The 65,763-nt window shown below is 44.1% G+C and overlaps 5 protein-coding genes, 1 long non-coding RNA gene and 3 other non-coding genes across 11 annotated transcripts in view; 6 read left to right on the top strand and 3 right to left on the bottom strand.

Moving 5' to 3' along the window:
* Positions 1-437, top strand: part of LOC103981873 (dof zinc finger protein DOF5.7-like) — a 1,607-nt gene extending 1,170 nt beyond the window's left edge. Inside the window, exon 1 of the mRNA XM_009398629.2 lies at positions 1-437. This exon is cut by the window's left edge and continues 1,170 nt beyond it. Within this exon, the coding sequence (XP_009396904.2) occupies positions 1-74 (74 nt within the window). The 3' untranslated portion in view covers positions 75-437.
* A 503-nt stretch (positions 438-940) lies between these two features.
* Positions 941-6,573, top strand: LOC135650980 (uncharacterized). Of its 3 annotated transcripts, none has more exons than XM_065170732.1 (4): positions 941-1,285; positions 2,362-2,503; positions 6,125-6,188; positions 6,318-6,573. In XM_065170732.1, the coding sequence occupies exons 1-4, from the start codon at positions 972-974 to the stop codon at positions 6,347-6,349; spliced, it is 552 nt and encodes a 183-aa protein (XP_065026804.1). In that variant the 5' UTR covers positions 941-971; the 3' UTR covers positions 6,350-6,573. The 3 variants fall into 3 exon arrangements, with proteins under 3 accessions (XP_065026804.1, XP_065026819.1, XP_065026810.1); XM_065170747.1 differs by having other exon boundaries at positions 6,125-6,209; positions 6,327-6,573; XM_065170738.1 differs by having other exon boundaries at positions 6,125-6,209.
* Positions 6,574-7,108: 535 nt separating this feature from the next.
* On the bottom strand, positions 7,109-8,754 carry LOC135650988 (trans-resveratrol di-O-methyltransferase-like). The gene is made up of 2 exons (XM_065170760.1): positions 7,995-8,754; positions 7,109-7,646 (listed from the first exon to the last, which is right to left on the bottom strand). Exons 1-2 carry the CDS (start codon positions 8,729-8,731, stop codon positions 7,343-7,345), a joined length of 1,041 nt encoding a protein of 346 aa, XP_065026832.1. The 5' UTR covers positions 8,732-8,754; the 3' UTR covers positions 7,109-7,342.
* Positions 8,755-33,302: 24,548 nt separating this feature from the next.
* LOC135672477 (cytochrome b561 and DOMON domain-containing protein At5g47530-like) lies at positions 33,303-34,177 on the bottom strand. The gene has a single exon (XM_065180954.1). The coding sequence runs from the start codon at positions 34,038-34,040 to the stop codon at positions 33,468-33,470; it is 573 nt and encodes a 190-aa protein (XP_065037026.1). The 5' UTR covers positions 34,041-34,177; the 3' UTR covers positions 33,303-33,467.
* A 6,975-nt stretch (positions 34,178-41,152) lies between these two features.
* On the bottom strand, positions 41,153-43,408 carry LOC135650975 (cytochrome b561 and DOMON domain-containing protein At5g47530-like). The gene is made up of 3 exons (XM_065170723.1): positions 42,589-43,408; positions 41,924-42,178; positions 41,153-41,760 (listed from the first exon to the last, which is right to left on the bottom strand). Exons 1-3 carry the CDS (start codon positions 43,192-43,194, stop codon positions 41,443-41,445), a joined length of 1,179 nt encoding a protein of 392 aa, XP_065026795.1. The 5' UTR covers positions 43,195-43,408; the 3' UTR covers positions 41,153-41,442.
* A 3,838-nt stretch (positions 43,409-47,246) lies between these two features.
* On the top strand, positions 47,247-49,989 carry LOC135650971 (uncharacterized). The gene is made up of 2 exons (XR_010501686.1): positions 47,247-47,464; positions 49,746-49,989. It is a non-coding gene; the product is annotated as an uncharacterized LOC135650971 (long non-coding RNA).
* Positions 48,575-48,670, top strand: LOC135672720 (small nucleolar RNA SNORD96 family). The gene has a single exon (XR_010513076.1). It is a non-coding gene; the product is annotated as a small nucleolar RNA SNORD96 family (small nucleolar RNA).
* LOC135672721 (small nucleolar RNA SNORD96 family) lies at positions 48,915-49,008 on the top strand. Its single transcript, XR_010513077.1, has one exon. It is a non-coding gene; the product is annotated as a small nucleolar RNA SNORD96 family (small nucleolar RNA).
* LOC135672719 (small nucleolar RNA SNORD96 family) lies at positions 49,089-49,181 on the top strand. The gene has a single exon (XR_010513075.1). It is a non-coding gene; the product is annotated as a small nucleolar RNA SNORD96 family (small nucleolar RNA).
* Positions 49,990-65,763: the final 15,774 nt, after the last annotated feature.

The following is a 65,763-nucleotide window of genomic DNA, read 5'->3' as shown; positions in this document are numbered from 1 at the left end:
GGAACGGAATCCCGGCATGGAATGACATACCACAGTTCTCAACGCTGCCTTATTCGGTGGATATGGAACTATAACATGTAAGTAACTTTTCCAGCTTATTGTTCCCTTCGAGGTCTTGGCTAATTTTTTGCAGTAAAGCAGTAGGGGGAATCTGAAAGAAAGACGATACATTCCAAATTTCAACTCCATCTCTTCTTCTAGTTGAAGGGCAGGATCATTTCGGCAGTTGCAAGGTGAAGATACGCACAGCTGAAGTTGCTATGTAGGCGGCTGCTTCTATTACTAATCTCCACGAAAATTCTCTCTCTTGAAGTGTTTGTAAAGAAAAATTGGACTGAATTACTAGGTTTTTCGTTTCAGCGATGGTGAGTATGTCTTGTTTCTCTTGGGGTTCTATCAGGAACTCGAGCCTGAAGAAGGTTTCTCGAATTTGTTTCGATGTATGGTTTTTTTGGTTTGTTATATGTATGGCTGGCGTGAGATCAGACGCTTGATTTCAAGCTATTGAATATTTTGATTAGAGAGGAACAGTGGTAAGCTTTCAATTAAGAAACAATATATTGATACTTGATTGTTCGATCCTCCTTCTTGCATACAAGAGCTTGTGCCAGAGAAATTTTCGGGAGAGAAATCTTTCGACGCAAAAACAACGTCATGTGAGAAACGATAGTAGTGCAAGGAGGAATCTCCAGAGCTTGAGGACGGAGGTGGCGGAATGGGGCCGCACTGGTCGGTCGGGTGTTTTCTTCTTCCCGGCGGGCTTGCTTGCCATTTCAGGTACTCTGAGGATCAAGAAATCGAGGGAATAACCAAAGCCCCGAGATGGGCCCCTGTTGTGGCCCTCCTGATCCAGCCAACCAGTGAGCCACTGGGTTTCACCCTTCATCATTCCAACACGTATCTGAATGCACCCTAGCAGATATAAAAAGAAATTAAAAGATCAAAATAGGGTAGTTCTGCCGGTTGAAGCCATGGAAGCAGTCCGTTCGCTACCCATCTCCTCCGTCTCTTATCTGCTCCGCGGCCGCCCAGCCCTGCCGTCGAAACCCCCCTCGAATTCCAACTCCACCTCTTTCTTTACCCGGCGGAAGAGGAGACCCTCACCCGCCGGATCGGCTCCCGCGCGCGGCCCTCGCGAGTCCTTCCGCATTAGCTCGAACGTCAACGGCGAGAAGGCCGACGAGTCCCGGTTCTTCGATGAGGATGGCGTGGTGGAAGACATGGACGGCTACCTCAACTACCTATCACTCGAGTACGACTCCGTCTGGGACACCAAACCCTCATGGTCAGTCCATCTTGTTCTTTGCCTCTGATTCGTCGCTGCAGATCTTTTTTTTTGTGTTGTGCGGCTCGAAATTGAGGCTATCATGGATGTGCATATCAAATATCATGTGCATGTTCTTTTAAAACCCAAATCTGTTTGATTCAGGGCGTAATTTTAGGCACTGTTGGAGGCTATTTTACTTGTCTTTAATTTTGTATACGGTCGAACTTGTGAAAGTCTTAGGTTTGGTCTGAAGAAATGGAAGAAAACAAGGGAGAGAAGGTTTATGGATCTTTTTTCTTCTTTCCCTTTCAATCTTCCCCGACCCCATAGAAACTCCGGGTGAAGAGGCTTTTTTGTCATGGTGTTCTATGTTAATTAACATGGATTTATAGCTATAATTGGGCTTGTGAGATTCTCGACGGTCATAACTTTTATGATTAGAGGGACAGACCTCGTAGGAAATTCTAGCGGTAGCATTTAGAAGCAGGGTTCGTAGGATTAGTCAATCTTGATTTGGGTCATTAGATTCAGGATTGTATCTGTGTTTAATCTTGAAACCCTTGATTTCTGGAAGCCAGGGGATCCAGTTGATGACAGTCAACTGTGACCAATTGGATTCAGTGAGACTGGTTATCAGAGGCTAATTCTTGATGGCCTGGCACGAAATGCGTCTACCGGTTCCCCGTCTTACTTTCCCATGAAATATATCCTGGCCGATTTTAGATGATTTTTGCTCATCTTATGATTGCAAGGTCAGGGTTTGATGGTTTCATATGCTTGATCTTCCTGTGGAGTGGTCAGTTCAGGATGACTCCAAACGAACCTCTCTTGGATCTCTGGATCCTAATCTGAGACTATATCATCATCTCCAATCTGAAACAAAAAACTTGGGTCACACACACCTTATTATTTTTACAGAAGAAAGAACGAATGTTTTGAAGAGGGCACGAAATAGCAATTCAATTTATATGTGGAAGCATAGAACCCATGTCTGTAGGGTTTATAAACCTGGAAAGTATGTTCTTTGCCCAGGTTTAACTAGTGCACATAATGTCTCATATTTAACTTCAGTTGTGAAATTTATCTCATAATAGGTGTCAGCCGTGGACCATATTGCTTACTGGAGTTGCAGTAGTTGCATGTAGCTGGACTGTTCTTCATTCAGCAGCAATAAGTGTTGGATTATCCATTTTGATATGTGGATGGTGGTACATCTTTCTGTATGCATATCCTAAGGTTTTGCACTCAAACTTATAACTCTGATATGATTTACTTGTTTCCCTTACATTTTCAGATGTTTAAAATCGTAGATAAGAAATTATTAGTGCTTCATTCTTTCAATATGGTTCTATGTTTGTTTTTTCTTTTTATTTTTTGTCATTTTTTACTTTCATATTTTTGAAAATTATTGAAAAATATCACTTATTTCTAATGGATCTACTTAGAATATTCTAATTCTGCAAGGGAGTAGACCGAATCAACATAATAGAAAGATAATTGCTTTTCGACATTTGTTAACAGATAAAACATGCATTGGTCTTTAAGAGCTGGCTTTATAGAGGTATCTTTTATCATGACTGTAATCTGTCCTACAAAAGTCATTCCTATTTTATCAGTAAACCTGTCTAAAATGTCTTATTCTACAAGCAAAGCTTGATTTGTTTAACCATGATTTTTATCACGTTGAACAGACTCTTTTTTAAGAACTGAAGAGTCTATTCTTAGGGGTCATTATGTTGTTATTATCCTTGATATTTTCTTCTTCTTATAGCAGTTTTGTTTGCAATTGATAAATTTTACCCACAGAACAAAGAAAGGTTTAGTTCCAGAGTTGCAAGATTGGTATTGGGATTAGCATTGGCTGATAACAATTCAATTGAAAGGATTGATCATAAGTTTAAAAATGCAGCAAAAACAAAACTAATAAGATATAATTCAAATAGTCACCATACATGTGAACTATTAGGTAAAACAAAGACAAACAAAGAAAAAAAGATTTATTTGAGAGAAGTACCCATGATATATAGGATTGATTGTGAATCTTAGTACATCTTCTCTGTGGGAGTATCTTTATTTCTTCACAAATTTGGTCAAAATTAGTTAATGTGGTAGTTGTAGTGAATAACAAACATAATACCAGCTATGCCTCCTCTATTTCATACTTATAATGGCAGGCTTAACTAGTAGTAGTAATCTCCCAACTATTTAGGGTCAGCTACATGAATGTTTTCCGCTATTGAACTTGTAATGGCTGGTCTCTCTCTCTCTCTATTCCTCACCTTTGTTCTTTGTTACCTAAATTCTCTTCTTTTTTTTTCTTTTGAGGCTGTCAAATTAATTAGAATGGGCCATAATCATCCAACTTCGATAGAGTTTGGTTGAATCTAGTTGAGTTTGACTAATTTCTGGCAATAAGATCGAGAATGTGGCCAAAATTGGATCGATCTTAGAGAAGATTGATATTGATTGGGTGCTTTGATGTTATATTGAAGTAGGATGACACCATGAATTTTTCTGGGAGACAGCTTAAGAGGCCATCGTAAAATGAATATTGTTCATACATTTGATCCTCAACTTCACAATTGTGTGAGCCTGATGCAATAGGCAATTGTTCTGGTCATGCAATGATCTTTTGGCAGCAGAAAACAGGAGATAGCAGTTGGACAAATTATGGGGCTAGTATGTTGCTATCCTTAAAACTTAAAACTGAAGTTCTTTATATGATGATTTAGTGTATGATATGAAGAAAAATAAGCAGAAATCAGACAAATCACGAAGTAAATTGTAGAAAAGATGGGTATATATAGGTGAATGGAACCAGCCAATTCACTTTGGTACTTAGGAGCCACTTTGTGAATGCATCACATAAGAAAGATGAAGCATCATCTTGGTTCATTAATCAGCATTTGATATACCTGTGTATATATATATATATATATATATATATATATATATATATATATTATTAGAAGAAAAGGAATCTAAGAATTGTACTTATTTATAAGTTTAGAGGGTAGTGCTGATAAAGAATCAATCTAATTCTATCTAAATCAATTGAGCAGCTGATATTATCTTTCTTCTACTGTATAAGTTTGTGACTGAACCAACCTCTTTTATGTGTGCCATATCTTGTGGACTCCAAAATCCTTCTAAATTCTAATATGATTAACATCTCCCCTTGAAGCACTTTCTTATTGGAGTGAAGAAGATATCCTCTTAGAGAGAAAAATGAGATAGGGAGAGGAGAGGTAGATCAAAGCGAGAGAGAAGATTGAAAGAGATGGCCAAGGAATTATTGGGACTTATTGAGAGTAATTATTAAGATTGGTTTCCATAGAGATCTAATCATCGTATAAATGGAAATCAGAATTGGGGAAGTAACATATTAAATGTTAAAATAAAAACAGCTTATGTAGGGTATGGTTCAAGAATACACATTGTCGTGTACTTAACTAGGTTTACCTAAGTTGTGCGGTACCCTTGCGTTTTTGTCCACAAAGATCAGCCTCCTCGAAACCTCCTATGGTCTCTTAGGACTTACAAAAGAGAAAAAGAGTTAGAGAAAGAGTCTCATTGGGATCCACAAGCAATCATTTGATGTTATATTGAAGTAGGATGATGCCATGAATTTTTCTGGGAGATAGCTTAAGAGGCCATCGTAAAATGAATATTGTTCATACATTTGATCCTCAAATTCACAATTGTGTGAGCCTGATGCAATAGGCAATTGTTCTGGTCATGCAATGATCTTTTGGCAGCAGAAAACAGGAGATAGCAGTTGGACAAATTATGGGGTTAGTATGTTACTATCCTTAAAACTTAAAACTGAAGTTCTTTATATGATGATTTAGTGTATGATATGAAGAAAAATAAGCAGAAATAAATTGTAGAAAAGATGGGTATATATAGGTGAATGGAACCAGCCAATTCACTTTGGTACTTAGGAGCCACTTTGAGAATGCATCACACATAAGAAAGATGAAGCATCATCTTGGTTCCTTAATCAGCGTTTGATATACCTGTTATATATATATGTATATGTATATATATATGTATATGTATATATATATATATGTATATATATATATATATATATATATATATATATGTTATTAGAAGAAAAAGAATCTAAGAATTGTACATATTTATAAGTTTAGAGGGTGGTGCTGATAAAGAATTAATCTAATTCTATCTAAATCAATTGAGCAGCTGATATTATCTTTTCTTCTACTATATAAGTTTGTGCCTCTTTTGTGTGTGTCATATCTTGTGGACTCCAAAATCCTTCTAAATTCTAATATGATTAACATCTCTCCTTGAAGCACTTTCTTATTGGAGGGAAGAAGATATCCTCTTAGAGAGAAAAATGAGATGGGAAGAGGAGAGGTAGATCAAAGCGAGAGAGAAGATTGAAAGAGATGGCCAATGAATTATTGGGACTTATTGAGAGTAATTATTAATATTGGTTTCCATAGAGATCTAATCATCGTATAAATAGAAACCAGAATTGGGGAAATAACATATTAAATGTTAAAATAAAAACAGCTTATACAGGGTATGGTTCAAGAATACACATGGTAAGAATATCGTTCACTAGGTCTTTGTCCACCCTCTTGGCCGGTATATGTATAAATATTTTATCTATTGTATTGCTAATATATGTATAAATAAGATTGAATGTGTTTCCATAGTTTATTCATATCGGAACGGGTCAAGGAAAAATCTAAACCTTGTTATGTTTCTTAACCTGAGTTAATATGGAGTTTAGAGATCTTGCTACTCTTAATCTCCAGAATTTGCAGCTATTTATAGGATATATGTGAAACTTACTGAAGCCACTTTGATCCTGCTTGCCAGGCATATTCAAACATGATAGCTGAAAGAAGAAAAAGGGTGAGCAGCGGAATTGAAGATACATTTGGTATTGAAAAGAAAGGATGATGTAATTTTCAAAAGCTGCATGCTCTAGTGTTTTCTTGTTGACTTTGGTAGATTCATGAGAATAGAAGTTGTTGTTATCTTAAACTCATTACCTTGGTTGCATTCTTAGAGGATTCAGAGAACTCGACCGAGGATCAATAGGTAGAGAAGGAGAAAGAAGAGGAAAATTTCTGCTTGGACTGCTGCCAAGTGAGTTCTTTAGTCCTCCTTCGCCATATCTTTCATTTTCACATGTTAGTTTTTTTTTTAATCTCGAGTTGGTTTTCTTTACTTTTGTATAAAAACATAGTTTTGATTTTAAATACTTGGTAAGTCGATTTTTATTTTTTTAGAAATTTTTTTTGGCTGGAACCGATGTAGTATCCTATTCTTTGTCCTATGTCAGTCTTTTTATGGAGCCAATTTTTTTTTGCCTTATGGTAAGACAGTCCTTTGGTTTTAGTTGAGTTTTGTAATGTCAAGCTAATATTGTGGACACTCAGCCTCTAAATCTAATTCTTGTAATAGATAATGAAAAGAGTCGGTGCAATGCTTTCTCTCAAACCCTTTGTAAGCTTAAGCTGATTAGATGTGATAGTATGAACATTAGTAAGTTAAAACTCTTTCTTATGTCTCATCAAAAGAAATAAAGCAGGAATCCCAGGATTTGATCTCATTATCAAGTTTGCCTGCACTGTTGGTATCGTCTTCCTCGAGTAAACAGTGACTGCACTAGTAAAAATACCCTCTTTTTTTTTTTTTGTCTCTTTCGGTTTGCATATATTTGTTGTCACTTTGATCCATGCATTCATTTTACCATAAGATTGTTCTCCATTTTCTGTAAAATTTTATACAGTAATCATAAGAATTCTTGAACATTGACATCAATTTTTTTTAATGCTGGATAGCATAGCCACAGCCTTGATAGGTCATCAAGTTTTTTTATTCTTTTGGCACTTTCATAGGTCATACATATGGTTGGACTTAAAACAATCGCTGGCTTTGACTCTCAGGCATTGAATGTAAGACTGCTGAAGAAGGCATTGAATCTTGCATCACCTTATTCGGTAACATACAGATGTTTTCAACTTACCATTGTTGGAGGAGCTTATTGTTTGACTGACCCCCATTAATAAAATTCACTTGCGATAAACATCAAGGATAAACCTCGATCAAGGAGCGCAATCCCATACCTTTGATCGTGTAGCTCGAAAAACCAGCGTCCGTAAAGATCTTACGCCATTCGTGTTCCTCCCTTTGCATCCCTCCACTGACTGTCATCATCAGCATGTCTAAGAACAACTGTGACTCCCTCGACTTATCAGACTTGCTGCCTTCGTCTCCCGCGAGAACAATGTCGATCACGATGACTTTGCCTCCGTTTTGCTTGGATGGTATTGCCTCCCTGCAGCGTTTTAATATCTTCACACATTCCGCATCTTTCCAGTCGTGCAGGATCCACCGCAGCGTATAAAGTTGGATCCATACATATAAGCTTATATATATAGTCTTTCTCCTGATGCCATAATCTTCTACTGCATAACACTACTAGTAGCTGCTTTCTTTCTTGACTAAAGAGCAAAGACTAAAAAGCAAGGAACAAAAAATTCCAAACTTGTTATCATATATATATATATATATATATATATATATATATATATATATATATATATATATATATATATATATATATGCTTTTATTTTTACTGTGTTTTCTGTTTTCTAGAGAAAGCTGTAGAACACACAATATATGACGTGTTGCTTCACAAGGATTAGGAATTGGACAGTTTGCTCTACTGTTGCGCGTACCTTGAGTAACATAATGTCAGCCGATGGTATATGGTCGAACATGTTTCCCCCAACAACATCCAAGTTGTTCGGCTTGCGGGCGCCCGCGGTCGCGGCCACGACGTGGGGCAACTCGAGGACGGTGCACTTCATGTTCGGGAAGGCCTCGGTCACGATCGCCGCAAGGGTGCCCGTGCCGCCACCCACGTCCACCATCGACCGCGCTACCTCCAACACCTCCGCATGCTTCTTTACCAACACCTGTCCCACCAGCCGACAGTCGCTCGCCATCGCCTCGTTGAAGACGGCCGCGAACCCCGGCTGCTCGCGTGTCGTCTCGAAGATCCCCTTCCCGTGGGTCGCGGCGAAGGGCGTGGGCGCCCTCCCGTGGAACCACGCCCCCAGCGAGTGCCACGACTGGACCATGAGCGGGTGGAGCATCCACACCACGAACGGGGCCACCGAGGTGTGCTCGGAGCTCACCAGGAGCCTCGACCATGGCGTGAGGGCGTACACGTCGTCTTCCTGCTTGGTGAAGCAGCCGGCGTGGACCAGCATGCGCATGAGGCGTCGGAGGTCGGCGAGCTTGGCGGGAGGGAGGCTGACGGCGGCGGCCAGCTGAGGGAGAGTTGCGTTGCCGCCGTGGGCGTGGATGGCGTCGGGGACCCTGAGCTCCACCGCGCACTTGACGGACATGGAGGTGATGAATCTAAAAATGTGGTTCCACACCTCGCTCTGGGCCTCAAGCTCCTCCATGACAGGGTTCTGATAGAAGATAAGATTTCCCCAACTTGATAGAGGATAAGATTTCCCCAATTATATGAGGAAATCTCTCTATTCTGTTTATTCTATTGAGGGAAATCCTTCCTCCTAATCTGTATAAATAGGAGAGGGAACATGTTAATAGATTCAAGCTAAAGCTATTTCATTTCTACAATAAAGCTTCTTCAATTATTGTTCTTATCTTCTATTATTTCTATCATGGTATCAGAGCCGCTTGCCTAGAGCAAGCTCTCTTCTCGTTGCCAATTCATCATTGGTGTTGCAACTCTGCGCCAACGTCTGTTCCCTTCCGCTACGGCATTTCTAGTGCTGCTCATCAGCACTGCCCCACCTTTCTTCCTCGTTGTAGTTATTTTCCTTCCTCTTCTGCTACAGCTTCCTCCTCTATTGCAGTTTCCTCCTTTGCTGTAGTAGCATCACTGCAACATTGCTGTAGATTTCTTTTCTACCGTCGCAGCCGTCGTAATCGCAACCATGACCAACGTCGTTGAGAAAAGCGAAGCTTCGCTCTTGCCTTCGGCCAGCGACCAACGTCGCTGAGAAAAGTGAAGCTTCACCCTTTGGCCAGCGACCAACGCCGTTGCATTTCTAAGAGGCTCCGTGGTCAATCCTCATCTTCCTCACCGCGGTAGTCTTCACTAATCTGTCAACATTCGGTAGACTTAAGGAGAATGAAGGGAACGCCTGTGCCATCATAGCAACAGCAATCGCAGCAGCAGCAGCAGCGATCTACACTTATCTTACTCACGAAGCCTCTTGCTTTAAACCATTCTTTGCACCGATCCAAGATTGGTATCCTTGTTAGGAGCACCATCTTGCGGGGGCATAATAGAAGATAAGATTTCCCCAACTTGATAGAGGATAAGATTTCCCCAATTATATGAGGAAATATCTTTATTCTGTTTATTCTATTGAGGAAAATCCTTCCTCCTAATCTGTATAAATAGGAGAGGGAACTAATCTGTATAAATAGGAGAGGAACATGTTAATAGATTCAAGCTAAAGCTATTTCATTTATACAATAAAGCTTCTTCAATTATTGTTCTTATCTTCTATTATTTCTATCAGGTTCTCCATGCTCTCCGGTACAGGGCTCTCCACGATGATGCTCCCTTATCTCCACCTCGGACCAGTAATGCACATATTAAGGGTATTTATACATTATATATATATATAATATTTTCCAATATATAACTATTATATATATATTGATATATTTATACATACTTACGTAAACAACTCTTGGTAGAAATTGGACGGACGTATGTTATCCTTGCAGCAGCAGCCCAAAATGTAGAAAAAGATTGCGTGCAGAACACGAAGTGACTCTACAATGGAACAGATGTACGTTTAAACAACAGGGAATGTAACATTTCCGTCATCGTTCGTATCCGACTTGGCATATTCGATAACCCCAAATGCTCGGAGAGGTAATTGGGTACCACAAATTTTGTTGCTAGAAATGGCCCTCGACAAGACTTTCTGTCTTCGGATTGATTCCACCCCGGCGAATCATAGGTTCAAACGAGTGGTGGGGTGACTCCGACGAAAAGAAAGCCACGAATCTCCGGCGCGGATGGAAATGACAGGATTTCACCTAAGTATATTTGTCACATTGCCTGCATATACTCCGTCGAGTTGATTGATTTATCATCATTTACTTACTCCCGTAGTCTAATTAACGGCATCTGCCTTATCGTTGATGATATATCGGATTTGGATAGCTAGACAATCGGGTTTGGATTTGTATTTCGATATCATTCGCTTACCCGACCCATTTCCATCGCTGAGCGGCCGTTCTCAGTCTGGCACCGCAACCGCAAGCAGACCGAAATTAATTCGGCAGCAGAAATTTCACGTCCGTAGTCGCCTCCGGCGATCTTCACCTCAATCACGGTTTCTATTCGGTCGATCGTATGGGTTTTAGTGCTGTTGGTGAACAAATGTGTTGTGGCTGGTGAGTCAGTTTGGCCTGGTCTATGGGTCGATGTCGGAAGTCTTCTATCGATCGAGCTGGAATCCGAGGTCGATCGGGCCCTCGCAACGGGGTCTTGATCAGTGTCTCTCGGTCCGAGTACCGGTTGATGGCTTGCCCTGGGGACGTCGGTTGGCGACTTCCAAGGCTAGGACGTTCGCGGGTCGTAGGTGACCGCTTTCCTGCAAAAATGACATTCGTTGGGTGATTCCGACTTTGGCCCCTCCGACGAACAAGTCAGTTGTGGGTTGAATTATTTTTTGCCTCTCCTTAGTCGGATGCCGGCCAAGGGCTTTTATACTATTGTATGAGGTTCGGTTGCACGTGGGTTCGGCGTGGTCCCTGATCTTCAAGAGTTGAGACAGCACTTCTGACCGGCTGTCATCTCGGGACGCGTGGAGCGGAGTCAGACGACACCGCCCAGGGTTCCCGAGACTAAACATGTCGAACAGCATCTCGATACGGATTCTGACTTGGCGTGTGGGGGTGTTCCCCTTGCTGATTCTCGGGTTGGCGTGATGGTACGCGAGTCGAACAGCGCTCTGGTACGGATTCTGACCTGGCGTGTGGTATCGATTGTGGGCGGTTGATTATGTTGATTGCTTACGAGTGGAACTTGGATTGGCTCATTGTGGGGCAGTTTGGAGGGGCAGTGCCCCACACCTCAGGAAGTATTGACTCTACTGATCGGGCGACTGAGGCCAGATGAGGCGAGACTGACGTGTCGTAAGTCGGATAACCGGTTTGGGCGCGGCTCTGAGTCGAGGCTGATGAGTCGTAAGCCATGGATCGTGATGGAGCGACTTGGTGGAGGATCGGCGAGTCGCAAGTCGAGGATCGAGCTGGAGCGACTTAGTTGAAGAGTGGGCTTATGGGTCGAGTGACTGAGCTCGGGCTCAAGTTCTGGTGCCGATGGGTCGTAGGTTGGGAACCGATCCAGAGCAACCCAGGCAGGAGCTAAACCTATGGGCCGAGTGACTAAGCTCGGGCTCAGGTTTTGGTGCCGACAGGTCGCAGGTCAAGAATCGATCTAGAGCAACCCAGGCAGGAGCTGAACCTATGGGTCGAGTGACTAAGCTCGGGCTCAAGTTTTGGTGTTGACGGGTCACAGGTCGGGAACCGATCCAGAGCAACCCAAGCAGGAGCTGAACCTATGGGCCGAGTGACTAAGCTCGGGCTCAGGTTTTGGTGCCGATGGGTCGTAGGTCGGGAACCGATCTGGAGCAACCCGGGTAGGAGCTAAACATGTGGGTCGAGTGACTAAGCTCAGGCTTAGGTTTTGGTGCCGACAGGTCACAGTTCGGGAACCGATCCGGAGCAACCCGGGCAGGTGCTGAACTTGTGGGCTGAGTGACTAAGCTCGGGCTCAGGTTTTGGTACTAACGGGTCGCAAGTCGGGAGCCGATCTGGAGCAACCTGGGCAGGAGCTGAACTTGTGGGCCGAGTGACTAAGCTCGGGCTCAGGTTTTGGTGTCGACGGGTCGCAGTCGAGAACCGATCCGGAGCAACCCGGGCAGGAGCTGAACCTGTGGCCCAAGTGACTAAGCTCGAGCTCAGGTTTTGGTGCTGACAAATCGCAAGTCAGGAGCCGATCTGGAGCAACCCGGGCAAGAGCTGAACCTGTGGGCCGAGTGACTAAGCTCGGGCTTAGGTTTTGGTGCTGATGGGTCGCAAGTCGGGAGCCGATCTGGAGTAACCCGGGCAAGAGCTGAACTTGTGGGCCGAGTGACTAAGCTCGGGCTCAGGTTTTGGTGCCGATGGGTCACAGGTCGGGAACCGATCTAGAGCAACCCGGGTAGGAGCTGAACCTGTGGGTCGAGTGACTAAGCTCGGGCTCAGGTTGTGGTGCCGATGGGTTGCAAGTCGGGAGCCGATCTGGAGCAACCCAGGCAGGAGCTAAACCTGTGGGTTGAGTGACTAAGCTCGGGCTCAGGTTTTGGTGCCGACGGGTCACAGGTCGGGAACCGATCCGGAGCAACCCGGGCAGGAGCTGAACTTGTGGGTCGAGTGACTAAGCTCGGGCTCAGGTTTTGGTGCCGACAGGTCGCAGGTCAGGAACTGATCTGGAGTAACCCGGGCAGGAGCTAAACCTGTGGGCCGAGTGACTAATCTCGGGCTTAGGTTTTGGTGCCGACGGGTCATAGGTTGGGAACCGATCTGGAGCAACCCGGGCAGGAGCTGAACCTATGGGCCGAGTGACTAAGCTCGGGCAGTGCGCCGGGTTTTATCCGGACGCTATCGCGCCACGTGGCAAGCCAAGCAGAGCGACGCGGGACCTAGTAGGAAACCTTTTGTTTTGAATGGCCTTCGGCGGGGGATTTCGGGTGATGAGACACCTCTGGCGAGAGCTCCGAGGCTGGCGAATTTGGCGGATCCGAGGGGTCATGATGGGTCTTAAATGCTACGACTATTTCTTTCCTCGGGAAGCCCAATCGTCGTCTCGCGGTAGTGTAGCTTGCCTTTTATAAGTCCCTTCCAGAGCGGTTGCCATCACCTTTGCGATCGCTTCAGTCCTTCGTCCCGCGCCCTAGCTTCTTTCCTGCAACCTTGAGGTCGAGATGTCTTCGTCTTCATCTCCGCCTTCGTCACCATCATCTTCTTCCTCTGGGGGTCCACGGGATGAAGTCGTCAATGTATCCTCGGGTAGCACCTCCTCGGAGGCCTCAGGGAGTTCTATCGCACTTGAAGCTCTCAAGTCGTGGCACAATGTGGACTCGGTGGTGACCGAGGATCTTTTGAGGGTACTCCGGGATCATTATCGCATCCCGGAGTGTTATGGCCTTCATGTCCCTCGGCCCGGGCAATGATCATACGATCAGTTTCTCGATGGGTTTGGGCTGACCGTAGGGGCCCTTGAGGCGGGGCTACAGCTCCCGGTGCACCTTGTCATCGGGGATTGCCTTCGTCATTGGGGAATATCGCCATCCCAGGTGTCGCCATACTCTTGGCTCTATCTGGTGGCTTTTATTTGGGAGTGTCGGGGGGCTAGAATCGAGCAGTCCAGGACCCTCTTCTTGGCCTGCTTCCACCTATGTAAGGGGCAAGGCGGATATTACCTGACTGCCTGTAGCAGTTTTAAGATCAGCGGTGCACCTTCCAACAACAAAGCTTGGAAGAGGCGCTTCTTCTTTGTCAGTTGGAGTCAAGAGTGGGGTTTTAGCACCTGGTGGACCTTCCGAACCGTTGATAATACCTCCCCGTCGCTCTCTGCCGGAGAAATAGTGGACGTGGATCGGCTGAGGGGTATCTTGTCCTCTTCTCGGGCAATCAAGGAGATGACCGAGGAGTCGATGGCCGAAGCAGAACTGAGCCCCGCCACCGGGGGTATGGCCATTCGTGTATGATGGATCGTCCGCTCATCTCGAACCATCTAACCAACCGATATTTTTTGCAGAGATGGTGGATCTTCGATCGGTGAAGAAGACGCCCAACGTCAAGGTTGTTGTGCCCCCGCCTCGGGATGGGGAGGGTTCCGGAGGTGGGGGTGCCCCCTAGGAGGACACACCAAAGAGGGCACTGACAGTGGGTCACCCGCCGAAGAAGATGAAGACCTTGGTCCGGAGGATGCCTGCGGACCCGGTTGCGAACCTGGGGCCGCTCCCCAAGGCGAGGGTTCGGGGAGCATGAGGGGAAAGGGGTCGGTTGGGTCGTCTGGTGGTGACCCTTCCAGGAGGGCACCGGTGTGCCCGACGTCGATGCGAGAGCTGTGCCGCGACTACTCTCAGGCTAAAGGTGAGCAATACCAGGCTCTGAACATGGCCGACCTTCTGGCTGAGGAGCCGGGAGCCCCCTACGCCACTCGGTGGGTGACTCTCAAGGCTAACAGTTGCATCTGGGGCGACGGGCCAACTGCCTAAGAATTCATCCGAGGGGCACTTCATCCCATCATGGCTAAGGATCTTTACTGTTCCCCCTCGAAAGTGCTGGTGGAGCGGGCGGCCAAGTCGCTCGTCTGGGTAAGTGGTGGCTTTCTTTCCTTGCTCGGTCCTTTCTTATGTGGGTCCTGACGTCGATCTTTGTGTAGGGCCAATACTACACCATGGCACTGATCGACCGGGTCCTCGATGTCGGGCGGGTGATCGAGAGCCATTCGGACACCTATGCTGCCCTTCGCTTGGAGAACCTTGAGCTAAGGGCCGGGGGGGCCGGGGGGGCCTGGAGGCCATCGCCGTGGCCGAAGAGCGCACCTCAGCTCTAGGAGAGGAGGTGAGCCATTTGAAGACCGAGCTGGAGGAAAGTCGGTCACGTATCCGGACGCTAGATGACGAGTTGCTTACCCTCTCCCATGATGTCGAGACCGCCAGGTCTTCGGCTTGGGCCACTGAAGAGGTCCTAAAGGAGGAGCGGCTAGCGCTGTCCCAGAAGATCGAGGGGGCGGTCGCTGAGTACAAGGCGTCCTCTAGGTTCGAGCGCGGCCTGGTGAGGTCGGGGCGGGCCACATATGAGTTCGAGTATCGGGTGGCCTGTGCTCGCTTTCGAGCGAAGTACCCAGACCTGGAACTGGAGTCGGACCTTTTTGTCGACCATCCAACGGATCAGGACGTTGATATGCTGATGAGCGTCCCCTTTGATGACGGGCCCGAGACTCCCCCTCCGAGCTAAGGGTTGTACTCCCCTTTTTCTTTTGTTTTGGTCGGGTTGAGTTTGCAACTGCACCGCCTGACCACAATATGTATCTCTTTTTCATCAAAAAATACTCTTCTCTGCACCCCGACTTACTTCTTTACGGGTAGAACTTTTTTAGATTTGTTGCATTTCATGCTCTCGGCAGGGGGCTTCCCTCCATAGTCTCGAGTCGATAGGTCCCTTCTTAGACCACGTCGTAGACTCGATAGGGGGCTTTCCCAGTTAGGTGCGAGTTTTCCTCTCGCTCGGGTCAGGTCGCTCACCTCTGCCTTTCGGAGGACGAGGTCCCTGACCTTAATCGGTCGCGGACGAACTTTGCAGTTGTATATCCGAGTCATTGCCTTCTTGTACGCCAAGGTATTTAGATGTGCCTTGGCTCTTCTTTCCTCGAGGAGGTCTAGGTTGGCTCGTAGGCCCTTCTCGAAGCCTTCTTGTTCGTAGTTGGAGGTGCGTAAGGTCAAGAACACCATCTCAGGCTAAAGAACCACTTCGATCCCGAACGCCAGGCTAAACGGAGACTCCCCCGAGGTGGTTTTGGGAGTCATCCGCATTGCCCATAAGACGCTAGGGAGCTCGTCCACCCAGTCTCCACGCGCACCCGAGATCATCCTCTTGAGGCCCTCTAAAATCACCCGATTCATTACTTCGGTCTGGCCGTTAGTTTGGGGGTGCGCAACCGAGCTAAACCTCAACTGGATCTCATATGACTGGCAATAGGCCTTGAACTTAGTGTTGTTGAATTGAGCTCCGTTGTCGGCAATGATAGCCCTCGGGATCTCGAACCGGGTGATGATGTTCTTCCATGTGAAGCTTTGGATTTGCTTCTCGGTAATGGAGGCTAAGGGTTCGACTTCCACCCACTTTGTGAAGTAGTCAACCCTGAGTATAAGGAAGCGTCGTTGTCCCGATGCTAGAGCAAAGGGTCTAAGGAGATCGAGTCCCCATTGGGCAAAGGGCCAAGCCGCATCCATCGGGGTAAGAGGGACTACTGGCTGATGTTACAGTCGGGCATGCCTCTGACATTGTTGGCACTGTTGTATGTATGATATGACATCCCGGCGCATGGCTGGCCAGTAGTACCCTTGTCTGAGGGTCTTGAAGGTCAAGGTTTGTCCCCCGATGTGCTCCCCACAGATACCCCCGTGGAGCTCGACGAGGACTATTTCAGCTTCTGATGGCGCAAGGCAGCGCAAGAGAGGTTGAGAGAAGGCCCTTTGGTACAGCTTTTCGCTGATGACATAGTATCAGGCTTGGGTGCATCTCAACCATCTTGCAGCCGTCGGGTCGTCGGGCTTCGTTCCGTCCTTTTTGAAGTGGAGGATTTCCTCTATCCAGCTTAGCGATACCTCCATTTCGGCGACCTCATGAGTTGTCATTATTGGTGCCGTTACAAACTTAGTTGCCAAGGTCAACGACGGGCTGTGAGTGGAGGCTAATCTGGCCAACGCTTCGGCCCGCGTGTTCTGTGCCCGAGATATTCTAGCGATTGAGAGGCGATTGAAGCGATGGGCAAGCCACTTCGCCTTCATCAGGTATAATGCCATTGTTGGGTCCCGGGCCTCGTAGCTCTCGTTGACATGTCCCGTCACCAGTTGGGAGTCGCTGAAGACTTCGAGATTGTCCACATGCATCTTCAGAGTGAGGCACAGGTTGTGAAGTAGCGCCTTGTACTCGGCCTCGTTGTTGGTGGCCTGGAATTGTAGTCGGAGTGACCTCTTATAGGTTTCTCCGGACGGGCCTTTGAGGATAAGCTCGACCCCAGTCACCTTGATAGTGGACGAGCCATCCACATACAGGATCCAGGTGCTCCCGTTGTTCTCTTGCCTAATAACATGGTCTTTAGGAGTTAGCTTGGAAATGAAGTCAGTCAGTACTTGAGCTTTGATGGCGATCTTGGGGGAGTACTGAATATCGAATTCGTTGAGCTCGATCGACCACCGCAGCATCTGGCATGACGCGTCGAAGTTCGAAAGGATTTGTCATAATGGCTGGTCGGTGATTACTTTGATTGTGTGAGCTTGGAAATAGGGCCGCAGCTTTTGGGTCGTCTTCATGAGTACGAGGGTTAGCTTCTCGACCGGGGAGTACCACGCCTCAGGCCCGACGAGGATATGGCTAACATAGTATATGGGTTGCTGCGTTAGCGACATTTTCTAAACTAACACCGAGCTGACTGCCTACGTCGAGGCCGCCAGGTAGAGACCAAGGGTTTCGCTCGGCTCGGGCGAGGCGAGTCGGGGCAAGCGGGCGAGGCATGCCTTCAACTTTTCGAAGGCTTCTTCGCATTCCAGAGTCCATGCAAAGTTGTCGGCCTATCGCAGAGCCCAGAAGAAGGGGAGGCATTTGTTGCCCGAATATGACATGAACCTGCTGAGCATTGCCAACTTCCCGGTGAGTCATTGCACCTCCTTGACCGAGCGGGGGGAATGCATCTCGGTTATGGCCCGAACCTTTTCCGGGTTGGCATCTATCCCCCTCTGGTGAATGAAAAAGCTGAGGAAGCTCCCCAAGCTGACTCTAAAGGCGAACTTCGTGAGATTCAGATACATGTTGAACCGTTTGAGCGTTTGGAATGTTTCCACCAAGTCGGCCAAGTGAGTGCTTGCAGCCTTGCTCTTTACGATCATGTCGTCAACGTATACTTCCATATTCCTCCCAAGCTGGTGCTTGAATAGCTTGTCGACCATCCTTTGATAAGTCACCCCGATGTTCTTCAGACTGAAGGGCATCACTTTGTAGCAATACACCCCTCCGTGGGTGATGAAGGCAGTGCTCTCTTGATCTTGAGTCACCATCCGGATTTGGTTGTAGCCCGAGAATGCGTCCATGAACGTAAGGAGTTCATAGCCCATGGTGGCATTGACTAGTTGGTCTATCCTGAGAAGCGGTGATAAGACCCTAAAGTCTTATAGTCGCTCTGATACTAATTGATAAGACCCTAAGGTCTTATCATGGAAGAAAGGGGAGAAAAGGGAATGATAATGATCTCTTCGAGGGGATCGGCCTCCTTGATCACTTCGAGGGGATCGGCCCTCCTTGATCACTTCGAGGGGATCGGCCTCCTAGGGTTTATCCACAGAGTGGAATAACATTTCATTGATTGATTGATTCTCAAAAGAAAAGCTTACATCACTATTTATAGAGTTCCACCTAGAGTCCACCAGGACGTGGACTCTTAATAATAAATAAATATTAAATAAACCTCTACCTGACTCTAACTGAAATCAATAAACAACTGAACTAAACAGACTCAATAAACATTATTCAAAGCTTAGAAAAAGGGTCCTAACAGTTCCTCCCTCTTCAAATCAGCCTTGTCCTCAAGGCTGAGCAGCATCAATCTTGAGGAGCTTCTCTTTCAGCACTTCAGTCATAGGCTATCTGCAACGCATCATAACCCGTTGATCAAGTAAGTATGGTCTCCACTTTTTGATAGTGTAAGCAATAGGTCGGTCTTTCAGTGTAGTAATCGTTACAAGAAACTCCTAGCCTTTGCTATCACAAGTTAAAATCTGTCCATCAATGATCTTTACTTCGAATATATCACAGCCTTCAATGTGGTGGACTAATTGGGTTGTAACTTTCCTGTCCATAAAATTATTAGTGCTACCTATATCAATTAAAATAGTCACAAGCTGATGCTTCAAAGTTCTTCGGATTTTCATAGTTTGTAGGTTAATGTAGCCAGCCAATGCATGCACTGTATGTGTGATGACTTCAATATCTTCATCAGTTTTCATACCTTCATGATCGGAGTCCAACTCTTTTGCTTCCGGTTCCTCTCCAATTAGTTTAATCATCAGAAGTTGCCCTTGTTTACATCGGTGCTCCATACTCCACTTTTCATCATAGTATAAACCCCTTGCTGATCTTTCCTTGCTAATTTTTTTCTCATGTAGATGTGTAAATGAGATCGCAACTATCATAATGCGGGGTTGACGAGACTTAACTTCACACCGGATCTCCGGATTAAGCCCTTCAATAAATGTATGCAGAAGCTGTCGTTCCGATCAATCTCTAGTTTGATTTGATAATCTTTCAAACCTATTCTGATATTCCAACATTGTAGAAGTTTGATGAATTTTGGTGAGCTGACCATCAGCATTCTCATATTCGGATGGGCCAAATCGAACAAGAAGCCCTCTTTTGAACTTCTCTCATGAAGGAACTCCGTAAATAGTTTCATACTAATCGTACCACTGGAGTGCATCTCCATCGAGCTGGATTGAGGCTATTTCTACCTTGGATTCTTCTGGAATTCTGTGAAAATGGAAAAAAATTTCTACCCTAGAGATCCAACTAGTCAGATCTCCATCTTTCCATCTCGGAAATTCCACCTTCATGTGTAAATAGTTTGTGCCATAATCTTAGGGCATTTTTCCTGTATTTTCAGATCTGTGTAATGTAGAACTTGAGCTCCCATCTTGTTGAAACCTGCTAAAATGCTCCAACAAGCTCTTTTTGAAATCATGAAGAATTTCTTGTAGCCGGTTCTCAATTCTGGTTTCCAATGCTTCCATTTGTGCCTTCACTGAGTTATCAGTGGCCATTGCGTAAGACTGCAAATCTGTAATCTCAACTCCTATTTTTGGTGTCGATCAAGGGCATCAACACTGTCGATGTGAAGTTGCCGAGGAGGTGGACGCCGAGGGCAGTGCTGCGGTCGCTGCATTGGAGGAAGCGTTACTGCCCTGTTTCTATCGTTGTGTGAGGTGAGAGCGTCGGGGTTGGAAGGCGAATGCATTGATGTGGCTGTAGCTGATGCGACTCAAGAGGCAATCGCCGGGCAGTGGGGTTGAGGCTACAGTGATGGCAACCTACGGTTGTGGTAGAAGATGCTAAGCAAGGGGGAGGCGGCGTTGAAGTGACCGGGGTTGAGAAGAGGAATCGGTGGTGCGTGCGCTGCTGGAGTTGAGGCCGGGCAATGTACTTGCTGCGGTTGCTGTGTGCGCTACTAGAGGGCAGTTGCTACAGAATGAGGGGTTGGTCGTTGGCCGGGAGCAGCGACAGTGGTTGTTACAATCGGCGGCTGCAGCAGCAGAGGATGCCATTGTTTTTTGTTGCTGTGTGCTCTACTTTTGTCACAACACAGAAGGGGTTGGCTGGAAGGATCACGAGCGATTGAGGAGAAGGCTGCGGTGGCTGGAAGCAACGGTGGTCGCTGGCCGGAGTGTCGTAGCGGCGGTGGAGAAGGAGGCAGCGAGGGTCGCGACAAGGATCGACAGGGTTGCAGCAACAGAGGAAGCTTTGTTTCTGCAACCGTTGCAACGAGGGGATGCGGCAACCGACGGCTGCGGCTGCGACCTGGGGGGGGCGGGGCGGGGCGCGGGGGGGCACGGCTAGGGTTGCTGCTGGGAGGTGGGCAGCAGTGATCCAGCGGTCGGGAAGCAGCGGTGGCGGTGGAGAAAGAGGCAGCGAGGGTCGTCGCTGGCCGGGAAGTTGCGATGCTGGAGAGTGGAAACAGGGTACTCTGTTTCTATCGCACCATAGCCGGAGCCACTAGCGATGCTGGCAACGGCGATGCGGCGGTGAAGAAGGAGGTAGCGGTGGTGGCGCGGTTGGGAGCAGCGTCACCAACGATAGCCGAGGAGGAGAGGTTGAGCAGCTGCGGCTGCGACCCAAGGGGAGCGGCCAACGGTGGAGAAGGAGGCAGCAGTGGTGGTTGCCTCACCGAGGGCTGGGATCAACAAGGAGAAGATTGCGGCGACTAGCAGTGGTAGCGGTGGAGAAGGCAGTGGTGGTCGGTGGCCGCCGGCTTCACCCTTTCTCACATGATCTCTTTCCTTTTTTTTTCTACATTTTTTTTTTTTGAGATGATAACCGCAGCGAGAACAGTGAAACGCCGAGGAACGCTGCTCTAATACCAATTGATAAGACCCTAAAGTCTTATCGTCGCTCTGATACCAATTGATAAGACCCAGAAAAGGGAATGATAATGATCGCTTCGAGGGGATCGGCCCTCCTTGATCACTTCGAGGGGATCAGCCTCCTAAGGTTTGTCCACGAAGTGAAATAACATTTCATTGATTGATTGATTCTCAAAAGAAAGGCATACATCACTATTTATAGAGTTCCACCTAGAGTCCACCAGGACTTGGACTCTTAATAATAAATAAATATTAAATAAATCTCTACCTGACTCTAATTGAACTCAATAAACAACTGAACTAAACAGACTCAATAAACATTATTCAAAACTCAGAAAAAGGGTCTTAACAAGCGGATAGCAGTCTTTGGGGCATGCCCGGTTGAGATCGGTGTAATCAACGCACATCCTCTAGCTTCCATTGGATTTCTTAATGAGGACTACATTTGACAGCCATCGAGGGTATTTCACCTCGGTAATGAATCCCGCTTCTTTAAGGCAGTTGACCTTATGCTGATTACCTTATATTGATCGAGCGCAAACTTCCTTAGTCTTTGCCTTACCGGTCGAGCCTCGGGGTCGATGTTGAGCTGGTGCTGGGCTACCTCTGGGTCAATCTGAGGCATCTCCTCGGGGGGCCATGCGAACATATTCGTGTTTTTTTCTCAAAAAGTTGATGAGGTGGAGTTGATCCACTTCAGGGAGCGTAGTCCCAACTTTCATAGTCAAATCGAGGCGGTTCCTTTTCAGGGGTACCTCAGCGAGCTGCTCGGGGGGCTCCAGTTGCATCCATGCTATGGGTCCCTCGCGGGGGTCGGGGACTTGACGGGGGTGTGACTTCCTTGGGAAAGTAACCACCGCAAGATAGCATCGCCTTAACTCTCTTGGATCACTTCGGGATTCTCCAATCCCCGTCGAAGTCGGAAACTTGATGGCCTTGTGGTAGGTGGATACCACTGCCTTTAACTTGTTAAGCATCAGTCGGCCGAGGATGACGTTGTAGGCCGAGGGCAGATCGAATACCATGAAGGTAGTCATTATCGTCTTTGCCCTCGGCTCTTCCCCGATGGTGACAAGGAGTATGGTGGTCCCGAGTAGAGAGATGGAATCCTCCATGAATCCAGTGAGCGCCGATGCCATGGGGGTGAGGTCCTCCTCGGTCAAACTGAGCTTCTTGAAGGCATCGAAGTACAGGACGTCGACGGAACTCCCGGTGTCAACCATCACCCTTTTGACCTGAGCGTTGGCGATCCGAATGGAGATCACCAAAGCATCATCATGATAGGAGCGCTCGACTTCTTTGGCCCCAAAAGTAATTTCAAGCTCGAGCTCGGACCGAGGACGTTTCTCGACCACGCTCTGGGCCTAGGCCTTCCTCGCCATTGAGCTACTGCCGCTGGATGCTGGTCCTCCAGAGATGACGTCAATCTGTCTTTCGACGGGTCCCTTAGGGCATGGAGTCGCTTCTCGGGGTTCCTTGAGATAGCGCCCGAGGTGACCTCTCCGGATCAGTTCCTCGATTTGATTCTGAAGGTCGCGGTAGTCTTCCGTGTCATGGTCGTAGTCCCGATGGAACTTACAATATTTGGACTGATCTTTGTGAGTAGTTTTCATGGGGTTGGGCCGTCGCAAGAGACCCTTCTCCCTGATTTGGAGAAAGATCTCGGTGTGAGATGTGTTCAGAGGGAGAGGCGAGGGCCTTGTGAGCAGTAGCTCTTGTCAGTCAGGCCTCCGGTGGGGTTACGCTGGGGCCACTGAGGTTGTTCCCCGAGATTGTTCCGCCCTTGGCCTCTTGCCGTCCATGCGCTTTCCCGCCGCTAGAGCTTCGACAGTGATGTACTGGTTGGCGCGCTGGAGCATTTCAGAGATGGTTACTGGCGGCTTCTCGATCAGCGACCAAAAGAATCTCGAAGGCTTCAATCCCATAAAAAATGCCTGCATGATTAAAGAGGGGTGAGCATTCGGGAATCCCTGGATTTCAGTGGCGAAACGTGCCACAAACTGAGAGAGCGACTTATCTTCGCGCTAAGATAACGTGAGCAAGGTGGCCATGGAAGGCCTAGGTCGCATGCTGGCGAGGAAGTTCTGCTCGAACTCCTTGACGAGCTGGTCGAAGGATGAGACTGAAGACTGGCGCAACCGGCTAAACCACACTCATGTCGGTCCCCTGAGGGTGATCGGGAATGCTCGGCACATCAGTGTATCGAAGGTGCCATAGAGGGCCATCTGAGCCTGAAATGCGGAGACATGCTCCGCGGGATCAAAGCCGCCGTCGTACATCTCTAATGCCGACAGCCTGAAGTTGAGGGGAACCGGCTTGTGCTGTACCTCCTGAGTAAAAGGGGATCCACCCGAGCCACCTACGTTGGACTCGTTTCGCGATTTTCGAAACTCGCGTCGGAACTCGTCCAATCGTTGGTTGACCCGGATCAGTTGGACTTTGAATGAATCATCCGTCGAGTCAGACGATATGGTGTTAGGCTCAAAGCGGGGTGGTGTGATTCGACAGGGTGTGGGTGTTCTCTGCTCAGGCGAATCTCTCAGGTCCGTCATTTGCTCTCGGGCTTCTCCTGTCCCGACCTGCTCCCTGCCCGGCCTTTGCCGGGTCGGGTCAGTCGGGGGAGCTGCTAGTCGTATAATCTGGGGAATGAGTGGAACGAGTGTCTGCATCATCCCTGTCATTGCTTGCACTTGCTTGGTCAGGCTGAGGAATGCCTCGGGCGATACGGTCGAGGATCATATGGTAAGTTCGGGGGGCGACAAACCCAGGTCATTGAATAGGCACCAGTAGCGATCTGGCGTCGAGGCTGGGATCCCCCCGTCTCTGGGGATGGGGAGGGACTGATCTCCGGACCTGACGAAGGGGTGATCGATCGACGGTTCTCCTTCGGGGAGAGCTCCTGCAAGATGCTCCTGCGACATGGCCCTCCTTCTAGCACCAAAACTGTTAGTGAACAAATGTGCCGTGGCTGGTGAGTTAGCACGGCCTGGTCCACGGGTCGATGTCGGGAGTCTTCTGTTGGCCGAGCTGGATTCTGAGGTAGACCGGGCCCTCGCGATGAGGTCTTGATCAATGTATCTCAGTCCGGGTACCGGTTGATGGCTCGCCCTAGGGACATCGGTCGACGACTTCCAAGGCTGGGATGTTCGCGGGTCGTAAGTGGTCGCTTTCCTACAAAAATGACCTTCGTTGGGTGATTCTCGACATTGGCCCCTCCGACGAGCAAGTCAGTTGTGGCTTTTATACTATTGTACGATGGTCGGTTGCACGCGGGTTCGATGTGGTCCTTAATCTTCGAGAGTTGAGATGGCACTTCTGACCGGTCGTCGTCTCGGGACGCATGGAGTAGAGTCAGACGGCGTCGCCCCGGGTTCTCGAGACGAGACATGTCGAACAACGTCTCGGTATGGATTCTGAGTTGGCGTGTGGGGTGTTCCCCTTGCTGATTCTCGGGCTAGCATGGTGGTACGTGAGTCGAACGATGCCCTGGTACGAATTCTGACCTGACATGTGACATCGGCTCTGACGTATCTTGGATCCAAAATATATCTTATCAAGTGCTACGCGCACACGAGAAGCCAATATCAGGGGAGAGGGAGAGAGATGACCAAATCAGCAACGAACGAGAGGAAGGTTCGGTAGTCCAGAGATCCGCCCGACACCCCATCCAAAGTTCGATCCCCTTCTCTTTCCATCGCTTCTCCCATTTACGTTCTCCTTTCCCGATCGTTTCTATCTGTGGAAAAAGATTCGCCTTCATTACCTCGCTAGAAGTTCCTATGAGATGAAGCATTGTTTACTTCGATTATTTTGGTTGTTGATCTTGAGGGTTATTAACTTCAGTTTTATTTAATCGAGAGGATCTGAAGACCGAATAAATTTATATTGCTCCAAAAAAAAAAAAAAGAGAGGCCAAAGTTTTATCATCTAGTAGTACTTTTTTTTCACAAAAAGAAAATTATATTATGATTTCAAAGTTATACAAAATGACCTGTGAAGGTCATTGTGTTGTATCGCAGATAAATCAGGGGGAAAGGATTCCACCCATGTCAAAGAAGAAATGGTCAAATCTAGGTTGTTGAGCAGCCCAATTTGCTGCAATACCAAGAATCTTTATCCATAGATTTTGGTTTTTTGTTAAGCTGTATGACATCTTATCTTGTTCTAAAATAAATTGATAGATTGGAATTTTATATCCAACTCATAACACTGAGTTCATTGTTTACAAAAGGTGCCTAAATACTTCAATGATTCTTGCACAAGATAATTTCAAATAAAGACGTTTTTCAGCTATTTGCTGAGAAGGTTAGAGACAATAAGAAGCTGCAATCGAGATGGGCCATCAAGCAAGAGAGAAGAGTTGTGTGCTTTAGAGGGAAGGATTTTACAGTCTTTTTGCAAATGCATCCAGAGCTCAAGGAAATTCTTGGTTCAGAATCTTCAAATAATAATTTAGAAGTGGCTGATCGTGTTATCACAAACGATCGTCTCACACTCAAAATAACTTCGTTCAACGAACCATTCGTCATTTTTGCATGCTTGTACAGAGACATGACAGCATGTTTTACCTTGGTTATATATGTTTTTGCTTGAAAAATATAAGCAACAATAGTTTGCAGTACTACAGTGCAATTGCTTGCCGCGTCGGGCCAAACTGTCCCAAAATGACTCTGTTTTCGCGTGTCACAGCTTGTTTTCTATAAACTGCAGCTACACACGAAACGTTAACCATCTCAGTACCCTAGAACCCCCATGTGACACAGGGCTACATGGGGCTTCGGTATATTATCGAGCATTGAACAATCTTCACAAGTTTGCACATTAACTTGACGGGAACTTGCCTTCGCACCCGACACCCGGTGAGCAGTTGTTTGTGGATTTGCAACTGTTTGACATGGAACAGTACTTTCGAGTTACAAGGCCCAATTCTGAAGATACCAAAGTTTCAATAGCAACCATGTATCTGAATGGGGATGCAAAACTTTGGTGGCGAACCTGTTGAGAGGAGATCCAATAAGGTCGGTGTCGAGTAGACACATGGGAGGACTTGAAGCGCGAGTTGAGAACTCAGTTCCTACTCGAAAACACAGAGTTCGTCGTAATAAGGAAGTTGAGACAACTCCACCAAAGTACTTCTATCCGAGACTACGTGAAGTAATTTTTTGTACTGATGCTGGATATATAGGATATGTCTGAGAAGAATAGGCTATTCAGCTTCCTCGATAGTCTGAAGCCATTGGCTTAACAGGAACTGCATCGAAGGAATGTCACCGATGTAATCAGAGCAAATGCGATCGCAGAAAGGCTCATCGAATTTATTTCCTCGGAGGACTTAGGAAAAAGGAAACAATCTTCGGGAAATCGCCCTCCAAAATATTCTTGAGGGAAGGAGCCCGGGGGCGAACAAAGGAAGAAGAGTTCCTACAAAGGGCCAAGCTCAAAAGGCAAGGCCCTAAAACCTAACGAATACTTCTTGTGTGGACGGCCGCACATGGTGAGGGAGTGCCTATAGAAATAGGCACTCGATGCCTTAGCAGCTTCAATCCATCTCCCTAAATCAGACAAGGGCAAGGCCGTCGCCTTCGGTTCAAGTAGTTCAGAATCCAGCAGCGACAACGATGAGTCGCAAGGTCCCGAATGGGAGCAATGCGTTTGTTGAATGCATTACGAGGTCAAGTGGGGGAGAACATGAAAGCAAAGCCATTGAGAGCAGGGAGTAGCGAGCTAATGTACTTGGACATTAAGCTCATTGGCCAAACAACCCGTGCAATGGTGGACACGGGCACTACTCATAACTTTATTGCCAATCGAGAAGCAAAGTGACTTGGACTGATCTTAGAGAAGAACCCAAGTCGGATGAAGGCGGTGAACTCGAAGGCCAAGCGGATCTTCGGACTGGCAAAGGGAGTCTCCATCAAGATTGGGACATAGAGCTGGGGCACAAACATGATGGTGGTGCTACTGGACGACTTCTAAGTGATTCTTGGAATGAGGTTCATGCACGCGGCAAAGTTGGTGCCAATGTCGTTCCTGAACCCCCTATGTCTGATGGAAGGCGATGACCCCTGTGTGGTTCCCGTCTCTCGGAGTGGAACCAAGGACCCCCAACAAATATCGACATTACAACTGAAGAAAGGGGTATAAAAAGGCGAATTAATATTCGTGGCTATTGTGAAGCTAGAGCCCCTCGACGGGGAGGCCTTTCATGAACTTACTGTGGCGGCGAGCGTTTTGAAGGAGTTCACAGATGTTATGCCCCCCGAGTTGCCAAAAACTCTGCCACCACGTAGAGGGGTAGATCATTATATCGAGCTGGAGCCGGGAGTGAAGCCTCCAGCGAGACCACTCTACTGCATATCCCCCCCAAAGTTGGTAGAGCTCAAAAAGCAATTAGATGAACTTCTAAGCGGTGGTCTCATCCGCAGTTCTAAAGTACCATTTGGAGCTCCAGTTCTCTTCCAAAAGAAATAAAATGGAGCCTCCGACTATGCATCGATTATCGAGCCCTCAACAATATGACGATGAAGGACAAGTATCCCATCTCGCTCATCGCAAACTTGTTCAACCAATTAGGCAAAGTAAAATATTTCTCCAAACTCGACCTCCGATCGGGGTACTAGCAGGTGTGCATTGCTGAAGGCGACGAAGCGAAGACTACCTGCGTGACCAAGTACGAAGCGTTTGAGTTCTTGGTGATGCCTTTTGGCTTAACCAACGCTCCAGTCACATTATGCACTCTTATGAACCAACTATTCAAGAAGTATTTAGATAAGTTTGTAGTCGTCCACTTGGATGATATTGTCGTCTATAGTCAAACGCTTAAGGAGCATATCGAGTACCTTTGGACAATTTTTAAGGTTATCAGGGAGAACACTTTATTCGTGAAAAGGGAGAAGTGCTGCTTTGCTCAGACGGATATCTTATTCTTGGGGCATTGAATCGGTGATGGTTCCATTCGGATAGATAAATCAAATGTGCAAGCTGTTGCGGAATGACGAACTCCAAAGAAGGTGCCGGAGCTGAGATCCTTCCTTGGTTTCGTCAACTAGTATCGGTGCTTCATAGCTGAGTATTCGAAGCGCGCAACTCGACTAACGAAGTTGCTAAAGAAGGAGCAGCCTTGGAGATGGTTTGACAAATGTGAAGCGGCATTCCAAGATCTAAAGGTTGTTGTATTGGAAGAATCATTGCTCAAATTGTTGGACTATAGGCGGCCCTTCGAAGTCCATACAAATGCTTCAGACTTTGCTATTGGGAAAGTACACATCTCAGAGGGTCATCCAGTAGCCTACGAGAGTCGCAAGCTCAACGAGATTGAGCGGCAGTATCCGGTGCACGAGAAGGAGATGATAGTTGTGGTCCACTGTCCATGAGTTTGGAGGCACTATCTTTTCGAATCGCGATTTGTGCTGAGGACTGACAACATTGCTTTGAGCTATTTCTAAACTCAAAAGAAACTCTCCCCAAAGTAAGCACGATGGCAGGACTTCCTAGCTGAGTTTGATATAGCAATGGAGTACAAGCCCGAAAAAGCTAATGTCGTGGCCGATGCATTGAGCCGGAAAGTGGAACGAGTAAATGCCATACAATTGGAGGGCAGAGGCCAAGCAAGTCAGTTGCACTCCAACTTCCTTTCTAGGATCAGGGATGGACTGTACAATGATCCCCAGGCAGTAACACTGATGTAACTAATCAAAGAAGGCAAGGCACTACAATTTTAGGTCCAGGAGGGACTCGTCTACACTAAAGGGAATAGGGTTTATGTTCCTCGAGTAGACAATTTGAGGCGCAAACTCTTGAGAGAGTGTCATGATTCCTTTTGGGTAGGACATTTAGGCATTCACCGAACATTGGCTCTCGTGGAGAGGGCCTTCTACTGGCCGAAGATGGGGACTGATGTTGAGGAATGTGTTCGAACGTGCCTTACTTGCCAATAAGACAAGGTGGAGCAGTGGAAGCCAGTGGGACTTTTAGAGTCATTGCCCGTACCAGAAAGGTCGTGGGAGAGCATTTCCCTGGACTTCATATCAAGCTTGTCGGTAGTAGGGGGACTCGGATCGATACTTATGGCGGTCGATCGATTTTCAAAGTATGCAACTTTCATTGCTACACCTCTACATTATTCAGCAAAGGAGGCGGCTAAGCTGATGATGAAGAATGTGGTGAAGTATTGGGGAGTCCCGCATAATATCATCAGTGATTGAGATGCTCGATTCTTGGGGTGGTTCTAGACCGAGCTATTCAAATTGTTGAGGTCTAAGTTATACTTCTCCACAAGCCTCCACCCCTAGATAGATGGCTAATCCGAATGGATAAACTCACTCCTTGAGCAATATTTTCGGTACTACGTGAGTAGTGCCAACCAAGGAGATTGGGTGAAGCTGTTGGACATAGTCCAATTCTCCTACAACTTGTAGCGGAGCTCTACATCCAACAAGAGCCCCTTCGAGATCATTACAGGACAACAACCATCGACTCCTCACACCTTGGCTATCCGGTATATTGGGAGTAGTCCGTCAGCATATCACTTTGCAAAAGAATGGCACCAAAATGCAGATATTATGTGGGCTTACTTGGAGAAGACGACCAAAAAGATGAAGAAGTGGGCAGACTTAGGAAGGCGACTACAAGAGTTCAAAGTCGGTGATTTGGTGTTGGTGAAGCTCCAACCAGCATCACTCCATTTCTTTAGGCACAAAGTACACAAAGGATTGGTGCGCAAGTATAAAGGGTTCTTCCCAATTATCTATAGGGTGGGCAATGTCTCCTATAAGTTGCAGCTACCAGCATGACTCAAAATTCATAATGTTTTCACGCCAGCAACTTGAAAGCCTACCACTCAGATCCGCAAGATGCTTCTTGAAGTGTTTCAACTCGGTTACCCCCCACTAGAGCCTCCTATGAAAAGCGAGTTAAAACCATCTTAGCGGATCGCAAGATAAAGCTACCCAATAGAGCTGAGTAGTCTGAGTACTTGGTGAAGTGGCGAAAGCTTCCTTGAACTGAAGCAGTTGGGAGCCCGAAGATGCCCTATGACATGAAGAAGCAGTCGTCAATAACTACCAACAAGCATCGACAAGGGCATCGACCGTTTAAGTGGGGGAGAATATCACGAACGGTCATTGCGCACCTACAACAACTTCGTTCAACGAACTGTTCGTTACTTTTGCATGCTTGTACAAAGACATGGCAACATGTTTTGCCTTGGTTTTGTATGTTTTTGCTTGGAAAATATAAGCAACGATAGTTCGTAGTGCTGCAGTGCGATCGTTCATCGCGTCGAACCGAACTACCCAAAAATGGCTCCATTTTCGCGTATCACGGCTTATTTTCTGCAAATTGTAACTGCACGCGAAACGTCAGCTATCTTAGCACCCTGGAATCCCCCAGGGGGCATAGGGCTGGATGAGGCTTCGGTATATTATCGAGCGTTAAACAATCTTCATAAGTTCGTACGTTCACTTGACGGGAACTTGCCTTCGCACCCGGCACCCGGTGAGCAGTTGTTTGTGGACTTACAACTGTTCGTTCTACCTTCTAAAGTCTTTGTTTTCTCCTCTCTCTTTTCTCTTTTGCACTTAGGGTGCTTATGGAATTGCTTGTAAAGCTCTCCTCTTCGTGAGATGTCGAGATTTGTCCGTCACTCATTTTCAATCTAATCAACTTTCTGTTTTACAGGTCCTTTGGGACCTGTACAAGGTTGCAACTATGCTGAACCTTTGCAGACGCATATGTCGCAAGGGCTCTCATGACTTAGGTAATCCCAGCTAAGTCCGAGGAGTTGGAGCAAGGGTGCTTCACGACTTAAGTAACTTCAGCTAAGTTCATGACTTTGCCACAAGAGTGCCTCATGACTTAGACAATTCTAGCTAAGTCTATGACAATGGTTAAAACAGTTAGGCCCAGGAAGAAAAGGTTATCATATGTAGATACATTCTGTAAGGATCTCATCCTCTCTTTTAGCTTGAATTATGACAAATCTGATTACTGATTTTTCCTGCCGAAGCTTTGAGTTCTTTTGATAACTGTTTTTAGGTTAACTTGAGAAACACAAGTTTTTCTTTTTTTCTTTTTTTTGTCCCTGGGTGTAGTTTGTACTTGTGTTGTCACTGCATTAGATGGAAATCTGAAAACACGGAACGAGTTTATCCAAACAAGGTACTTTGTACCATTACCTTGCTTTTGGATTTGAATAAATAACTTCATTCCATTAATTTGCTTATGCTTATATACATGATTGAGCATGTATGTTAAGGTTCCAGGTCCATTTATTTTGTTGATGGGTATCCTATGCAGCTGCTGCTTGATTATGACCTTCTTATGTTCAGGGATTATAATCTATTATATATTGGCTTTGTATATGTGATCTTTCAACAACTTCCTGTAATTTATTTTTGCCTGCTTTTTTTGCTAATTATTTAGATCACTTTGCTGTCAATCTTGATCCATAGAGCTGGATTATACATTGTGTTCTTTTAAGTCATGCTATTGAGCTACTGTTTCTGAGGTGTACGAGTTCCACAAATTGTCCATTTTTTATTATAGCATTTGAGAATAAAATTTTTCTTTGCAAAATGATCAATTTATGCATAGTTTTACCTTATTTTCGTTTATCTGATGCATGGACTAAACACTAATTCTATCTATATTCAACTCAATAGTATGTTCATTCTTGTGTGCTAGGAGTAGGAGCAAGTGTTCTCTGAAAGTGATGGCTTTTTTGCGTGGACTTTGATGAAGAGGCAGGCGTACCTTATGGCAAACAATTCTTTCATTCCTTTGGCCTCTGGTTGCACTTGCTGTGTGCTTGTTTCCTGTGTACCCATACCAATGCAAGACCGTTGTGCTCTACTCCTCTGCTGGAGCTCTTCTTTTCTTGGTTATAAGTTCTGCAATCTCAGTGTCGTTTGTCTTTGGAAATTTTAGTAGTCTGCCTTTTGATTAGGAATTCCACATAATGCACGATGAGGAAGCAAGCTTATCTTTGGTTCTATATTTAGATTAAGGTTCATCTCGATTTGTTAATATATTGTTAAGCGAGCTTCTTGCCAGATGCTTTTTCTTCTTTCTTTGGGCTTGACATGTAGCTTGGTAATGGCTTTCAGTATGGACTAAAATAGCAAGTTCTTCTTCTGAGAGGTGCAATCTTTGGGAAAGCGTATATCACTGCTGAGGAAGCAACATTTATGGAGTTGATTCGGTTTCGGCCTAAGAAGGATGAAGGAGAACCCCCAAAGTGGACATCCAGGTTTACGTATGCCACTGTTGCTGTGCTGTTCGTATTGTTGCTTCGGCATGATAGTTCCTGATGAGGCTGCCAGAGCAAGGCAAGTTTGATCTTCTTAAGTGACGATTGTATTCAAATCATTTATCCATACTCATGATTCTTCACATACCTTACAACAATTTGTCTGAGCCCTATTGTCTATGACCAACAGTTATTTCCACAGATGGAATCCGTCATAGTCACACATTTTTATATCATAGTCAACAGGGTGAGGGAATATCTATTTTAGCATATTGGCATCAGGAAATATTATGTTTTCGTTATCCTTATTTATCTTTTGATTTCTCAATAGCAGTGAATACACAATCATATTAATTTGTCAAACTTTCATGTATTTTTTGGATCAGAAATTCATTCCTCATGTCATCGCAATTTGATTAACAAACAATCTGCAAAGCTTTTGAAAATTAGACTAACCTAATCTAGTTTTAGTTTGGAGTTTTAATGGTCAATATCTTATAATTATGGTAGCAATTCTTGCTCTAAAACATGGTAAAATATTATTATTATTATTTTTCATGGATTACTTGTTAATGTAATTGGAGGCTAATCTAATTGTGTTTTGTAGCTTTGGCTGTATCATTACTCCTCCTTAATAATCATTGGACACCAATTTCATTTTCATCCTCTATATATTAAAAACCTCTTTTTTTTTTGTCAATATTAAAGATTATTGTCAATTAAAAGAAAAAGAAATAATATGATGCTGATACTATTTGTCATGGATGGAATAACAAAACAAGAGAATAATAATACTGAATTAAAGCACTATTAGATTATAGGAAGACAAAAACAAAAACAAAAGACTTCATTATGTAAAGTAGTATCTGAAGAGTCTGCCTGCTCTTACAAATTATTCTTAGCTAAACTTTTAAGGTGGAATCATAATATTTAACCACTAAATCTTCTCCAAACATAAATTCTAATCCATTTAGTATATATATCATGAGATTCCTACTCCAGCTGGCCGGTGAGGAAATCGAGACTGGTCTTCGAAAGGTAGTGATCCCCAGAAGGGTGACCGTAAGGAACCCCGTCGGAGAACGTCGTCGACGCCTGCCACACCGTGTTCTGTTTGGTGTCGTTTCTTGGTAGCTCCAGCGTCGCGTAAATGGTGTAATACCCATCGGAGTACTCGCTCTCCCTGCTGTACACCGCGAAGGTCAAGTTCTCATTCTTGACATCACTCGGCTGCACACCGTAACTAGAAAACTGGGTGGTGTACACGGTCACGGCGCCGTTAGAGCCCGGGAAGGCCAGGAAGGCGTTGGCTCCGATCATGCCGGAGCCGTCCGGGTTGATGGCCCACGCGACCCAGCCGTCGGAGGTCTGCAGCGCGCGGTAGGCGACGTCGACCGTGCCATTGGAAGGGTGGTAGTTCCAGTGGAGGGAGGCATTGAGGTAGGGGAGAGAGCTGCAGGAGGCGTACAGCTTGTCGCCGGAGAACGTGTCGTTGACACAGCTCTGCGCCGCGCAGTGGTGCAACGCAGACAAGAACAGGCACAGGAAGATGACTGCTGGCTTCATGGCGGAGGACCAGATTGCAGGGATGATTCCTCGTTTTCTTCTCGGCGTATCAGAGAAGAGATGGTGGAATGGAGAAAGAGAAGGTAGGGTGAGGTTTATAAAGAAGGATGAGAGAGACGATCGGGATGAAGGGAGATGGGGGTGTGCTGCCCATTTGTCTTCTATTGCTATGTTGATCAGCTTTCAACTTCTTCGTGTGCAAGTCGTGTGGGAACAACAAGCGCTTTTATTATATTATAATAATAGCAACACGCGTAAGAATAGTCCCATTTTTCAGATTAAAATTAATTTATATTGATATAAATTTTAACCTCTCAATATTTTGTTCAACGAAATTGACAGTCAACAAAGTTGAAGTGACCTATCTTTCAACTCAAAACATATATATATATATATATATATATATATATATATATATATATATATATATATATATATATATATATATATATATATATATATATATATATATATATATATGATACATGGACACATGAGAGAAAAAAAAAAAGTTAAAAACTTGTATCGTATGCTTTTGAAATAGGTTTGTAATAATATTATTGATCACCGAATCAATAATCTATTATCAGTACTAAAAGTTTATGATTTCCTATGACAAATGTCAGTCAGTATTTGGTGAGAAGCTAAAAACAAATATGAGCCATCAATTTGGACCTGCACCCTACCTTTTGTGGAAAATCCATCGTCCTCCTTGTAATGAATGCTTGCAGTCCATTCGCTTCGAGTTTTCCTTCCATCGGTCGTCATCATAAACGAACGATCGAGTCTAACAAGGTACCCGTTGGATCTTGTGCAAGAAATTTCAGTTTAGAGAGCCTTCAACTTCATCCCTTTCAAGACTCCGCTGCCTTTTCCCCCCTACTTCCTGCATGGTGGTGATTTCTGATAGAAATAATAGAAGATAAGAACAATAATTGAAGAAGCTTTATTATAGAAATAAAATAGCTTTAGCTTGAATCTATTAACATGTTCCTTCTCCTATTTATACAAATTAGGAGGGAGGATTTCCCTAATAGAATAGAAGATTTTCCTCGAATGAGAAATTTCCTCATATAGTTAGGAAAATCTTATCTTCTATCATGCCCCCACAAGATTGTGCTCCTGACGAGGATACCAATCTTGGATCGATGCAAAGAATTGTTTAGAGAGGCTTCATGAGTAAGATAAGTGTAGATCGCTGCTGCTGCTGCTGCGATTGCTGTTGCTGTGATGGCACAGGCGTTCCCTTCATTCTCTAAGTCTGCCGAATGTTGACAGATCAACGAAGACTACCGCGGTGAGGAAGATGAGGATTGACCACGGAGCCTCTTAGGAATGCAACGGCATTGGTCGCTAGCCGAAGGGTGAAGCTTCACTTTTCTTAGTGACGTTGGTCACTGGCCGAAGGCAAGAGCGAAGCTTCGCTTTTCTCAACGACGTTGGTCATGGTCGGCTGCAACGGTAGAGAAGAAATCTACAGCAATGTTGCAGTGATGCTACTACAGCAAAGGAGGAAACTGCAACAGAGGAGGAAGCTATAACAAAAGAGAAAGGAAAATAGCTACAACGAGGAAGAAAGGTGGAGCAGTGCTGATGAGCAGCACTAGTGATGCCGTAGCGGAAGGGAACGGACGTTGGCGCAGAGTGGCAACACCAATGATGAATTGGCAGCGAGAAGAGAGCTTGCTCTAGGCAAGCGGCTCTGATACCATGATAGAAATAATAGAAGATAAGAACAATAATTGAAGAAGCTTTATTATAGAAATAGCTTTAGCTTGAATCTATTAACATGTTCCCTCTCCTATTTATACAGATTAGGAGGAAGGATTTCCCTCAACAGAATAAACAGAATAGAGAGATTTCCTCATATAATTGGGGAAATCTTATCCTCTATCAAGTTGGGGAAATCTTATCTTCTATCATATTGGGGAAATCTTATCTTCTATCATACCCCCGCAAGATGGTGCTCCTAATAAGGATACCAATCTTGGATCGATGCAAAGAATTGTTTACAAGCGAGAGGCTTCATGAGTAAGATAAGTGTAGATCGCTGCTGCTGCTACTGCGATTGTTGTTGCTGTGATGGCACAGGCGTTCCCTTCATTCTCCTTAAGTCTGCCGAATGTTGGCAGATCAGCGAAGACTACCGCGGTGAGGAAGATGAGGATTGACCACGGAGCCTCTTAGGAATGCAACGGCGTTGGTCGCTGGCCGAAGGGTGAAGCTTCACTTTTCTCAGCGACGTTGGTCGCTGGCTGAAGGCAAGAGCGAAGCTTCGCTTTTCTCAACGACGTTGGTCGTGGTTGCGATTACGACGGCTGCGACGATAGAGAAGAAATCTACAGCAATATTGCAGTGATGCTACTACAGCAAAGGAGGAAACTGCAAGAGAGGAGGAAGCTGTAGCAGAAGAGGAAGTTGTAGCAGAAGAGGAGGAAAATAGCTACAACGAGGAAGAAAGGTGGGGCAGTGTTGATGAGCGCAACACTAGAGATGCCGTAGCGGAAGGGAACGAACGTTGGCGCAAAGTGGCAACACCAATGATGAATTGGCAGCGAGAAGAGAGCTTGCTCTAAGCAAGCGGCTCTGATACCATGATAGAAATAATAGAAGATAAGAACAATAATTGAAGAAGCTTTATTATAGAAATAAAATAGCTTTAGCTTGAATCTATTAACATGTTCCTTCTCCTATTTATACAAATTAGGAGGGAGGATTTCCCTAATAGAATAGAAGATTTTCCTCGAATGAGAAATTTCCTCATATAGTTAGGAAAATCTTATCTTCTATCAATTTCTGCAGTAATATTGGACTGAATCAAAGTGCAGCAGCAAATATCAAAAGTAAGTTTTGGATACCCTTGCAATTCTTCTGCCCGTTCAGTTCTAGAACCAGCACAACCTTCAACTACATCCCTTTCATGGTTGATTTGCTTTTCCCCGGCACCTGTGTAGTTCCCTGCTCCTTGTTGTTGCATTCGCAGTCCGATGGCGATTTCTGCGGTGATGCTGGATCGAGGAAGAGGGACGGAAGGCGGCTTCTGAACCAAACTTCTGCGGTCAACACAAGCTGATTCATCTCATGCAGACTGGTTATCATCAGTCAATAATATATAATTGCACATCTTGAGTACCCTTCCGATTGGTTCTTGTGCCAACAACAAAACCATAACTTCTTTTTAACGAGAAACTAACACCAATATATATTTCTCGGTCAAACCAATACAAAATAAGTTTTTTTTCTTCTTTTTTCGTCACAGCTTAACAAGATCAGAAGACTGATTTCCTTCCCATATCATGTAAGCTGGTCAATTGATCTCCTGGTTTCCTTCCTCGTACACATGAGCAGCGATCCTAAGTAACAAAATTAATCAAGATTTCTTTTCACGTCCCTAATTGCATTCAGAATTTGCCAAGGAATTGTCATGTTTCTATTTAATAAGAACACTAAGCTTGCAACATCTGATTCCACAAAAATTCAACCTTAGAGCACGATCCAACCCATCCCTAATTGTCATGGTATAGAATTTGTTTATTCCATATAAACCTACGATTAGAAAATAAACAGTTCCCTAAATGATTCTGATGGCAAAATCAGCACCCCCGTTCTTTTGTTGGCGTAAAGCCATCAAAATTGAGTTTGTGTCATTTAACCTGTGTCTAATGTATCTCATGCATACCTTCAGATCCTTAGCGTTAAGGATATAGGCTTAAAGCCTTTATATAATGTGGCACAAGAGTGAGCTTTAAAGCCATTAAAAGAATACTCATTCCTAGTGTTCTAAATAAGCTAAAGGTACTTGTGATGATAGTTCTTAGGGCCCTCATGCCATCTGGCCAATAATTTAAATTTTATGCCCAACTTATGTTATTACAAGTTCCAAATCCTTGTCAACAATAAGTATAGGAATTCACAAAGTGGACAACTAACGAAATTTGCAATGTTTGCCAACATATTTGAAATCGGGAGGCAGCAGTGCAAACGTTTCAGCAACAATAATCGAACCCTAGGGGAAATTGGAAGCTTTCATAAAACACTCCATGAGTTTGGATTAGAGGAAGGCGAAATCATAGTTGTTTAAGTCAACACGGCAAAAGGAGGGAGTTTATTAAACAAAGCAAACAGTGAAACAAGAGTGACTTGAATTAGTGTCAACTTGAAAGATCTTTTGTTCATTGAATTATGTCGCAAAAAAGATCATCACATGCATAGTGTTGAACTGATGTGTGATTACTATCATGACAGATTGCATCTCATAAAAGAATGGTGTTGCATGTAAAGGATGATCTGATTTCTTAACTATTGGGGTCAGGTTTTTTTTATTTTTTTTTTCTTTTCAGTGAGCTCCAGTAATCTACCTAAAATCCTTTTATGTGATAGAAGATAAGATTTCCCCAAGGAAATCTTATCTTGAGGAAAATCCTCTATTCTGTTGAGGAAAATCCTCCCTCCTAATCCTATAAATAGGAGAGGAACATGTTAATGTATTCAAGCTAAGCTACTTCACTTCTTTAATAAAGCTTCTTCAATTATTGTTCTTATTTTCTATTATTTCTATCATTATGATCCCTAGCAAAGTTTTTTCCAAGTGTCCCTCTGCTTCTCCTTACCATAAGTCCTAATAGACTCACCATGTCTATCACATATACATATATGTTACGGTGAAGAAACATATAAACACAAAAGAAATTTGTAATAAGAAGTAACAGATATATCAGTAGATAGGCTACACGTACAGCAAAGGCTCAAACACAACGATAAGTAGCATGTTTAGCCGTAAAATAAGGTTGAAAATAGTTTTTTATACCGTTCCGTACCATCCGATACGAGCAGTACATATCGTTCCACCAACTGATCAACATGCGGACCACCCACCAGCAGACGGTATCAGCTTGGCTGCAGCAAGGCAAGGCAAGGAAAAAAAGGGCGTTCGAATAGGAGGGAGAAGCATCGAAGAAGAGAGAGAAGCATCGAGAAAGAGGGAGAAGTGTCAAGAAAGAGGATCGCAAAGTCACCAATGCGCTGTCACTGGCATCTCGATGAACCTGAGCCCATCGAACATCGGTGCAAACTTATCTTTCATGCCCTTTCTCGATCCCGATCCGACGCCACCCTCCCTCGATGATCCTGATCTAGGAGGTAACAGCGAGGAGAGTCGTACCTCCTTAGAGGAGGAGCTAGAGGCACGAGGATCAAGGGAGGCAACGGCAAGAGTAACGGAAGAGGCGACCGTGAGGAAGACAGCGAAGACCCCGGCCTTCTTCATCTCTGAACTGTCTCCTTCGTCCACTACCACCGCACGAAAAACCTTCTGATGTCATCTTTCTTCTCCCCACCTCTTGACGTCGAAGGTCATAGACGAGGCAACAAGGAGAAAAGGATGAGGCGACGATGACGAGGCTACCACTCGCCCTTTATATCTTCTTTATATTAATTTTTATATCTTTTTTTTATATAAAAAGATATATATTTTATATTTTTATATATTAATTTATATATAAAAAATTTATATTTTTTTCTAAGTATACCACTCGATACACCCTAGCGTATTGCTCGATATGCGATACCGTATTATATCGAGTAAAGCTCGATACACCAGTATGGTACGAAGTTTCAATCTTCGGAAAGAACAACCTTTTGTATGGCCTTATCCCACAGCCTTGGTCTTTTTACATGATAAATATGTATAGTAATCCAAGTAGAATGTGGAATAACCTTATCATCTCACCACAAAAAATGTTGAACACAAATAATCTATATAAAACCTAGAGAACATATGTCATACCATAGTAATAAGGATAGCTAGGCGAACTCTGCGCGTCGATGTCCTCTTCCCAAATTTATGCTGTCAAAGCCCAGAATTAAGAAAAAAAATGTCCTCACTACTCGAGCATCCTCACTATGACTAAATACTAGGTCAGTTCTGATATCAAATGTCATGACCCGAGCCTGATGGACTAATTGGCTTATTAACTTTATTTGGTCCAAACTACTAATCAAAATATTTAAACTAAAGTTAATAATAATATACTCAGCAGACTCTTATAAGTCAATCTCAATCTTAATCTTGCTCACTTTCGGTGGACTAATCAGAAATGTTACAAAATTAATATAGAATCTTCAATCGCATGGAAGGCATAAACACTAGCAACATCAAATTCATCCACCAAGTTTACCCATTTCGAAGGCTAGAGTAACAATAAACCAAAAAAATGTTTCTTTCCCTTTTGTTTAACTAATTTCTCGACTTGGTGGAATCGAGAAATAATCTCCAAGTTGGAGAAACTGATCCCATACTCGAGTTTCCGAGCCATCCTAATTATTAGAATGATATTAGTTTTAAGAATCCAGGAAAACCGAAAAGCAAAGTTCCACCAATAGATCCTTATTCGAACAATTTATTGCTTCGAGGAAACAGATTGGAACAAAACAGTCGGAAATGAAATCGGAATACTTTATTATTTACATTCTGAGATCCTCGACCGAACCATACTTCTTTTCCTCTCTTTGTCCTACCGGAACGGATCGAGGGGATTCAAGGAGACGAGAACTAGGGTTTTAGACGCCTCCTTTTCTCCTCTCTGCTACAAGTTTGCATCAGTGGAGAAAATGTCATCTTGGCCGTTGCTCTGGAAACGTACCGTTATAAACCAGCCTTCTTGTTGTGTTATATGTGAAGGGCTCGAGTTACGGCCACGATTAGCGAGCGATTTGATCTGACAGCGGCAGCGGCAGATTCTGTTATCGAAATGTGGGGTCCAGATTAGCAACTATCGTGCGGGATGGGACCCACTTACTTACTAAAGAGAATCGCCACTTGTAAGGGATCAGATGAGAACAGAGCCAAAAGATTAGCTCCCAAACACTAAACGTTTGCTTCTTCACCAGTTTTGCACCAAACGTTTATTTTACGCACACCGAGGGTCGATATAGCTCTCTGTGGATACCAAAACCTTATTAGGTAAGGGGAAAGGCGATGGGCGTGGTGTCGTCTTATCATTAGGTAAGGTAGAACAGGACCTCTCCCATGGCTTCCTTTTTTTTCTTCGTTACGGGAGTCACACGAGCACATCGATCAAACATAGAGATGCACATCATACAAAGATCGCAAGTTGGAATTGGAAGAAGAACTAACTGATAAATAGAATCAAGAAGCTACATAACACATCAAACAAACATAATAAGAAACTACAATACAATGAAGAAGCAAAAAGAAAGAGAAAGACATGTAGCTCCAAGAGGAAATCACAAGCATGGCTGAGGTAGTCGCATCTCTGTGTGCCAAATCAAAACACTACTGCTCACTCTGCCAACAGCATCTCTCTCTCTCTCTCTCTCTCTCTCTACAGCGAGATCTCCTCGTGACCCCCTCTCTGTGCAATAACATGTCTCTCGCTGTCGTCTACAGCATCTCATGTTCCCTGACACCGTACCCGTTTGCACCATTGGCACCGTGGTGAGACTTCTCGGATTCCCTCTGCCTTCTCTTCAGATATATAGCCCAAGTGACGGCTTCCAGAACCAGTGCAATGGCGCCCAGCGTCACGATGATGGCAACGTAAGCACGCTTCCACTTCTTAGCAGGATCCAAGATGTCGAAACCTTCGAAGATGTTCACCACACTCAAGATTACGATGCTGTACCCAACTGCGAGGTGGTAGATCTTCCAGTAGAGTCTGTACTTGTGATCCTTGTTGGGCCTCAGAAACAATGCAAACACCTGCACACCAAAAAACATTAACTTGTCCTCAGCCTCGCTTTGGTTCGGTGCCAACCTCATTTTGCATGAGTTCGTTCACACGGAGATCATCCATGAGATCGATCTCGATGAACGTGATGTGGATACATATGGAATGCTTAGCTCGTATGTAAACATCGAGTACCTGAACTGTGGCCAGGCAGAAGAGGGCGATTGCGAGGTCCCTGTGTTTGTGGTAGGTGATTCCAGCAGAGTCTTTGCCGAGCTTAATGCCCAGACCCCATCCTGAGACCCCAATTATATATCCCGACACTTGACAAGCAACATGGAGGTAGAACCAAGCGGGATCAGCTGATTTGAACACCTTCATGTACCTTGCTATGATGATTCCGATGGGCATCAGAACTCCCCAGCTGATGGCATTCAGCACTCCATGTATCTGCAACCCAATTCAACCGTTCAGTAAACAGATATCGTCGGATGTTACGAGCCATGATTTGTAAGGACGAAGCATCTTTAGGACGGAAAAAGAAATCGAACGTAGAGGAAGAGGACTCTTTGCAGAACAGAGTTCTCGCAGGAGAAGAATGATGATCGATCACAGAACGACTTCTTGCAGGTTATTTGATTTTACCCCCCTTTTCTTGTTTGCCTTGAGATTAAAATCTGAGGTCCATCTATTTCGATCAAAACATAATCCAGTCAAGAAAACCAATCAGAATCCTAATGATCAAGATAGGGAGTCGAAAGGACGGTGGAGAAAGCAATACGAGAGAGGAAACCAGAGCTCAAGACACAGATCAGGGCATGATTATCTACAGAATCCAAGCTACGGATGGCACAACTTACGTTCCTCCGGTGCAGCCTCGAGTTCCCTCCGGTGGACACCGCCGTGCCGGAGAGGAAATCAAGACTGGTCTGCGATAGGTAGTTATCACCATTAGGGTGACCGTAAGGAACCCCGCCGGAGAACGTCGTCGACGCCTGCCACACCGTGTTCTGTTTGGTGTCGTTTCCTGGTAGCTCCAGCGTCGCGTAAATGGTGTAATACCCATCGGAGTACTCGCCCTCCTTACTGTACACCGTGAATGTCAAGTTCTCATCCTTGACATCGCTCGTCCGGGGGTTGGTACTAGAGAACCGGGTGGTGTACACGGTCACGGCGCCGTTAGAGCCCGGGAAGGCCAGGAAGGCGTTGGCTCCGGCCATGCCGGAGCCGGTCGGGTTGATGGCCCACGCGACCCAGCCGTCGGAGCTCTGCTGCGCGCGGTAGGCGATGTCGACCGTGCCATTGGAAGGGTGGTAGTTCCAGTGGAGGGAGGCGCTGAGGTAGGGGAGGGAGCTGCAGGTGGTGTAGAGCTTGTTACCGGATAAGGTCTCGCCGACGCAGCTCTGCGCTGAACCGTGGTCCAACACGGACAAGAGAAGGCACAGGAAGATGATGGCTGGCTTCATGGCTGAAGCCGGAATTGCAGAGGAAGTGGTGCTCAAACCTCTTCTCTCCGTGTCTCTGCTCACTTGTTTTCGGTCTTCTTGGTTTCTTCCAGGAAGAGAGACGCTTGTGAACCGGAGAAATAGCGGGTTGGGTAGCTTTATAGAAAGGATCAGAGAGAAGAAAAGGTGGCAGGGAGGTGGGCGTCGATGTGTGGAAGTTTCTTCCAAAAAGCGGAGGAAGGCATGAATAACGAACGAGTCGACGGAGAGCTCCTATATGCATTTTTCTTCTGCGACAAAACCTGCCTCGTTGAACAACGAGCGAGGCTTCGGACCGTAGCTCCGGTCTCCTGCCCAACCCGTTGGAGATGATACAGTGAATAGGCGGGGAAACGCCTGGTGAATCCGGATGACCGAGTCCTCCACCGATGAAGAACAGTCTCAATCTTTTTCGGTTAATTAATCTAAGAATTGGGGGTTTTCTTTTTTATTTTGGGAATTCAGGAATCTCTCTCACAGTAGTAAGTTTGTTTCCACATACTAAAATCCAATAATAATACAAAGATTGGTTTCACACATTCAAGAGAATTTGGTCAGCAAGAGAGACTTGGTGTGTTTCCCCACTCCGTTTCCCACCCAAACGCGGGTTCAGCCGACTTGCCGGCTTCACCGCGTGTTCTCACCGACCCCGCAGAGTCGACCGTGGACTCCTGGCCATGATCTGGTCCAAGAAACGCTGTAAACTGTAAGTGATCTGTCAAACGCAGCCGTTCGATTCGGCAGCGGGAATATTATGATTTAGATGTGCGTGATCGACATAATAAAAATACAAAATTTGCAAGGGTAATTTCGTTATTTACTGACGTTGGAAGGACAAATATGTATACAGATATAAACCGGAAGCGTTGACTTATAGGAGAGCAAAAAAAATGCTCAGACGAAGACTCGGTCAAACTCGACGGCGCTTACCATTTTGATGTATATTTATCGGCTTTGTCGTTCGTCTTAAAATAAATAATGACCGAAAGAAAGATATAAACAGATCGTATCTTTCGGATTTATTTAAATGATAAGAGCAAATATATTCAAAGGCGAATTAGCGCAAGAGATTACGTGAGATCTCGAGATTAACAATTCAACCGTCCTCAGCGGCGAAGCAAGCAGACTTTTTCGTGGTTGGAATTTGCCGTTCTAACAGTAAGTCTAAGCTGATGCCATTGTCATCTCATCATACAATTAACCGTTCGGTGAGCATAGATTAGTTCAACTGTAAACAAATCAAACAAGAAATCGAATCCGTCGAAAGGTAGTTGGGAATTAGTATAAGCAAAATGGCTTTAAACGTGGGAGTTGACTTGAACGTTAGTTTTGCTCGAAAACATTTCCGACGCATGAGTTTGAAACGACATGCATAGTCGACTCTTGTACAGAACTTCTCGAGCGTCGTCTGATAAATGAGCAAAACCATTGACGAAAACATGTGTACCATTCCGTACTAATTGTGCTGGACACTCTTTGCAGAATCTTCAAAGGCGATTCAAAGAAAGAAAATGCACCATCAAGTGCTTCAGGCTCACTCTTTGACTTCAATGTCCGGCGGTCGCCATCCCAATTCTAGAAGATCGGAAATAGCACAAACTTTCTAAGCTTCAACTATGGATTGGTGACCGAATCGACTTCCGGATTAGTCAGTCTCTAAAGCCACGAGAAGCCTTGTTTGACCCGCAAGCCTTTCATCACCCGTAATTTATTGTTGCTTAGTTCCTTGTCTTCCTCCACCCAAAGAATACTAATATTAATATGATGATGATGACGAGATGATAAGCAAGAAAAATAATCAAAACGAGTAATTAGAAACGTATTAATCTTTATCTGATCTGCAACACACCTTTTTTTTGCTTTCTGTGTATCAAAATTCTTACTTTCCCAAAGACAATTGTGACCAAACTTGCCATTAATGCCAGTACTGTTCTTGCTAGTGAGAAATCCAATTCGAAAGAATTCATGCCGTGGAAGAAACATTAGTTAGTAGGGTATTCCACTCCATCATCGACTTCTCCTACCAAAATAGTAAGGTGGAAATAAAATAAAAAGTGTTTCCACACCTCCTTTTTTCCAAGTAGGAAAATAATTTGTCTCGATAATATAGCACACATAGATAAAGATAATGTACTGTTCTCTTTTCCTCACAATCAGTAAGATCTGAAGGGTATCAATATGAGTTAGAGCCTCATCTGATAGTGGAATGCTCGTTCCGGGAATATGGTGCCATCAATAAAAAAAAGTCAACGCTTCCAAACGTACGATGACCGCACATGCACGTGAAGACGGAGTTGCAGAGTCGAAAAGTCTTCGTCCGCGTTCATCACACACAGATCGATGCAGACAATGCGAGAAGTCGCTGTGCTGGGAAGTCTTTCTTCTATTTTCGTCATCGAATAAGAAGATGATTTTGCCGCATCAACTGATCGAGTCTTTTCTTCCACATTAGTCAAACAAGAAAAGTTCTTCCTTCCCCAAACCCCGGCCTTCTGCTATTTTTTCTCTTTTCTTCGGTCAGTTGTCGCCATCAACGAATGAATCTAAACTCGCCGAGACTAAGCATCCTTCCGGTTGGATCGAACTTCCGCAACGAGTTTTAGTCGAGAGCCATCACGAGCTTCGAGACTACGTCGTCTTTCCATGTGCACCTCTTTGCTTCTCAGCTCTTATGATTCCTGCAGTGACATCGAACCATAGCTTATCCCATCAATAAGGACGAGACGATCGATCCATCCGTACATAAACAAGGGGAACTCTCGTAATTGGATAGTTTCCGCGATGAAGATGGACTAAGGAGGAAGAAGACTCTGTTCATTTTTCTTTGTGCGCGTGCATGTCTCCGAGTTCTTAGTCTTCCACGATCGTGATACTCTGCGGTAGAAATGGTGGCTTGAGAGGGAAGACGAAGGGCAAGTGGCAGTTTCCGAACGTACAAGCCCGAGGAGCTGCAGGCCTCTTTGACCAATCATGCAGTACGTCGGTCAATATAATTTAACTCGGACGGCACGATGATGATTTAATGCGGACGCGATTAATACGTATGGGTGCACTCCAAATAATGGTGATCAGAATCGGGCAATTCAGCCGTTGATCGATCACGATCAAACGATAAGATTAATAATATCGCCAAAAATAAAATATAAATACATAATAGTATAATAAAAGATAAAAAATAAAACTAATATTATAGCAAAAGAGACATGTTGAGAGGGTGAAAAATATAATATAATAAAGTTGTCTTCTCTCTCATTCTTATGATGAAAAAACTTAAACAACCATCGAAAAATTTAATTATTATATATAATTAGATAACGTTTTAGCCTTTTAAGCTTCGATCGGTCTAATCAATTGAGGGTTTGTTTGGTTTTAGAGTCTTTTTTATAATTATGATTAAATTAGACTTCGATTCGATTGCTTCTGATTGGGGCCCAATTTGACGTTTCTGAAAACAGATTGGGCTTGAGCCGAACGAGTGTCGAGCCTGATTTGGGCTTAGAACCCTAACCCTGCTTGGATTTATTGTTTTCGGTTAATTGAACTTATAATTTGGAATCGTATAGCCTTTAATCTGATTTTAATATAGTTCGAATAAGAAAATAGATGTTCGAATTCAGATTCAAATATCTTGACAAACTCATTCCATACAAAGAGATTTACGGGGTATTATATTTATTATTATTTTATAATTACATAATAATAGTTATTTTTTTTAAGTAATTTATATATTTGAATTTATATTACCAAGAATATGTGTATATATATATATATATATATATATATATATATATATATATATATATATATATATATATATATATATATATATATATATATATATATATATTGACAAAGGCAAATTGGAAGGTCGATATTGCCACAACTAAAACCCTAACTTAGCCGCCACAGGAAGCTGATGTCAACAACCTCTCCGTCTTCGGAGAGTCGTACGATACGAATCCAACGGTCGGAATAGGTCACCTGCTCCTATAAGGAACCCTCTCCTCTCGTTTTCTCGTCCTTGCACTTGCAGGGCCGCACCATTCGTTGGTCTGTTAGGGTTAGGGTTTTGTCGTCGTTTCAACCCTTGGCTTTTGTTGGTTTTGGGGGTTTAGTATTGGGGTTGCTCGAGTTCTCCGAGGCCTTTGAGGTCCTCTATCTCTTCTCGTCCTATGTCGCCTCCTTTGCTTTCAATCGGTAGGACCTCGCTGGCCTGATCGATTGCGTCATTGGAGATCCACCGCGCCTTTAGGTAGTCACTATCCTTTGGTCCGGCTGCTGGCAGCGGTGGATAATCTTTGTGATAAATAATCATGTAACGCTTCCTATGAGTTTTAGGATCTCGTACGTCCAGTTACTTTCTTCGTTTATGAGTAGATGATGCTGATCACTTCTACTACTACTATTATTGTTGTTGTTTTTTGGTCTTCTCTCCTTGCATCTGTGAACTTGGGTTTATATTCGTGCATTGATTTTTATGGTGTTTGTCCAACAAACCCGTGCACTTAACATGCCGTGGCGGTGCTGTCATCACAAAAGTTTAGGGTTCATCTTATTGTATCTTTTTACCTAGGATGTCTTGTTAACGAGTCCGCTTTTCTTCTTGCATTATTTGATGGAACAATCGAACCTGTATTTGGTTTCTACAAGCTGATATCCACATAAATGCAGTAACTTCTGTTATATCTTCTAGCAAAGAAATACTGTTATGAGTACGTTTGATTTTCTTGTTCCTATCGAACAATTAGCAGCTAAAACTATCTGTTCTTGTTTTCAGTACTTCAATTATAATTATCAGTGATATTTCGTGATCGGTATTTAGGATGTTTTTATTTGGTCCCATGTCTCTTGGTCTGTATGCTGGAATTAAGAAATTCTTGGAAATTTGTTATACTTAATGGTTGTCATCAGCTTCGTATTATCGGTGCTCCATTTATCGGTATAACTTTGATTCGGCATTTGACATTACTTATCCAGACTTTGCTAAGTTATGCATTGATCCTAGAAAGTGTATTCGAGGAATGAGTAGGGTACATGACAATCAGGGCTCTTTCGTTTCTAGATTTTATTGATTCAGTATTTTCTTACTAGAATTCGGTCAGTTGTTAATGTGCTTTGCCATTTGTAAATTTAATTACTGTTTTCATTAGAACAAATTTAACAATAAAAAACACTTTTTTCTGGCTCAGTTCGCCTTATTATTGTTGTAAAATCCTTAATCTGTGGTGTTTTGTTGTTTTTCTTCTTATTTAGAATTGTTTTATCAACAGTAGACTTTAGTACGTCTCACATTATTGAGTAGATTCTTGAGTACATCTCACTTTTGTTTTCCATTTTGTGCCTTTGGTTATATTAAATATGTTAGCCTATGAAGATGCATTTGATCCTGATAACACACCATCTTTCGGGACTGATTGGCACTTTGTGGCCATGTTGTTATTCTGCAATTCTGAGGCATTGCTAGTTCTTTCTTATGACAAAATTGTTCTTTATTGTCTGAAGTTATAGATAAAAAGTGATAGTAGCAATCTCCTCATTGTGGTCATCTTTGAACAGAGGGAATTTATTAGTGTTCACAAGCACGGTGTTATCATGGATTCTGGGTCATTCCTAGATTTCTCTGTTTTGGTCTTCCTGATAATATTGTTGGTGTGTTGTCTGTTGGTTTTTTCTTTGTTTGTCAGTGATTTTTATGTGTATCTTTGCCTATGAAGAAATCTAAGAACCAAATACCATCTTTCGGGACTGATTGGACTTTTGTATCCATGCTGTTGTAATCCTACAATTCTGAGGCATTTTTTTATTGTTTAATTTGGAATTGTTTTATTAAATATTGTGAGTTTTCTGCTTTAACCTTCAATAATGTTGAATTATTTTGGCCTATGAAGATATGCTAGATCCTTGTACACCATCTTTCGGGACTGATAGGCACCTATTGGCCTTGCTGATATTCTGCAATTCTGAGGCCATGTTTATGTGGTATTGTAACTTCTGTTTTTCTTTTTTCTGTGGTGAAGTTGAACTGGTTACTGAATATTTTGTTGAAACTACGATCTTGGTTTTAAACTATGATTTTGTTGAACGATAGTTTTCTGATTCATTTCCTTTTTTCTTGTTGAACTCTGATGGACCCCAAATAAAATGCTGACTTTGGGAAATGTTCTACTACACGTTCAACTCCACTTTGGCCAATGTGTGTTATGATGCCTCCCAAAATGATATTTTGGTACCAAAGAGCTCTCTGCCTAGAGAGTGCTATTTAAGCTTTTATGAACATGCATGAATCCTATTAATTCATTCTAGAACCCTTGCAAAACGTGTCGCATGTTGTGATGAAGCTACATAGGCTTACAGTTTTCTTTCTTCTATCATGTGATGATTATTTTGTTATGTTCCCATTTGTATCAACTTGAATCTGTTGTTGGTAGTGTGGTGGCTCTTTTCCCCATGTGATGAAAGAATGTTGATGATTGTGTCGCTTAGGAGGAAATAAATCTTATATCTTCATGTTGCTTTGATGATCTCGTTTGCAGCCATAAAAAATCTGCTCGCTATCTCACTGGCATCTGAAATGGGAGCTCTTATTTTTTCGGAGGACACAGAGCCGAGAGCTAGCTTGATGAATGTCTGTAACTTTCTTTTCCACGGGGATTGAATCCTGTAATTCTGTATAGCTCAGATTGACAGTAGAAATTGTACGTGACAGTTTATGTTGGATTATTTATCTTGAACACTAAGTATATATTGATGCATGCTATGGAATTTTCCCTTGAGAAATCCTTTCAAGTTCTGAAAGTTGTGAATTGTGGAACACAGTTTTTTACATAGTTACAGATATATACAAAATTATAGAAGCTACAATGAATTGATTGCCCATGTATCTACTATATATATGTTGAACTTGAAACTTCATAAATTCGACTAGACCTTAAAATGTGGAAAGTGAACTTTGGTGGGGGCAACTTTAGAGTCGGCCAAGGGAGGTTATCAGTAAAGCCAAGCTTGCTACATATTTTAATTTGATCATATAAATTAATTTGGTATGGGACCTACTGATTGATTGCATTATTTCAGGGAAAAAAATGGTAATGTTGATTTCTTTTCCTCTCAGAGAGAGCCAAGCGGGTCACTTAACATCAGTAATTGTCAAGTGATAAATAAATAAATATACCCTGGAATGAAGCCCCATTGACGAAACAATGCATTAGCCCTAACTAGGTTTGGCTAATGGGTGTAGTCCTCCAGAGAAATGACTTCGCCAAGTAATTTGAACCCTATAACTCAAGATGGAATTGTCTAAACGATGCTCTTCAAGTAATTAGGAGTTTTGTCGATTCTAATAAGTTAATTGATTACGTTTAATGGGAATATGTTCTGGATCGCATACTCAACATGGCCCAGTTTGACACAAAAAAATAAAATAAAATCGATCAAGCCAAAGATTGACATGATTAGACTATAGTTCGGGCCCAGGTCACGTTACAATTGATGCCACGCCACGCCACAGCCAAGTCAACAAGAGAAGCACCCCCACGCGGCGAGCCAGCAATCGTACCAAGATGCCACTCGGTATATCCCGTCCCGGGATGACGGTCGTATAAAGGTACTATCTCATCCCTCAAGGATCGGGCGCCACACCAAACCCGCATACGACTGACTCTTGTACAGTAGTATAAAAGCCCCTAGTCGGCATCCGACCAGGGGAGGAGAAAAAGGAGGTAGAAAGCAGAACCCCACACTGACTTACTTGTCGAGGGGCCACAGTCGGTAACGACTCGGTGAGGCCTTCTGTGCAGGAAAACGGCAACGTCCGAGGCAAGGCCATCACGATCGATAGAGGCGTCCTTCCTCCCGGCGCGTCAATCAACATCCCGACGAAGAGACGTCAATATTGTGGCGTTAACACACCGATTGAAGGGCTCGACCGACTCCGGCATCCAGCTCAATCGACCAAAGACTCCCGACATCGCCTCGTGGATCAGGCCGTGCTGACTCATCAGCCATGGCACATCAGTTCATCAACATTTTTGGCGCTAGAAGGAGGGTCATGTCGTAGGAGAATCACGCAGGATCTCTCCCCGAGGGAGAACCATCAGCTAGTCACCCCTCTGTCGGGCCTGGAGATCAGCCCTTCCCTATCCTCAAAGATGGGGGAATCCCGGCCCTGACGCCAGATTGCTACTGGCGCTTGTTCAACGACCCAGGGTTGTCACCCCCTGGGCTTACCACGGGACCTTCGGTCGTTTCGCCCGAAGCGTTCCTCGGCCTGACCAAGCAAGTACAGGCGATGGCGGAAATGATGCAGACAATCGTCCCACTCATTCCTTAGATCATCCAGCTGGCGGGTCCCCCGATCAACCTGATACGACAAAGACCGAGTAAGGAGCAAGTCAGGACGGGAGAAGCCTGAGAGCAGACAATGGACCCGAGGCCTGCCCGAGCAAAGCATACCCGTACCTTGCCGGATCACTCCGCCCCACTCCGAGCCTGATACCATATCGTCCTACTCGGCGGATGACTCGTTCAGGATCTAGCTGTCCCGGGTCAACCAATGCCTGGACGAGTTTCAGCGCAAGTTCCAGAAGTCGCGGGGTGAGACAAGCAAAGGCAGTTCGGGCGGATCCCCTTTTACTTAGGAGATACAGGACAAGCCTGTACCCCTCAACTTCAGGCTGTTGGCATTAGAGACGTATGGCGATGGCTCTGATCCCACAGAGAACGTCATCGCATTTTGGGCTCAGATGGCCCTCTATGGCACCTCCAATGCACTGATGTGTCGGGCATTCCCAACTACCTTCAGGGCACCGACACGAGCATGGTTCAGCCGGCTACGCCCGTCCTCGGTCTCGTTTTCGACCAGCTCGCCAAGGAGTTCGAGCAGAATTTCCTCGCCAACATGCATCCCAGACCTTCCATGGCCACCTTGCTCACGTTATCCTAGCGTGAAGACGAGTCACTCTCTCAGTTCGTGGCACGTTTCGCCACTAAAATATGGGGATTCCCGGACGCTCATTCTTCTTTAATCATGCAGACATTTCTGATGGGTTTGAAGCCTTCAAGGTTCTTCTGGTCATTGATCGAGAAGTCGCCATCAACCATCCCCGAGATGCTCTAGTGCGCCAACCAGTACGTTGCCGTCGAAGCTTTGGTGGCAGGAAAGCGCATGGACGGGAAGTGGCCAAGGGCAGAACAATCTCGAGGAACGACCTCAGCAGCCCCGGTGTAACCCCACTAGAGGCCCAACTAACAAGAGCTGCTGCTCCCGAGGCCCCCGCCTCTCCCTCTGAATGCATCTCGTACCGAGATCTTCCTCCAAATTAAGGAGAAGGACCTCTTGCAACAGCCCAACCCCATGAAAGCTACTCACAAAGACCAGTCCAAATATTGCAGGTTCCATCGGGACTACGGCCATGACACGGAAGACTACCGCGACCTCCAGAATCAAATCGAGGACTTGATCCGAAGAGGTCACCTCGGGCGCTACCTCAAGCAACCCCAGGAAGCAACTCCACACCCCAGGGGACTCGTCGAAAGGCAGATCGACATCATCTCCAAAGGACCGGCAGCCGACGGCAGCAGCTCCACGGCAAGGAAGGCCTATGCCCGGAGCGCGGTTGAGAAATGTCCCCGACTCGAGCTCAAGCCCGAAATCACTTTCGGAGCGAAGAGGTTGAGCGCTCCTATCACGATGATGCTCTGGTGATCTCCATCCGAATCGCCAACGCTCGGGTCAAAAGAGTAATGGTCGACACCGGGAGTTCGGCCGACGTGTTATACCTCAACGCCTTCAAGAAGCTCGGCTTAACCAACGAGGACCTCACCCCCATGGCGTCTGCACTCACTGGGTTCACCGGGGATTCTATCTCCCCGCTCGGGACCACCATCCTCCCTATCACCATCGGGGAAGAACCAAGGGTAAAAATGATAATGACTACCTTCATGGTAGTCGATCTACCCTCGGCCTACAACGTCATCCTCAGCCAATCGACGCTCAACAAGTTGAAAGCGGTGGTGTCCACCTATCACTGGGCCATCAAGTTTCCAACTGCGGCAGGGATCGGGGAATCCTGAAGCGATCCGAGAGAGTCAAGGCGATGCTATCTTACAGCGGTTACTCTCTCAGAGAAGTCACGCCCCCGTTAAGTCCCCGATCCCTGAGAAGGAGCTGTAGCGTCGAGGCGTCTGGAGCCTCCCAAGCAACTCACCGAGGTACCCTTGAAAAGGAACCGACCCGATTTGATCGTAAAAATCAGGACGGTGCTCCCCGAAGCAAATCAGCTCTAACTCATAGACTTCCTGAGAGAAAATGGCGATGTATTTGCATGGTCCTCCAAGGAGATGCCCTGGATCGACCTAGACGTGACCCAGCACCAGTTCAACATCAACCTCGAGGCTAGGCCGGTGAAGCAAAAGTCAAGGAAGTTCGCCCCCGACCGATAGAAGACAATCGGCGATAAGGTCGACCGCCTTAAAGAGGCAGGGTTTATTACCGAGGTAAAATACCCTCGGTGGCTGTCGAATGTAGTCCTCGTTAAGAAACCCAATGGAAGCTGGAGGATTTTGACTACACCAATCTTAACCAAGCATGCCCTAAAAACTGCTATCCACTTCCCAGGATAGACCAACTAGTCAATGCCACTGCAGGCTATGAACTCCTTACGTTTATGGACACATTCTCGGGCTACAATCAAATCCGGATGGCACCTCAAGACCAAGAAAACACTGCCTTCATCACCACCAGCAGAGGAGAGTATTACTACAAAGTAATACATTTTGGCCTAGAGAACACTAGGGCGACTTACCAAAGAATGGTCGACAAGCTATTCAAGCACTAGCTCGGGAGGAATATGGAAGTATATGTGGATGACATGATCGTAAAGAGCATGACTGCAAGCACACACCTGGCCGACCTGGTAGAGACATTCCAAACGCTCAGGTGGTTCAACATATGCCTGAATCCCACGAAGTGCGTCTTCGGGGTCAACTCAGGAAAATTCCTCGGTTTCGTCATCCACCAAAGAGGAATTGATGCTAACCTGGAAAAGGTTCGGGCCATAACCGAGATGCACCCCACCTTCCCCTTCCCCCCCCCCCCCCCCCCCCCACACACACACACAATCAAGAAGGTGCAGTGCCTCATCGGGAAGTTGGCGGCGCTCAGCAGGTTTGTATCGCGATCAGGCGATAAATGCCTCCCCTTCTTCCGGGCATTGTGGTAGGCCGACAACTTGACATGGACCCCGGAATGTGAGGAAGCCTTCGAAAAGTTAAAGGCGTGCCTCGCTTGCTTGCCCCAACTCGCCTCACCCAAGCCAGGCAAAATCCTTGGTCTCTATCTAGTGGCCTCGGTGCAAGCAGTTAGCTCGGTGTTGGTTCAGGAAACACCACCGATGCAACAGCCTGTCTATTATGTCAGCCACGTCCTCACTGGGCCTGAGGTGCGGTATTACCCGATTGAGAAGCTGGTCCTCGCACTAATGAAGACGGCCCGAAAGTTGCGACCATATTTCCAAGCTCACACAATCAAAGTGATTACCGACCAACCATTGAGGCAAATCCTTTCCAAATTCGACGCATCAGGTTGAATGCTGCGGTGGTCAATCGAACTCGACGAATTCGACATCTAGTATTCCCCCAGATGTCATGGACTTAGCTGGTTTTGCCTAAGTCGTGTGGCACCCTTGCGTGTCCGTCCGTAAAGGTCAGCCTCTCCGAAGCCTCCCATGGTCCCTTAGGACCTACAAAAGAGAAAATATGTTAGAGAGAACGCCTCACTCGGGATCCACAAGCAAACATCTCCGAAAACACTTCATAGACAATGCAAATTACAAACAGACTTTACAAGCTCTGAACAGTTGCACAACAAAGGGTTAAAATGGTCCACTACAGATCAAAAATCTCTCACAAGTGTCCACATGACACAACCTTTATTTACAAGCCTAAAGCGGCCACCAAACCCAACTAAAATGTGACTATTAAGTCTTCGACTGTCTCTCTACATGCTTGGCAAAGAATGAACATAACAAAAGACACAGACATACATAAGCATTACACCAAACATCCTGTTTAGAAGTTTGTCCGTGACATTCTCCCCCACTTATTCCTTCGACGTCCTCGTCGAAGCCTTTGCTGACACTGCAACTCCTCGCCTTTGCTGAGTCTTCAATCTTCTACTCCAGCTGCAATGCGCCTCCTAGCTCCTAGCTGCTCTCCGTTGCTGTTTTTGAGTAGTCGAACCTTTGATCCGCCATGCTCCTTCAACTCACCAATGACTCTGACTCTAGTGTGGGGTTGGCTGAGTTGTGTTGTGCTAGTCAAAGGTGCCCAGCAAGCCAATCACGTGAGTGATGGCACGTGTGACTTGATACAGAATATTTTTACTTATTATATTTTGGCATATATCACTTTATAACTATTGCATAAATGCATATATACATATATATTGTGATGTCCTTGGATTTGTGCAATGGGAATCAGATCGTGATGAGATTACGAAAATGAGATCGATTCACCTTTAAATACATATCCTAAATAATCCCGGTCATAGGTTACTCAAGAGGGACATCGTGATAACCGAACAAACTGGTGTGCTGTATACCTATCCATATGATGGATGTAGCTGGTCTCATAGCTGCTCGTGTAGGGACACTAGGGATACAGTACAGGTGCTCATTAGAGAATGAGTTCACTGATTGATCCGCTTACAGAATGCTGGATGGTTGATGATGCCTTATTGTCAGACAGTGATTCCGTAGTCCTAGTGGTATATCTGGTCCTTAGACTTGAGACACCAAGGATGTCCAGTATGAGTGCTCCACTCTTTGATACCAGACTTATAGGTCTGGTTGTCCCAGATCTAGTACAGTTGGTCATAGGGAGTGGTAGTCGACCTTATGAGGGCTATTGAGTATCGATAGAGGATCATCCACTCTCGGCGTCATTAGAGGAATATCCCATGTGTTCTTGCTCAGACAAATCCCTAGCTAGGGTCATTCGGGTTGAGAGAGAAAGAGTTCTCTAAGAGAATCCGATTAGAACGAGACTCGAGTAGAAACCGTATGGGTCTGACAGCACCATGCTCGATATACGGTCTCTAGGATATTATATGGATAAGGGACTATAGGTACACGGTAACTGGACAGACAGGTCCAATGGATTGGATTCCCCTGTATTGTCTGGGGACTACAGTGTAGTGACCTAGTACGTCCGTAGTCAATGAGTCGAGTGAATTATTACAAAGATAATAATTCACTGAGTTAGAAGGAGTTCTGACAGGTATAACTCACGGTCAGCTCGATATTGGGCCTAGAGGGTCACACATATATGGTAGGCATTGCGATGAGTAGAGGTTCAGATATGAGATATCCGACGGAGCCCTTGTCTTATTGGATATCCAATAAGCCCCTGAATTATTGGATCCTATGGACGAGATCCAATAAGAGCCCATGAGAGATTATTGGATAGAGATCCATTAATCTAAAAGGCTTGGGTTATTGGATGCAGATCCAATACCCACTATGGGAGGATCCATTAGGGTTTGACAGGGGACCTCTATAAATAGGAGGGATTCAGAGCCTCATAGGCTAGAGCTTTTTGCTTGCCTCTCCTATTCTCTTTCCCCTCTCCACCTCAGAGCAGGCCTGGAGTTTTGAGGAGCGTCGACGCAGCCCTACTGTGTGGATCACCGCTAGAGAGGAGGACGCTTGACCTCCTTCGCCCTCTCCTAAGGATCTGCAAGGAAACAGGGATATACGATCTCCCTAAGTAACACAATCTACTTTATACATAGTTTTTTCAGTTTCGCGGATTTTGCGCACCAATCTTCGCACGACGATGAACATCTCTTTGGGAATCGAGGATTTTGTTTTCTTGTTCTTCCGCTACACATGTGATGTCGCCCTCAAGATTTCCCAACAGTGGTATCAGAGCCAGGTTATTCGTGCGATAGATTGGTTTTAAACTGCGTGTATTGTGTTTTGGAGAAGCTTTTGACGTCAAAATCGTTGATGCAAAAGCGAAAAAAGGCAGCAACTGTTGCTGCCCTCGCTGCCATCTACGTGCAGGCAGGCAGCCTGCAGCAGCAGCCGCAAGGGCAACGGCGCCTGCGGTTGCTGCTCTCGTGTGGTGACGCACCGCAGGGCAACGGCGCCTGTGGCCGCTACTCTCGCGGGCAAAAACCCAACAGGGGCGGGCGCCCGGTGAGGCAGCACTGCTTGCGGGCGCTGCCTCGCAGGGGCGCCCAACTACAGGGGCAGCGCTGCCAGTGGGCGTTCCACCTGCAAGCGAGGGCAGCGACCCCGCCCTCCGCCGCACAACCCGCCGTCGGTAGGGTGGCGGAGGCGACGGTAGTAGCAGCAGCAGGGGAGGATGAGAGCATTAGGGTTTTCTGGGCAAAAGATAATTTTACCTCTCGAAATTTGAGAAATTCCAGTTTCTATCTTTTGTCTAAATTATAAAAATACCCCTAGGAATTAAGAAATTCCCTATATGTCTCTGATTTTATAAAATACTAATTAATTAAAAAGTTTAGTTGATTATTATTTTTATTATTATCTAGTAGTCCTACATGATGATGATTATTTATACATGTGATGTATGATGTGTGGACGGATGATCATGGACCGTGTGATGTGTGTACTTGTGATTATTATTATTAGGGTCTGCGAGCCTCCATTATATTTCTCGTTTATTGTCGGGCCTGCATGCTTATGATTAAGTTGTAATCACATGAGGAGGCGCAGCGGGAGCATGGATGCGATAGCGGGACCCACGAGACGGACGATCGCGATGCATGAAGATGCATCAAGATGTCGACGGAATCGACGAGGATGAGATGGACGATCACAGGGCATGGAGATGCACCATTGCACACATAGATCTTGATGTGAGTGATTAGGCTTACTGGCTCGGGCCTAATCACATTAGGTTGTGGTCCATGATCATCTGGTGTGATTGCTTATACAAATACTAGATATGTATATATATTTACATGCGATATAGATATTGTTGAATCTCGGATTTTGATGATGAAATCAATTGATGGGTTAATTGATCTAATCCATATTATTGAAGTTAAGTGTGTAGGATTAACTACGATAGCCTGAAAACATAAAGCAAGGATACCAGAGTCAAGTTCGATGGACGTTTGAGTGTCCGAAGATTCGTCGGGAATGTTGCCGGAACTAGCCGAGAATTAGTAGGGAGCTTGCCGAAGGGTTTTCGGAAGCTCGCCGGAAGGTATGTCGGAAGTTCGCAGAGCTCACCGAGAAAGATAGTTGCTTACCGAAGAAGCTCGTTGGAACTCGCCAAGATCAAATCGTGAAGTCTAGGAGCTTGCCGGAGTCCGCAGAATGGTTTCCGAAAGTTTATCGGAAGACCGCCGAAAGTTCGCCGGAAGCTCGCTGGAAGAAGTCTTGACTTGCGGTTAGGATTAGGTGTTAATGTCTTTAAATTCATAGTTAGCACGTTAATTAGGGTTAGAATTAGGTGTTAATCCTATAACCCAAGTAGGGGCCAATTGGGCCCGAGTTCGGACTGGTTTGGGCCAAGTTTGGAGCCCGACCAGTGAGCTGAAAAAGTATAGGCGATGGCACCGCCAGATTAGGCGGTGGCACCGCCTAGAACCCGAGAACTGAGCGGTGGCACCGTTGGACTAAGTGGTGGCACCGCCAGTACACTGTTAGTGTCAGACACTGACAGGCGGTGGCACCGCCACCGACAGGCAGTGGCACCGCCAACCTCGGAAACCCAAGAGAATTCAAAATTTGGAGCCCAAATTTGAATCCTCTTGGGGCCTATAAATACCCCTCAATTCTCAGTTGATATTACAACTTTTGTAAAAGCAATAAATTGAGATAAAGGTCTTAGAAAAGTCTTTAGCGAGTCTTGTCTTAAATTGCTTGAGTGTTCACCTCCGTCTTCCTCTTCAAAAATTGTAAGAGTGTGAACCACTTGTAAAAGGTTATAAGAGGGGTATTTGTCCTTCCCCTTCAAAGAGATTTGCTAGTGGAAGTTAGAAGCCTCATTGAAGAAGGCTTCACAAGTGGATGTAGGTCATTTGACCCAACCACTTTAAATTGGCATGTTCATTGAATGTATGAGTGCTTACTTTTCTGCAATCGTTATCTATATAGCAGCAAGTTTCCGGTTTTTACTTTACTCAAGTTACAATCAAAGCGAAATCTCTTTGCATTTTACGGAATCATTTTCGAACTTACAAGTTTTAATCTGCTGCACTAATTCACCCCCTCCTTTTAGTACCGCTCCGATCCTAATAATTTGTATCAGAGCAAGGCTCACTCTCATATTTGGTTTAATACCCAAGAGAGATGGCTTACTCCGGCATGCATGAGGGTCATTCTATCACACGTCCACCTATGTTTAATGTGTCGGATTACACGTATTGGAAGACTCGTATGAGGATCTTCCTCATTTTCATAGATTTCGAGCTTTAGACTATTGTTGAAAACGGATTTCAAAAATCTTCTCTTCCGATGAGTGAATATAATGAATCAGAGAAGAAGGTTTTTGCTTCAAACGCAAGGGCTATGAATGTCTTGTTTTGTGCACTAGACAAAAATGAATTTAATCGTGTTTCAATTTGTGATTTGGCTTTTGATATTTGGAGAACTCTTGAGGTCACTCATGAAGGCACTAACCGAGTGAAAGAGTCCAAAATCAACATCCTTGTGTACTCTTATGAACTTTTCCGAATAAAACCAAGTGAGTCCATCGGAGACATGTACACCCGTTTCACGGTTGTCATCAATGGACTCAAAGCTCTTGGTAAAGATTTTTCTAACTTTGAACTAGTAAATAAAATCTTAAGATCCCTTCCTAAAAGTTGGGATCCAAAAGTTACGACCATTCAAAAGGCCAAGGACCTTAAAACATTCCCTCTTGAAGAACTTATTGGGTCTCTAATGACCAACGAAATGACGTGTTAAGATCATGACGAGTTCGAGAACCCCCTTCCAAAGAACAGGAAGGATATGACACTCACATCACAAGAAGATCACTTGAAAGGAACATCAAGTGATGAGGACGACAGTGAAAATGACATTGCACTTTTGACTCCAAAATTTAAAAATTTTTTTAAGAAAGAACAAATTTAAAAATAACACCAAAAACAAACTTGAATATAAAAAGGACCAAGTGATATGCTATGAATGCAAGAAGCCGGGGCATTTCAAAAATGAATGCCCCCAAGTCAAGAAGAAGCAACCGAAGAAGAAAAAAGCTCTAAAAGCAACTTGGGATGATTCAAGTGATTCTGAAAGTAAAGAAGCTAGCAACAAAGAGGAGGCAAACTTCGTGCTAATGGCTTTAGGAGAAGAGGTATGTGATTTAATTAATGAAGATTTATCTTTTGAAGAACTCTCTATCGCTTTTCATGAATTATTTGATGAATGTAGAACTATTAGTAAGAAGTTAAATATCTTAAAAAAAGAGCATGTCTTACTGCAAAATAAGTTTGATAGTCTTCAAAATCCTCCATGCTCTAAGTGTGAGCATTTAGAAGCAATAAAAAATAAAAATTTGTTACTTAAAGAAACCTTAAACAAGTTTAAGGTCGGTAGCAAAGGATTAGACATGATCCTTGCAAACAAGGGTCACGTCGTAAATAGAAGTGGAATTGGATTTGTTAAAAGATCACATCAAAATCCTACCACTTTCATAAAAGGACCTATATTGCATGTTTCATCTTATATGAAATGCAACTTTTGTTGTAAATCAGGACATATTGCCTACAAATATCCGTTTAGGAAAATTAGTCCACATAAATTAATATGGGTTCCTAAAGGAATTATAAATAATTCAATAATAAATAACAAAATTAGTGGATCAATTTTTGAGGCACCCAAAATCAAATGGGTACCTAAAAATCATCCTCTTTTGTAGACAAACCCACAAGCTAGGAGCAAGAGATGGTATCTCGATAGTGGATGCTCAAGACATATGACTGGAGATCCATCTCATTTCTCTATGCTCACTAGCAAAGAAGAAGGGTACGTCACCTTCGGAGACAACAATAAAGGCAAAATCATTGGCAAGGGAACCATAGGTAACAAATTAAGTTTTTCTATTGATGATGTATTACTAGTTGATGGATTAAAACATAATCTCTTGAGTATTAGTCAACTATATGATAAAGGTTATATCGTTAGATTTGAATCAAATATGTGTATTATTGAAAAACCAAACAATAACATGACTATGATTGCATTAAAACAAAATAATGTTTACACCATCAATCTTGATGAACTAAGTAATGAAATGTGCTTCTATGCTCTAAATGATGATGCTTGGCTTTGGCATAGGAGATTAGGCCATGCAAGCATGAAACTAATATCTAAGATCTTATCTAGAAAATTAGTACGAGGGATTCCAAATATGAAGTTTATTAAGGACAAAGTATGCGATGCATGTCAACTAGGTAAACAAATAAAAACTAGTTTCAACCAAAAAATCAAATTAGCACCACTAGACCATTACAATTGATCCATTTGGACTTATTTGGACTAGTTGATATGACAAGTCTAGGAGGAAGCAAATATGCTTTTGTAATTGTGGATGACTATACTAGGTATGCTTGGACCTATTTCTTAGTTCACAAAAGTGATTGTTTCAAGTGTTTCTCTAAATTTTGTAAACTCACTCAAAACGAAAAAGGCTTCATGATTTCATCAATTCGGAGTGATCACGGTGGCGAATTTCGAAATCTTGATTTCCAAAATCTTTGTGAAGTTAATGGATACAATCACAACTTCTCCACTCCAAGAAATCCTCAACAAAATGGAGTAGTTGAAAGAAAAAATAGAAACCTATAAGAAATGGCAAGAACTATGTTAAATGAACATAGTCTACCCAAGTATTTTTGGGCCGAAGCCATGAATACGACTTGCTACATCATGAATAGGGTTCTAATAAGACCGTCTTCATCAAAAACTCCCTATGAATTATGGAATAACAAAAAACTAAATATTTCTTATTTTAAAGTTTTCGGTTGCAAATGCTTTATTTTGAATGAAAAGGATACCTTAGGAAAATTTGATGCTAAATCCGATGAAGACATCTTTCTTGGTTACTCTTCCGTTTCTAAGGCTTTTCGTGTTTTTAACAAGAGAACCTTAGTTATAGAAGAGTCTATTCATGTAGTTTTTAATAAAATTTCTGATTTAAAGAAAAATAATTTTAATGATGATTTTGGTTTTGATAATTTGAATTTAAATGAACCCCCTCCTCAAAATAGCAACTTGGATGCATCTTCTTCCGAAATTTCCTTACCCAAGGAATGGAAGTATATAGATGCTCATCCAAAGGAGCTAATTATAGGAGATACATCAAAAGGGGTTCAAACTCGTTCTTCTTTCAAGAATTTTTGTGCTAACGCCGCCTTCCTTTCTTAAATCGAACCTAAATGCATTGACGAGGCCTCAAAAGATGATTTTGAGGTCATTGCAATGCAAGAGGAATTGAACTAATTTGAGAGGAATGAGGTATGGAAGCTTGTTCCTAGACCTAGTGACTATTTAGTCATTGGTACTAACTAGGTCTTTAGAAACAAGCAAGACGAATGCGGTATCGTGGTTAGAAACAAGGCTAGATTAGTGGCCAAAGGTTTCGACCAAGAAAAAGGTATCGACTACGAAGAAACCTTCGCTCCTGTAGTAAGATTAGAAGCCATTAGGATGCTTCTTGTCTATGCTAGTTGTAATAATTTTAAACTATTTCAAATGGATGTCAAAAGTGCCTTTTTGAATGGTTTTATTTCCGAAGAAGTATATGTCGAACAACCTCCCGGATTTGAAAATTCTCTTCTTCCTAATCATGTATTCAAATTGACTAAGACTCTCTATGGCTTGAAACAAGCTCCTAGAGCTTGGTATGAAAGGCTTAGTTCCTTTCTTATTTTAAATAATTTTACCAAAGGCAAGGTTGATACTACATTGTTTATCAAACACTTTGAAAATAATTTTCTTATTGTGCAAATTTATGTTGACGATATTATTTTTAGTTCTTCGGATGAATCACTATGTGAATCATTTGCCAAATGTATGAGTCATGAATTTGAAATGAGTTTATTGGGTGAATTAACTTTCTTTTTAGGATTATAAATCAAACAACTTAGTGATGGTATATTTCTTAACCAATCTAAATATACATTAGAATTGTTAAAGCGATTTAACATGAATAATTCAAAAGCGATAAACACCCCTATGAGTACTTCGACTAAGTTAGATATGGATGAAAATAATGAAAATTTCGATCAAAAAACATATAGGGGAATGATAGGTAGTCTACTCTACCTCACCGTGACTAGACCGGATATCATATTTAGTGAAGGACTTTGCGCTAGATTTCAATCTAATCCTAAATTATCTCATCTTAAGAGTGTTAAAAGAATATTTAGATATCTTAAAGGAACTCCAAATTTAGGATTGTGGTATCCAAAATCTGATAAATTCGATTTAATAGCTTATGCAGATGCCGATTTTGGCGGATGCAGGATAGATATAAAAAGTACATCCGGAACATGCCAATTTTTAGGACATGCACTTGTTTTTTGGACTTCCAAGAAACAAAATTCAGTTGCACTATCTACGGCGGAAGCCGAATACATTGCTGCAAGTGCATGCTGTGCACAAGTTGTTTGGATGAAAAATACATTAGAAGACTATGGAATTCACTTAAAAAATATTCCCATAAAATGTGATAATACAAGTGTCATATGTCTTACCAAAAATCCAATTCAGCACTCTAGAACTAAGCATATCGATATTAGGCATCATTTTATACGCGATCATATCCTTAACAATAATATCATTCTAGAATTTATTGACACAAAGCATCAATTAGCAGACATTTTTACAAAAGCCTTAAATGAAGACCAATTTGAATTCATTAGAAGGGAACTAGGCATGTTAAATTGTCCATGAAAATAAGCTTGTTTGAATGTATTTTCCAAAAAATGCCTCATCCTCTTTCTGTTCTTTTGTGGATTTGATTTCATCCTTCTCTTTTGATTCCAAATGACATATTAAAGTATAACCCAATATCTTGAGTCAAACACCTCTGAAAAACAAAAGAGGGGAAGAAAGAATTTTTTTTTTCTTCTCTTCCACGGCATGCCAGCGGTGGAACCACCAGAACTGGCGGTAGCACCGCCCAAGAGCCCCTTTATAAGCCGAAGGGTTATGGCCAACAGTGACACCGCCCCCAACCCGTGAGAAACTGGCTCAAGCTCTCCCACAACCTCTCTAAACCCTCATTCCAACCTTTTGAAGCCTTGGAGAGGGATTCTTGTTGGTCCAAGCTCTCCATCTTCCAAGAAATTCTCCATAAGGTAAAATCTAAAATCTTCCCTCTCTTCTCATTATTTTGTCTACTCTTTACAGTTTCATCTATCATCTTGTCTAGATAATGGCTCCTAAGAGATCAAAAGGGAAAAGAGTTGAAGGAGATTCATATGACCAAGATCTTTTTAGATCCAAAGAAGTAGCTCTTAAGTTTTCAAATTTCGAAACAAGATGTATCCATAAGGGTAAACATGTTGATCTCAATGAACTAGGAAACCTAGAACCCATTAGGTGGTTTGCACATCTAGATGTCCTACCTCTCCTACAAATAAATGAACCAATTTATCCTAGGTTAGTTAGGCTATTTTATGCAAACTTATATGTGGATAATGATAGTCTAAGTACTTACCTACTAGGAACACAAATTAGAATTTTTGATAGTACTATTTGTGAACTAATTGGAATCACTAAAAAAGATAGGGGTTGCTATTTTAGAGGTAAATGGGATGTCAATATAATCGGAGCAACTTACTCCGAAGCCGTCGAAACTATTTTTGCAAATTCGGACCTCGGCATAATACCTAAGAGTTGCGAGCACTTACTGTCCTTTAACTCTAAAATTCTTCATCATATCATAATAAGCATACTATTCCCTAAGCAATTTCATCTTGATGAAATGAGTCAAATAGAGATAAGCACCATGTATTGGATTATGACCGGTCAACATAACTGTTTTGGATACTCAATCCGGCAACACATGCAGGATATTATAGCTAAAGACACTATGTTGCCATATGGAGGGTTAATCACTCGATTCCTACTTGCCCATGACATTTGTATCCCACCCGATGAAGAAACAATTCAAAGTGATCGATATAACATCATCAATAGAAATCTACTGAAAAGACTTAGGTACACATTTAGCAATGGTATATGGGTTAGGTAACCTAAAAGGACTTATCCAATTCCCCCACTAGTAGAACACCCTGAAACACCAATTCTTAGGGGAAATGAATCTCCTCCTCCTAGTCCCTTTGGCGCAGCACCTTCGGCTCCTGTTTCATCCTCCAAAGAACTCATTATGGCAGAATTGTATCAGATCAAATCACAGCAAGACCAACTCAAATCGTAGCAAGAACAAATTCAAACCCATCAAATTGAAATTTTGAAGGAACTACGACAAATGAATCAAAAAATAGATGTCATGTATCAGCACTATGGATTACCTCCTACGGATTAATCGATGTACCCT

The sequence above is a fragment of the Musa acuminata genome, chromosome BXJ1-4, assembly GCF_036884655.1.
Source record: "Musa acuminata AAA Group cultivar baxijiao chromosome BXJ1-4, Cavendish_Baxijiao_AAA, whole genome shotgun sequence".
Classification (NCBI taxonomy): Eukaryota; Viridiplantae; Streptophyta; class Magnoliopsida; order Zingiberales; family Musaceae; genus Musa; species Musa acuminata.
This window is presented reverse-complemented; position numbering and strand designations above follow the sequence as displayed.

Excerpts from the sequence above, each read along its gene's own strand:
- LOC135650980 (XM_065170732.1), top strand. The coding sequence starts at position 972 with ATGGAAGCAGTCCGTTCGCTACCCATCTCCTCCGTCTCTTATCTGCTC. Across the intron at positions 1,286-2,361 it reads TGGGACACCAAACCCTCATG|GTGTCAGCCGTGGACCATAT; the intron begins GTCAGTCCATCT and ends ATCTCATAATAG. Across the intron at positions 2,504-6,124 it reads TTCTGTATGCATATCCTAAG|GCATATTCAAACATGATAGC; the intron begins GTTTTGCACTCA and ends CCTGCTTGCCAG.
- LOC135650988 (XM_065170760.1), bottom strand. The coding sequence starts at position 8,731 with ATGGAGGAGCTTGAGGCCCAGAGCGAGGTGTGGAACCACATTTTTAGA. Across the intron at positions 7,647-7,994 it reads GACATTATGTTACTCAAGGT|GATCCTGCACGACTGGAAAG; the intron begins ACGCGCAACAGT and ends TACGCTGCGGTG.
- LOC135672477 (XM_065180954.1), bottom strand. The coding sequence starts at position 34,040 with ATGAAGCCAGCAGTCATCTTCCTGTGCCTGTTCTTGTCTGCGTTGCAC.
- LOC135650975 (XM_065170723.1), bottom strand. The coding sequence starts at position 43,194 with ATGAAGCCAGCCATCATCTTCCTGTGCCTTCTCTTGTCCGTGTTGGAC. Across the intron at positions 42,179-42,588 it reads CGAGGCTGCACCGGAGGAAC|ATACATGGAGTGCTGAATGC; the intron begins GTAAGTTGTGCC and ends ATTGGGTTGCAG. Across the intron at positions 41,761-41,923 it reads TCTGCCTGGCCACAGTTCAG|GTGTTTGCATTGTTTCTGAG; the intron begins GTACTCGATGTT and ends TTTGGTGTGCAG.